Source organism: Arachis ipaensis, chromosome B08 (assembly GCF_000816755.2).
Source record: "Arachis ipaensis cultivar K30076 chromosome B08, Araip1.1, whole genome shotgun sequence".
In the NCBI taxonomy this organism is placed as follows: Eukaryota; Viridiplantae; Streptophyta; class Magnoliopsida; order Fabales; family Fabaceae; genus Arachis; species Arachis ipaensis.
The window spans coordinates 45,484,368-45,545,403 of record NC_029792.2 but is presented as its reverse complement, the minus strand read 5'-3'; the positions used below and the strand labels follow the sequence as shown (position 1 = coordinate 45,545,403).

Genomic DNA, 61,036 nt, shown 5'->3' with positions numbered 1-61,036 from the left:
ACTGATGATAGAGCATTTTAATGAACGGATTTTTGCTAGTAAAAAATTTCACAATAAATTCTCGTTGCTAGTATAGTTTCTAAACCAACAAAAAATCCTTTCATACAAAAATTAATTGTTTGTCACAAGTAACAAACACAAATAAAAATAATAACCGAAGTATTTAAACCTCGGGTCGTCTTTCAAGGAATTGCAGGGAGGTGTATCTATTATTGGTTATGGAAAAGTATCTTTTTGGATTTTTGAAAGGTTGAACAAGGAATTTAAATGACAAGAAAGTAAACTAATAGCTAAGAAAGTTCTTGGCAAGGTATGAGAATTAGAAGTCTATCCTAGCTATCCTTATCAATTGTGACATCAATTGTCCATTGCTCCTACTTAGTTAACCTCTAACTGTGAAGAAAAGTCAAGTGGATAAATCAATTTGATTCCTCAAGTCCTAGTCAACTCTTAAGGAAAGACTAGCTTTAGAGGGATCCAAATCAACTAGCAACTTTCAATTATCAATCAACAAAGGAGTTTGATAACTCAAGAGTCTCCAATTACTCAACCAAAGCCAAGAGGAGAGAAATCTACACTAAAATCCAATTAAGCATTTTATCAAATATTTGGGAGGCATAACATAAAAACATAGAAAACTAGCAAGGAATATTAAATCCAAACAACCAATTACAAACATCAATGACTAACAAAAAATAGAAGAAGCAATAAATATGAAATACCTCAAATTACATTAAATAGAAAATCAAATCTAACATGAGAATTCGTAAACTAAATTGGCAACATAAAGTAATCAACAAGGGAATTAAATAGACTAGAATGCTAAGACAAATAAAAGTAGAAGAGAAACTAATTAAATTAAGATAGAAATTTGAAATTAGGAAGAATTAAACCTAAGAACCCTAAAACCTACACTTGCAGAAAACTACATCTAAAACCTAACAAATGTGTAAAGTGAATGAATGAGAAGAGAATGAATGAATGATTGATTCCTCCACTCTACAGCCTCTAATCTTTATTTTTCGGGCTTGGAAATGAGCCAAAACAGCCCAGAAATCGCCCCCAGTAATTTCTGATACGTCCAGCACGTGGCTACGTGTACGCGTCGATGAACTTTGGCAAGGTCACATGTACACGTACTTCACGCGTGCGCGTCATCTAACTGCATGGAAACTATGGCAAATTGCATATCATTTTGAAGCCCCAGATGTTTGCTTTCCAACGCAACTAGAACCGCCTCATTTGGATCTCTGTAGCTCAAGTTATGATCGATTTAGTATGAAGAGGTCAGGCTTGACAGCTTAGCAATTCCTTCGATTTCTTGTATTCCTTCCACTTTTGCATGCTTCCTTTCCATCCTCTAAGCCATTCCTGTCCTATAAATCCTGAAATCACTTAACACACATATCAAGGCATCGAATGGTAATAAGAGAGGATTAAAATTAGTAATTTAAGGCCAAAGAAGTATGTTTTCAATCATAGCACATAATTAGGAAGGAAAATGTAAAACGTTGCAAATTATATGAATAAGTATGAGTTTAGTGGATAAAATCCACTCAATTAAGTACAAAATGTACCACGAAATAGTGGTGCATCAAATCTCCCCATACTTAAACATTAGCATGTCCTCATGCTAAGCTCAGGAGAAGCTACAAAGCAGTGAAGAGGAAATGGTGGAATTTATGAAATGCGACCTATCTATATAAATGCAACTACATGCAAAAATACTTCTACCTACTTGGTTAAAAGTAAACAAATTCTCCAAGACAAACATTACTTAGATTCCACTAATTCAAATCACACAATAAGAGACAAGTAAACTTGTAAGAAGATAGCTCATGAAAGCCGGGAACATAGAATCAAGTATTGAACCCTCACTGGAAGTGTATATACACTCTAATCGCTCAAGTGTCTAGGGTTAATCCACTCTACTCTTCTCTAGTCATGCTTTCTAAAATTTTGTTCTTCATCTAACCAATCAGCAAATATTTAGTGTACAAATGCAAACATCATGAGGGCTATTTAAGGTTGTAATGGGGCTAAGGTAAGGGTGAGGATACATGTATGGCTGACGTTAGGATTTTTGCAAGTAAAGAATGTCATAAAAACAGTCGCGTTGTAGATATAGTCTCTAAACCGACAGAAATCCCTTCGTGCAAACGTTTTGGTTGTCACAAGTAACAAATCCCTTTTAAAATTGATAACTGATTATTTAAACCTCGGGTCGTCTTCTCAAGGAATTGCAGGGAAGTATGTTCTTATTATTGGTTATGAAGATTGTAAATTGGGGGTTTTTGGAAGTAAGGTGGGAATATGTTATATGACAAGTAAAATAAAATAATAATAATAAAATCACTTGGCAAGGTATAAGAATTGGAATTTCTATCCTAGTTATCCTTATCAAGTGTGAAGAGAATTGGATTTTATTCCCACTTGGTCAGCCTTTATTAAACAAAGGAAGGTTAAGTGGACTGATTAGCTTGATTCTCAAGTCCTAGTCAACTCCTGTGGAGAGACTAGTGTTAGAACAATCCTAGCTAAAGCAAAATCTGCCAATTTCAATCACTTGCTGAGTTTGATAACTCAAGTACTACCAATCACTTGACCAAAGCCAAAAAGGAGAAAAATATCTAAATTAAATTAAAAGCATCAATATAAGCAAAGCAATCTTAAATCTGAAAATACCTCAAATAATATTAATTAAGAAAATCATAACATGAATGTAGCATAAGCCAAAATAGGCAACATAACTAATATAAGCATTAAAGTATCTGAACGTAAGAGATAAATATAAAGTAAAAGAACGTTGAACCTGGGATTGAGAGTCGCTACTAAAACTAAGAGAAATCCTAAATCCTAATCCTAAGAGAAAGGAGAGAACCTCTCTCTCTCTCTAAAAACTACATCTACTCCTAAAAATTGTGAATGTAAGAGCCTCTTTTGTGAATGGATGTAGTCCCTCACTTTATAGCCTCTAATATGTATTTTCTGGGCCGCAAACCGGGTCAGAAATAGTCTAGAATTCGCTGGTTTCGAATTTTGCCACGCTGGATTTCCGTCACTGCGACGCGGCCGCATGGATCACGTGGTCGCGTCACCTAGCGTCAGAGAAACTATAACATATTATATATCAAATTGAAGCCCCGGACGTTAGCTTTCCAACGCAACTGAAACCGCGTCATTTGGACCTCTATAGCTAAAGTTATAGCCGTTTGAGTGCGAAGAGGTCAGGCTGGACAGCTTAGCAATTTCTCTAACTTCTTGTATTCCATCCACTTTTGCATGCTCCCTTTTTATCCTCTGAGCCATTCCTGCCTTATAATATCTGAAAACACTTAACATACATATCAAGGTATCTAATGGTAATAAGAGAGGATTAATAATAAGCAAATATAAGATCAAAGAAGCATGTTTTCAATCAAAACACATAATTAGGAAGGAAATATAAAACCATGCAAATAGTATGAATAAGTGGGTAAAGAGTTAATAAAAAACCACTCAATTGAGTACAAGATAAACCATAAAATAGTGGTTTATCAACCTCCCCACACTTAAACACTAGCATGTCCTCATGCTAAGCTCAAGAGAAACTATAAAGATGAAGAGGAATGGTAGAATGTATGAAATGCAACCTATCTATATGAATGCAACTACATGCAAAATGTTTCTACCTAATTGGTTAAAAGTAAACAAATCTTTTAAGAACAAATACTAATTCAAATCATGAAAATGAAGTACAAATAGACTTGCAAGAAGAAAATAGCTTATGAAAGCAGGGAACAAGGATTTGAGCATCGAACCCTTACTAGTAGTGTATACACTCTAATCACTCAGGTGTTTAAGGTTCGATTCTCTCAATTCTTCTACTAACCTTGCTTTCTAAGGCTTGCTTTTCATCTAACAATCAACACAAATTTAATGCACAGATACACATATCAAGAGGTCTTTTAAGGGTTGTAATGGGGTTAAGGTCAAGGTAGGATTGTATTTGGCCAAGTGGACTAAAATTTGAATCCTTAATTAACTTAAACTTTTCCCACCTAACTTAAACAATCCATGTAATCATAATACAACATCTAACCATCCATTAACCATGTTTTTCACATATTCATGCATTATAATTTCAAGTACAACTCATATGCATTGCTTTCACCACTTACTTTGGGGCATTTTGTCCCCTTTTTGCTTAATTGCTTTTTTTTCTTTTCTTTTTCTCCTTTATTTTTTTTAATGCATATGATTAAAGTATTGAATGCATGAACATATTCTCAACATTTTTTTTTATTTTCAGAAAATTCTAACATACTCAATTCTCAAACCAAATGTTTCCAAACCCACTTTTCCCCACACTTAATTCATGAGCACTCTCACTAGTCTAAGCTAACCAAGGATTCAAATTAAGGACATTATTATTTTCCGCTTAGAGTTAATGATGTGCTAAAGTAAAGAACAAAGGGGTATAATAGGCTCAAATTGGTTTGCAAGGGATAATGAAGGGTTAAGGCCATATGGGTATGTAAACTCAGTGAAACAAAGGCCTCAATCATATAGGTGCATGCATACATCAAACCATGGAAATGTAGAATTAAGCAAGACAAAGATCACAATTTTAGAGAGAAAAAACACACATCAAAAATAAAATATTGGTTGAAAAATGCAACTAATTCAAATAGGCTCAAAATCTCACAGGTTTTGTGTGTTCGAGCTCTAAACCATGTTCCAGTATAATATTTCTTCAAACAAGTGTAACATTAAATTTTATTCAAATTAGTGAAATTTTCTAAAAGGTTTCTTGAAAAAAAAAATATTACTTTAACCAAGTGGTAAAATATGCAAAAATCAAACAAATATGCAATCAATCATGCAAATGTAACAATGAACAAACAAAGAAAATAAAACAATGGCGTTGAGAAGAAGGTAACTAACCCATGGAGATCGGTATCGACCTCCCCACACTTAAAGATTGCACCGTCCTCGGTGCATGCTAAGATGTGCAGGTGGACGGGTTGCTTCAACTGTTGCTTTTCTCTAAGGATTGTGCAGATGGACTTGTTTGTCTTCCCTTTTAAGCGTCTTCCGGTTCTCTTCCTGGTGGCCATCCTGAAAGAAAAAGGGAAGAAAGGTAACCCAATAATAGAGATAAGAAAATAAATGATGTTTGGGTTAATGCCAAATGATAAGGGTCTCAATTACATGGTAGCTACAACATGCAAGAGAGAAAACAATAGAAGCCATGGCATGCCAGTGATACAAAATTTGTAACATAGGGGAGGAGTGTGGGTAATGGAAGTATCAATACAAGCTCATGTCAATGCAAATGGAGTGCAAGTATCATAAAAGATTAGCATTGGCAGATAATTAATATCAGCCCACAGTGTAAAACAAGTTACCAAAATAAATTCAAAAAAAGATGCAACAGTTGAAAAAAAATTTTTTAACACCAATAGAAAAATAAAAAATTCAGAAAAGAAAATAAAAATATGCACAAATTTAAAATGCAATGAATAAAAATATGTAAATAAAATAAAATAGAATGGAGGTGAAAGAAAATAAGAAAGGAAGAAGAAAGAAATAAGAAAAGATAAGAAAAATAAGGATTAGAAAAGAAAAGATAAGAAAAATTGGCTGATCTGGATATTCTGTGCGCCGCTTGTGACGCGGACGCGTGAGTGACGCGGTCGCGCGGTGCGTGACAAGGTCAGATGACGCGAACGCATGGGTCATGCGATCGCGTGGCCTGTTTTGTGCGATTGGCGCGAGTGCAGCCTCGCGGTCGCGCAACTCTCTGTTTGAAACTCTTTTTGCCAAAAATCTGGGTGACGCGATCGCGTGGGGCATGCGATCGCGTGAATGGCCGTCTTTTAAAAAAAAACGACGCGGACGCATGGGGCACGCGTTCGCATCGTGAGGCTTAGGCTTCCAGCACGAGTCCAACCCAACTCTAGCTCAACTTTCGGCCGTGCACCCTTTGACGTCGAAATCCAGGTCACGCGACCGCGTGGGGCACGCGGTCGCGTGGGAGGCCATTATTCCCCTGCGACGCGGACGCGTCAGCGACGCGGTCGTGTGGGATGAATTGTGCCACTGGCACGCCTCCAGCCTCGCTCCAGCGTGACTCTCTGTTCGTTTTTATTTTCTCTTCTCTCCTTGCGACGCAGACGCGTCGCTGATGCGGTCGCGTCGCGTGGCACTTTTTTTTTTTGATAATCTGAAAAAAAATATGCAGAATGCAGTGTTAATATGAATGTGATGCAAAACTCCAGGTTCAATAAAATAAAATAAATCTCAAAAACAAACAAAACTAAATAAAATTAAAATTGCAAAATGAACGATCATACCATGGTGGGTTGTCTCCCACCTAGCACTTTTAGTTAAAGTCCTTAAGTTGGACATTTGATGAGCTTCCTGTTATGGTGGCTTATGCTTGAACTCATCCAGGAATCTTCACCAGTGTTTGTGATTCCAGTAACCTCTGGGGTCCCAAACTAGCCATGTAAAACCCTTGAGCAGATTCAAAAAGATTCTTAGGCTCCCGGGGTGTTGGATGTTAGAACAGATTCCAGGATCCCAAACCTTGCTTTTACACCCATTTTTGTCGGGATCTGTATTTTTCCAGCCGGGTAATAAGTAATTTGAATTCTCACTGCAGCTACCAAACAGCTTCCTAGACCCATTCAATTGAGCTCTACACCAACCTTTGCGTTTAAACTTAAAGCTTCCAACCATAATGAACCTTGCAGGACAATTCTTACCACTGGCCATCTTTCTCTTACTCTTAATGTCACAAAGAGCTCTAAGTTGACCATCCGTCTCCAGTAGCCCATATTCAAGTGGAATTAGAAAGCTAAGGGATATGAATTTTACCCACTTGAATGTTGTGAAGGATGATGGCAACTTAGGGGAGGCATTTTTAATGAAATTGCAAGCTCCACTCCCTTGTGCTCTTTTCTGATAATTACCACCTCTTTGCAAGCTTCTTCAATTTCAACCTCTTCCTCTTGGTAGCTTTCTTCCAATTCAATCTTCTCTTCATTGCTTTCCAAGGCATGGGAGGTTGTGCTTCTTCTTCTTGAATCTCCATCTCTTGAACAACCTCTTCCAAGTCTTTAACTGTGATATGCCTTGGAGGTTGTACACCCTCCTTAGCATCAATTTCAAACGTCTTGGAAGAGGGTTCTATGACTGGACTTTCCCATGGAGGTTCTGCATCTCCTAAGTCTTCAACCACTTCTTCTTCTTCTTGAACAATGACAGCTTGTTCTACTTGTTCTAGTACGAATTCATTCTCTGTCTTGTCCACTGGGGCCTCTAGTATCTCCTTCATGCTACGCCCTTCATGAAATTGTCCACATGGGGCTGTGGTTGACCCTTGTATATTTGAGCGTTTAGAAGCCCATTGAATTAATACTTGCTCCAGTTGTCGAATGGTTGTTTGAAATTTATTTACTGTTTCCGTTAGGCGAACCTCTGCTTCTCGGGTTGCTGGACTTGGACATGATACAAAGAAAAGTGGTGGTGATTGGGAGTAATTGGGTTGGAATTGGGGTGGTTCTATATATGGTTCATATGGCTCATAAGGTGGTTGGTATGGTGGTTGAGGATTGGGGTTATATGGAGGTGAATGGTGGTAGTTGGCTTGTGAGTGTGGTAGTTCAAAGTTATGTTGAGGAAAGGGTTCATAGGCATATGGTGGTGGTTGTTGATAGTCCATTGGAGGTGGAAACCTCGGGTCGTCTTCTCAAGGAATTGCAGGGAAGTATGTTCTTATTATTGGTTATGAAGATTGTAAATTGGGGGTTTTGGAAGTAAGGTGGGAATATGTTATATGACAAGTAAAATAAAATAATAATAATAAAATCTCTTGGCAAAGTATAAGAATTGGAATTCCTATCCTAGTTATCCTTATCAAGTGTGAAGAGAATTGGATTTTATTCCCACTTGGTCAGCCTTTATTAAACAAAAGAAGGTTAAGTGGACTGATTAGCTTGATTCTCAAGTCCTAGTCAACTCCTGTGGAGAGACTAGTGTTAGAGCAATCCTAGCTAAAGCAAAATCTGCCAATTTCAATCACTTGCTGAGTTTGATAACTCAAGTACTACCAATCACTTAACCAAAGCCAAAAAGGAGAAAAATATCTAAATTAAATTAAAAGCATCAATATAAGCAAAGCAATCTTAAATCTGAAAATACCTCAAATAATATTAATTAAGAAAATCATAACATGAATGTAGCATAAGCCAAAATAGGCAACATAACTAATATAAGCATTAAAGTATCTGAACGTAAGAGATAAATATAAAGTAAAAGAATGTTAAACCTGGGATTGAGAGTCACTCCTAAAACTAAGAGAAATCCTAAATCCTAATCCTAAGAGAGAGGAGAGAACCTCTCTCTCTAAAAACTACATCTACTCCTAAAAATTGTGAATGTGAGAGCCTCTTTTGTGAATAGATGTAGTCCCCCACTTTATAGCCTCTAATCTGTATTTTCTGGGCCGCAAACTGGGTCAGAAACAGTCCAGAATTCGCTGGTTTCGAATTTTGCCACGCTGGATTTCCGTCACTGCGACGCGGCCGCATAGATCACGCGGTTGCATCGCCTAGCATCAGAAAACTATAACATATTATATATCAAATCGAAGCCCCAGACGTTAGCTTTCCAACGCAACTGGAACTGCGTCATTTGGACCTCTGTAGCTAAAGTTATAGCCATTTGAGTGCGAAGAGGTCAGGCTGGACAGCTTAGCAATTTCTCTAACTTCTTGTATTCCTTCCACTTTTGCATGCTCCCTTTTTATCCTCTGAGCCATTCCTGCCTTATAATATCTGAAAACACTTAACATACATATCAAGGCATCTAATGATAATAAGAGAGGATTAATAATAAGCAAATATAAGATCAAAGAAGCATGTTTTCAATCAAAACACATAATTAGGAAGGAAATATAAAACCATGCAAATAGTATGAATAAGTGGGTAAAGAGTTAATAAAAAACCACTCAATTGAGTATAAGATAAACCATAAAATAGTGGTTTATCAATGGCCAAGTGAGTTATACTTTGAATCTTTGACTAACCTAAATTCTCACCTAACACATACACATACTCTATATAATTCTAAATTCATGCCTAGCTACCCAAAATCTCACTTTTGTATATTTCACATACTCATGCATCAATTTTTAATTCCATCACATGTGCATTGATCTTTTTATTGAACATAGCATTGGGGTGATTTTATCCCCTATTCATTTATTTCTTTTCTTTTCTCTTTTTTTTTTCTCTTTTTTAAATTTATCACAAATAAAAACATAATATATCATTGCATATGGTTTTTCTGATTACACATGGGTAGGCACCCAAATTTCTAATATTTGTCAGTAAAAACACAACACATTCTCATCAACCCAAGTTTCCATATTTCCCCACACTTAGTTGACACACACTCTCTATCTTAAGCTAACCAAAGATTCAAATGGCATAATTAATTATTTTTCTGCTTAAGGCTAGTGATGTGGTAAAATAAAGAACAAATAGGGGCTAAGAAGGCTCAAAGTGGCAAACAAAGGTAAATGGGATGGTAGGCTATTTGGGATAAGTGAGCTAATAACAATTGATGGCCTCAATCATATGTATGCATGCAAATACACTAGACAATGGACATATAGAATGGAACAAACTATAGATTGCAATCATAGAGAAGAAAACACACAAGAATAAAAAATCATGGTTAAATAATGTAACCATATAATTAAGCTCAAAATCTCACAGGTTGTGTGTTCTTAGCTATAAATCATGTTCCAAATTACAATCTTCAAACAAGTTTAACAAAAAAGTTTTAATTTAAATTTGTGAAATGCTATAAAAAAAAGGTCTTGAAAAGGAACTTATCACTCCAACCAAGTAGTGGTAGAAGAACATGCACAAAATCAAGCAATCATGCAATCGAACATGAAAATGTGACAACTAATTAACAAAGAGGATTAAACATTGGTGTTGAGAAGAAAATAACTAGCCCACGAAAGTCGGTATCGACCTCCCCACACTTAAAGATTGCACCGTCCTCGGTGCATGCTGAGATGTACAGGTGGACGGGTTGCTACAACTGATGCTTTTCTCTAAAGATTGGGCAGATGGACTTGTCTATCGCCCCATGTAAAAGTTTTCCGTTTCCCTTCTTGATGGCCATCCTGAAAGAAGAGAAAAGGGAAGAAGAGTAACCCAGAAACAAAGATAGAAAATAATTAAAATATGGTTGGGTTAATGCCAAATAATGAGGATTTCAAGTACATGGTAGTTACAACATGCAAGTGAGAAAACAGTAGAAGCAAATGGCATATCAATAGTGCAAAAATTGCAATAATGGGGAAGAGATAGTAGGTAATAAAAGACAATATAAATTTATGTCAATGCAAAAGGAATACAAGTATTATAAAAGATTAGCATTGACTTAAATAATATTACCGAATCAGAATAAAACAAGTTATGAAGCACTAGAGTAATGCAAGAAAAGATGCGACAGTTGAATAAGGACATTTAACACCAATAAAAAAATAATAGACTTAGAAAAGAAAATAAAAACATGAACAAAATTAAAATGCAAGGAAGAAAAGTATGCAAATGCAATAAGTAAAAAAAATTGAAAGAGAATATGGATGAGAATTTAAAGAAATGTAGATGAAGAAAGTAAGAAAGGATGAAGAAAGAAGGAGAAAGGATAGAAGAAAGGAGTAAGAAATGAAAAACAGGGCGCGACGCGCGCGTGCTTCACTCATGCTCGTGAAAACTGAAACGGCCATGCGACGTGCACGCGTACCCCACGCGTACGCGTGGGTTGCGCCAAAGTTAAGGCGACGCGTAAGCGTCTAGCACGCGTACGTGTGGGTGGTCTGAGAGCGAAAGGATGCGCACGCGTCAGGGACGCGTACGCGTGAGTAATTTTTTGTGCCTCTAGCACAGTGCCAGCCCCAGACTATCACAACTCTCTGTTCAGCACGCTATTTATGCCGATTGCCATATTCACGCGTGCGCGTGCGTGACGCGTACGCGTGGATTGCCAAGGTTGCAAGTGACGCGCAGGCGTGATGTACGTGTACGCGTGGGCTTGCTTGTGCGCAGAGCACGCTTCCTGCTCCACGCCCGCATAACTCTCTGTTCAAAGTTAATGTTTTTCGCATTCACATATGAAGCGTGCGCGTCCTAGACGCTTGCGCTTCGAATGCGTTTTCTCTATTTTTTTTTTGCAAAATAAAAGTAAATATGCAGAATCGGAAATTAAGACTGACAGAAATAAATTAAAACTAATAAAAAGGAGGATCATACCATGGTAGGTTGTCTCCCACCTAGCACTTTTAGTTATTATCCTTAAGTTGTATATTTAGTGAACTCCTTGTCATGGTGGCTTGTGCTTGAACTCATCTTGAAACTTCCACCAATGCTTGGACTTCCAATAAACTTCAACATCTCCAAATAACTTCGCCAAGCCTTGATGAAGTTCTCCACAAGCTTTGAGCTCCCAAAGTTGATCCTCTTGTATGCCCGGATCCCAAATATTATTTCTACACCCGTCTTTAAGTTGATCATCATGATTCCATCCGAGTGGTTTAGCCTTGAAATTCTCATTTAAGCACCCAAACATCCTGCTAGACCTAATCAATTGAGAAATATACCAACCCTTGCAATTAGGCCTTGAGCTTCCAACCGTAACGAACCTAGGATGCTATTGCCAACCGCTAACCATCTCCCTTTAACTCTTAAAACCGCAGATAGCTCTAAGTTGTCCATCCGTTTCAAGCAGACCATATTCAAGTGGGAAGGTACAGTTTAAGGATAAGAATTTTACCCATTTGAATGTTGTGTTGGATGGTAATGGCTTGGGGGGAGGTATCTCCAGTGGCAGCCTTGCCAATGTATACTTCACTCTCTTGGGCTTCTCTTTGATGATCTCCACCACTTGACAAGCTTCTGCAACATTAACTTATTCCTCTAGTTCAATGGGAGAGGGTTCAATTGTAGGTAAAAACTCATTAATTATTGAACCCATCTCATGATTAACCTCCTCAAAATCTTCAACCATGATATGCCTTGGAGGTTGTACACCCTCCTCAACATCAAATTCAAACGTCTTGGAAGGAGGCTCTATGACTTGAGTTTCCCATAGAGGTTTCGCATCTACTAAGTCCTCAACCACTTCCTCTTCTTCGATAATTTCGGTTTTCTCCACTTGCTCTAGTACAAAATCTAACTCCTCCTTGATAACTTCCACCTCTTGACAACTTTCTTCAATTCCCCCTGATTCTTCAACTACTTCTTCATCTTCAAGGGTCTCTCCTACCCCCACTTTTTGGGCCTCCTCTTGTTTCTCTTGAAGTATGTATGCATGAACCCGATCCATTACGTCCCTAAGACGATCCCTTCTCTCTTGTTCCATGTCAATAGCATAATTGGGATCATGTGGCTCTTAGATTGATAGATATGGGTGAAAAGTAAGTACACCAGAGTTTGAGGGCTGATTATTGGGGGTAAAGGATGGATCCATACGAAAGATAAGAGCTTGGAGAGTAGAAGTGAGATCGGTGAAAGTAGAGATGAGTGTGGTTTAAAGCTCCTGTTGCCCTTGACGAATAACACTAAGGGTGTGTGTGGTTGGAGGGAATACAAGTATATTCCCAGGAATTTTGAGATAGGAATATTTTATTCCCATGTTTGGTTCAAGATATAAAAAATTATTCCTGGGTATGTTTTATTCCTTGGAATTAAAATCCAACCCATTTCATTTCCATCTCCCCCCTGGTTATCTTTCATTCCAATGGGAATGGAATGTGTATAATAAAGTGAAAAGACCAAAATAACCCTTGTCAATTTCACTCCAACCCTTCTTTTCATATTTTTACTCCTCATTTGATCAGAAACCCAAACCCTAGCAGAGCCCCAATCCCATCGAAACTAAAACCTAGCCGAGCTTCTTCCCCAAATTCATGGAGGTTCCACCGGCGTCAGCACCGTCTCGCCGCCGATTTGAGTTTGCACGACCACCCCTCACCTTATTCTAGAAGGAAATTCACTTCAATCCTTCGTTTGCATTCGTGTTCCATCATCGCAGTTCACGTCGGTTCACCGCCACTGTATGCTTGCCGTCGTCGCTGCCGCGCCTTTAGTCGGATCCTCCGCGTCGCGTGCTCGCGTTTGGTCTCTCTCCTCTGTCACTCTCTTGCTTGGCGTCGAGTTCGCCGTCGACGAGGAAGCTTTGCCACCGTTTCTCCAGTGCTTCGCATACGGTTCTCTCTCTCCCTCTGTCTTTCTTTCACTTTCGATCTCTCTCTCTCTCTTGCCCTCTCTCACTTTCTTCTGTTGGTTGTAGGAGATACTAAATAAGAGCAAATTGTTTGCTATTGATACTGGAAACAGGGGCTACCCTCCGAATAAGGTATGTAAGTTGATGATTATGATGTTTTTGACACCAAATTTCTGATGATTTGATGATGACACTTATCTGAGGTAGTTAACATCGTTATTAAGTTTGCATAAGGTCACAAGTTGAAAAGTTGTTTTCCACAGTGAGTGCTTTTGATTTTGTGGTGTTTGAAATTTAAGGAGAGAAAATGAAGGTTAGATGGTGAATTGGTGATTGAGTTTTGGAGTACATAACCTAGTCATGTGTTTACTGTTTTTCATTGTTTTTCAAGAACTAAAATTGCTTGCAATTCTTTTACTCTGCCAGATATTTGCAATTATGTCACTGAAAGCTAAAAAAAGATAATTTTGTTTCATTACAATTTTGTTAGCTGAACTTGAATTTAATCAACTCAATTTAACTATTATGCTTTTGCATTCTTTTACTTGTGTTCTATTTAACTATGATGCTTTTGATTCTCTTTTGCTGATATCCTACAATCAAACTTCAAGCTGTTTTGGATTAGAATTGAAGTTCTCTAATTTGTATAAAGCATGTCTGCAGCATTCAATTTATTGGATATTACCTTTCATTAAAATTAAATGATGATATAGAATTTCACTTACAATGACAATGTATATTTCTTCTTCAAGTTGAGGGCTTATCAAGAGTATGCTGCGGAAAAATCCAGAGCTTAGGTAAGCGTATGTTTACTTGCTTGACTTCTTAACTGTTACTTTTCATCTTTTAAACTATGTATTAACTGGTGAAAAGTTGAAAATCAAAATCTACCCTTGCTATTTGAATTTGCTACTAGTTCATTGATAGGTTCAATTTATTTCCTCTCTTTTGCTGAACAGATCTGCTACATATACTATCATCTACTCTTAGACATCCAAACCTCATTGAGCACACTAGTGAGAAAGCCAAGGAAGCTAAAGATATACAAGTGAGAAACTAGTGGATTTGAATTTGTTAATGTTTCTTTCTTTGAATCTTACATAATATTTGTTATTTGTCCAAGTTGCAGCATAGCTAAAAGAAGAAATATAATTATCAGGTAGTAGTAAGTAGTAACTTTTGGTGAATAGAGAGTTTGCACTTACTAAGTTAGTGCTTTGTCTCATGTATCCTGTGTTTTTTATTTTAGTAAGCAGTAACTTTTGGTGAGAAAGAGGGTTGCAGATACTGTTTTAGACCTATTCCCATGTACCCAGTGCCTCTCTTCTTTTTACTAAGAAAACTCTAACCTAGTTTTACTAATCATATGTTTCCTGTGGGGTGTGACATATTCCAACATGAGTGTTGCCATTGCATTTTCCTCTTCATATTTGTACAATGTCCTTATTGCCAATCCCTTCATAACAATACTACTCAGTATCATATTGATCTTGTCTCTGTCTGAAAACAGATTAAGACCTTAATTTTGATTCACTGGAGCAGTCAGCATACAATCTTTTTTAATAATTAATATACCTTTTTTTCCTTTATATATATAAGATAGAGTTATGTTAACATCTATTGCACTACTATAAAAATACAATGATCCTACCTAATCAAAGTAGAATCATATAGCCTTTATCTGAATTATCAGCAAATCTTGTATCTATATACTTAGTCGGCAGCATTTTGTTGTCATGCTCTACTGAAAAATAAAATAAAAAAGGATGTAAATCTGGACCATTATATCCTATGATATGGTTTGAATGCATTTATCCATATCGTTGTGCCAAAAGTTAGCTAAGAATAATACAACGAACAATACAAGAAGCTTGAAGAACAGATTGTAAACCCAGTTATCTATAATGAATGCAGTTATAATCTCTCTGCTCTTTCTCTCAAGTCATTAGATGGAAAATTTTTTTTAAGGCCATAGAAAGTTAAGAACGGGTTCTCTTTTTTGTATCAATGTAATAAGTAAGATATTTATCTTTTTGTATTTTACTACAAGAGTTGCTGGTACTTCTTTATTACTCACTTAAATTGAGCATGGTTTTCTTATGTAGCTTGTGTGCACCATCCATTTGGACAAAATTAAACTTTGAAATAAAAAATATTTATATATATCATATTCTTATATTATATATATATATATATATATATATGCCTAACCTTGTCTTTTCTGGTTGTTTCCCACTGCATTGACATTGCTACCAGAAAGAAAAGAAAAGAAAAGTTATTTATATTCCTAAACTGGCCCTGCTTGATTTTTTTGCAGAATGGATCCCAAACAGAAGATGAAAGTTATTGCCTGTTTGATTTTATATTTCAAATTAATGAATGACCTTATAGTTAAGTTGTTGATGATTTGCTGTGTTTTGATTATATTGCAATTGAAAAGAAAAGAAAATAAAATGGAATGATAGTTATAGTAGGCAAGTAATAAGAGATGTTAGTGTTGATAGGATTATTTATTTTAGTGATCTAGCATGTATAGAAAACACAAGAATGAATAGATGTGCCTTTCATGCATTGTGTAACATGCTTAAAAGGGTTAGAAGGTTAGAACCAAGTAGGAATATGGGTGTGGAAGAAATGGTTGCCATGTTTTTACATATTATAGCACATGACGTCAAAATTAGAGTAATAAAGAGACAATTTGTGAGATCTGAAGAAACAATTAGTAGGCGGTTTAATGATGTATTGCTTGCTATTTTGAGATGTCATAATCTCTTACTGAAGAAACCTCAACCATTTGGCCAGGATAAAATAGATGAACGATGGAAATGGTTTAAGGTAATTTATTTTGCTAATGTTATTAAATCTCATATGGTTGGTGTTCTTTAGGATTGAGTTAATTGATCTTTGTTTTGGATTTTAGGATTGCCTAAGAGCCTTAGATGGTACTCATATCAAAGTCAATGTCCTTGAGGCTGATAAGCCTAGATATCGAAACAAAAAAGGTGACATAACAACCAATGTGCTTGGAGTGGTTGCTCCCGATATGCAATTTATCTACGTACTGGCGGGTTGGGAGGGTTCAGCTGCGAATTCTAGGGTATTGCGAGATGCACTATTTCGCAATGGGTTTAGTGTTCCCCAAGGTATTTTATTGAGACTTTAATATGTTATCAAAGTAACCATTTGAGCTTTCATTAGTTTTGTTCAATTGTGTATGTCACACTAGGTCATTATTACTTATGTGATGCTGGATACATGAACTGTGAAGGATTTTTGGCACCTTATAGAGGACAAAAGTATCATTTGAGTGAGTTTAATCCACATAATCAACCTAGTACAGCCCAAGAACTTTTTAATATGAAACACTCACAAGCTAGAAATGTCATTGAAAGGGCATTTGGAGTATTGAAAGCAAGATGGAGAATTTTAAGAGGAAGGTCATTTTATCCTATTAAAACTCAAGGAAGAATTATAACTGCATATTGCCTTTTGCATAATCACATTAGAAGAGTGATGGTTGTGGATCCTATTGATGAGATAGTAGATCAAAATATGCTTGGAGTAGATGGGGGGACGATCCACCATATTGAGACGAGCGATGCTTGGGGTAGATGAAGGGATCAACTTGCACAAGAAATGTGGAACCAAATAGAGGAGAAGACATCATATACGATAATTGTGTTCATTTTTCTATGTATAAGGTTGTCTATTATAACATTGATTTCATTTTATTGATGTGGTTGCGTTCTTGTACAAGAGTTGTAATTAAATATGAACCAAACAAAAACTAAAACATTCCTAGGCATATTATTAATATTCCATAGATTTTATTTTTACAAACCAAACATAGGAATACTATATACTTGGTAATATTATTCTAAGGAATCATATTCCTAGTAATGATATTCCTAGGCATAAAAATTAATCCTTGAACCACACACCCTAAAGGTATCATCTATGGGAGCTTGGGGTGGATAAGAGGGTTCATTTGTTGGGAGAAAAGGCTCATAATGGGAAGGTGGTTCTTCTTGGTAAGGATATGGAGATGGTGAATATTGAGGTAGTGGTTCTTGGGGGTAATTGTGTTGGAATTGGGGTGGGTCTATGTATGGTTTATATGATTCATATGGGGGTTGGTTAGGTGGATATGGACTGGGGTATGGAAGGGAATGGTGGAAAGGGGCTTGTGAGTATGATGGTTCAAAACTATGTTGAGGAGGGATTCATAGGCATATGTTGGGGCTTGTTGGTAACTACAAGGGGGTCCACCATATCCATTATCTTGGTATGCACCTTAGAATGGCTCTTGCTCATAGTAAGTTGGAGGAGGTTGTTGCCAAGAGGGTGGTTCAAATCCGTGTGGCTCCTCCTATCTCTGATTGTCCCAACCTTGATGCATGTTCTCATTATAGCTTCCATTCCCTACTACATAATTTGAACCAAACTCATAGCCAAAGGGGTGAGAATTCATAGTAGCAAGTAAAAACAAAAACTAATAAAAATTAATGAAAATAAACTCCTAAAACTAGAAACACTAACAAAGAAACGAAGAAGCAAAATTATTCATAATATTCACAATAACAAATAATAAGGCACACGTTTGCAATTTTCCCGGCAACGGCGCCATTTTGATGAACGGATTTTTGCTAGTAAAGAATTTCACAATAAATTCTCATTGCTAGTATAGTTTCTAAACCAACAAAGAATCCTTTCATACAAAAATTAATTGTTTGTCACAAGTAACAAACCCAAATAAAAATAATAACCGAAGTATTCAAACCTTGGGTTGTCTCTCAAGGAATTGCAAGGAGGTGTATCTATTATTGGTTATGGAAAAGTATCTTTTTGGATTTTTGAAAGGTTGAACAAGAAATTTAAATGACAAGAAAGTAAACTAATAGCTAAGAAAGCTCTTGGCAAGGTATGAGAATTAGAAGTCCTATCCTAGCTATCCTTATCAATTGTGACATCAATTGTCCATTGCTCCCACTTAGTTAACCTCTAACTATGAAGGAAAGTCAAGTGGATGAATCAATTTGATTCCTCAAGTCCTAATCAACTCCTAAGGAAAGACTAGCTTTAGAGGGATCCAAATCGACTAGCAACTTTCAATTATCAATCAACAAAGGAGTTTGATAACTCAAAAGTCTCCAATTACTCAACCAAAGCCAAGAGGAGAGAAATCTACACTAAAATCCAATTAAGCATTTTATCAAACATTTGGGAGGCATAACATAAAAACATAGAAAACTAGCAAGGAATATTAAATCCAAACAACCAAATGTAAACATTAATGACTAACAAATAATAGAAAAAGCAATAAATATGAAATACCTCAAATTGCATTAAATAGAAAATCAAATCTAACATGAGAATTCATAAACTAAATTGGCAACATAAAGTAATCAACAAGGGAATTAAATAGACTAGAATGCTAAAATAAATAAAAGTAGAAGAGAAACTAATTAAACTAAGATAGAAATCTGAAATTGGGAAGAATTAAACCTAAGAACCCTAAAACCTACACTTGCAAAAAACTACATCTAAAATCTAACTAATGTGTAAAGTGAATGAATGAGAAGAGAATGAATGATTGATTTTCCCACTTTACAGCCTCTAATCTGTATTTTTTGGGCTTGGAAATGGGCCAAAAACAACTCAGAAATCATCCCCAGCGATTTCTGATACGTCCAGCACGTGGCTCTGTCACGCGTACGCATCGATGAACTTTTGCAAGGTCACGTGTGTGCGTGCTTCACGTGTGCGTGTTGTCTAACTGCATGGCAACTATGGTAAATTGCATATCATTTTGAAGTCCCGGTTGTTAGCTTTCCAACGCAACTAGAACCGCCTCATTTGGATCTATGTAGCTCAAGTTATGATCGATTTAGTATGAAGAAGTCAGACTTGACAGCTTAGCAATCCTTCGATTTCTTGTATTCCTTCCACTTTTGCATGCTTCCTTTCCATCCTCTAAGTCATTCCTACCCTATAAACCCTGAAATCACTTAACACACATATCAAGGCATCGAATGGTAATAAGAGAGGATTAAAATTAGTAATTTAAGGCCAAAGAAGCATGTTTTCAATCATAGCACAGAATTAGGAAGGAAAATATAAAACATGCAAATTATATGAATAAGTGTGAGTTTAGTGGATAAAATCAACTCAATTAAGTACAAAATGTACCACAAAATAGTGGTGCATCACTGTCCAACACCAAACCTAGAGTTGGTGTCTGGGGGCTCTGTATAACTTTGCACTGAAAGAGAAGGTTGGAACACTAGGTGTTGCACAACTGTTTCTCTTTTGTCAAGGGGAGAGTTAGGGCTAGGGATCTTGAACAAGATGTAGTCCTCCCATAATTGTAGAATTAGCTCTCCCTTTGCCACATCAATGACGGCATTGGCAGTGGTTAGGAAGGGTCTTCCAAGGATGATGGATTCATCCTCTTCCTCTGCAGTATCCAGGATTATGAAATCAGCAGGGATTTAAAGGTCTTCAATCTTTACTAAGACATCCTCTACCAGTCCATAAGCCTTTTTCATGGACTTGTCTGCCATCTCTAGTGAGATTCTTACAGCTTGTACCTCAAAGATTCCCAAATTCTCCATTATGGAGAGTGGCATAATGTTTATGCGTGACCCTAGGTCACACAGAGCCTTATCAAAGGTAATGGTGCCTATGGTGGAGGGAATCAGGAAGCATCTGGGATCCGGTAGCTTCTGAGGTAGTTTCTGTTGAGCCAAGGCATTGAGGTCCTTGGTGAGCACTAGAGGTTCTTCCTTCAATGGCTTTGTGCCAAACAGATTGGCATTCAGCTTCATGAGGGCTTCTAGGTAACAAGCAACTTGCTCTTCCTTAGTTTCCTCTTCCTCATCAGAGGAGGAGTGATCCTCATATTCCATGATTTGCATCTAAATTGTTGAATTTAATTAAGAATTAATTATATTTTAGCCACTATAGATGCTATTTTGAGTTTTGTACAATACTATTTATTTTAGGTAGCATTTGGCGGAATTTGATGGAGTTTCTGCAGAGAAAGAGAAGAAGCCAAGGAGATGACCAGCGAATACCGACGCGGACGCATGGCTCACGCGACCGCGCGGAATGGAGGAAATCACAATGACGCGATCGCGTGCCTGACGCGATCGCGTGCCTGACGCGATCGCGTGGACTGGAATCTGCACAAATGACGCGAATGCGTGGACGACACGGACGCGTCACATGCGCCTCGTGCAGAAAATATAGAAAAATGCTGGGGGCGATTTCTGGGCCGTTTTGACCCAGTTCTTAGCCCAGAAATCACAGATTAGAAGCTGTAGAATGGACAAATAAAGTGGTCCCCACCCATCAGTTGAAGACTTGTTAATTAATTCGAATTTAAATTCAAATCTTAAATTAGGAAAAGATATTATTTTGAGTTTAATTTTAAATATTAGATTTTAAATTTATTAGGATTAGTTATAAAAAGGGATCTGATGCCATCAGATTGGAACTCGGTGCATTTTTACCTGAATCCTTATTTTCTCTTTTCCATGAGCAACTAAACCTCCACTGTTAAGGTTAGGAGCTCTGTCTATTGTATGGATTGATAATATTATTTTTCTATTTTAATTCATGTTTTGATTTATATTTCAATAATTGTTTTCGTTCCTTATTTTATGAATTTGGGTGGAACGGAAGTATGACCCATGTTCTATTTGAGTTCTTGTAAAACTTGGAAAAGCTCTTTACTTGAACAATAGCTTGAAAACATATTATCCTGAATTCCTAATTGTTTGTATTTAACGGGATACGTGACATATAATCCCTTTATCTTTGAATAATTAGGATTCTTGTGGCATATAAACTAGGATTCGATCATCACACTCTAATTGGAATTAATTGACCAAGGAATTGGCAGTTGATGAATTTTAGAGGAGACTAGGAAGGTCTAAGGAATTAGGGTCTAGTCATAAATAGTTTTCCATGAATTAAATCTTGCATAATTAAAACAGTTAATAAAAAAAAGTCAATCCAGAAAATAGATAACTCTGAAACCTTAACTGCTTTCTCCATATATTATTCCCAACTTAATTACTTGCCCTTCTTCAATATTTTTTATATTGTTTAATCTCTTTTATACTGCATCTCAACACCAATTTTTGTTTGTCTAACTAAGCCTATCAAACACTATTGTTGCTTAGTCCATCAATTCTCGTGAGATCGACCCTTACTTACGTAAAGTATTACTTGGTACGACCCGGTGCACTTGCCGGGCATTTTTATTTTATTATTTTACACAGGTTACCTCACAGGGACTTCTCTGCACTCTGACGTAGAGAGTCCCATTTTTTCTTATTTTCTGCTTGTGTATGCGCAGGAATAGAGACAAAGAACATCTCTTAGACTTTGATCCTGAACCTGAAAGAACTTTCAGGCGACGTTTACAACAAGCAAGATTTTGCAAGGCTACAGAATTCACTATGGCAAATAATAATGCTAATGCCAATGTGGTAAATCCGAATGGGGATGATCAGAAGAGAAGAGTGCTTGGCTCTTATTCTGCCCCTACTGCGGATCTTTATGGAAAAAGTATTGTGGTGTCTCCTATAACTGCAAACAACTTTGAGTTGAAGCCACAACTGGTCACCCTGGTGCAGCAAAACTGCCAGTATCATGGACTTCCTCATGAAGATCCAAATCAGTTCATATCTGATTTTTTGCAGATATGTGATACTGTGAAGACAAATGGAGTGAACCCAGAGGTGTACAAACTCATGCTTTTCCCATTTGCTCTGAGGGATAAAGCAAAGCTATGGCTAGATTCCCGACCGAAGGAGAGTCTGAATACGTGGCAAAAGGTTGTCACGGAGTTTCTCACTAAATTTTTCCCACCAAAGAAGCTGACTAAGCTGAGGTTGGAGGTTCAGACTTTCAAGCAAAAGGATGGTGAAACTCTTTATGAAGCATGGGAGAGATACAAGCTACTGACTAGGCAATGCCCTCCGGACATGTTCTCCAAATGGACCCAACTGGATATCTTTTATGAAGGCTTAGGAGAGATGTCAAAGATGAGCCTAGACACTTCTGCAGGTGGTTCATTGCACAAGAAGAAGACACCAGAGGAGACTATTGAGCTGATTGAATTGGTTGCAAGCAACCAATATTTATACACATCTAACAGGAATCCTGTGAACTCTGAGGCCGCTCAGAAGAGAGGCGTGTTGGAAGTAGAAGCTGTTAATGCTCTTCTTGCTCAGAACAAGCTTATGTCTCAGTAGATAAATCTACTTACTCAACAGATGGGTGGCATGCAAGTCTCAGCTATCAACACTCAAAATCCACCCCAAGATACCTCCTATGACATGACAGGTAACTTTATGCAAAATGATAATTATGATTATACTCAACCCTCTTCTGAACAGGTGAATTACATGGGGAGTGGTCCTAGAAATCCCAACAATGATCCATATTCTAAGACATACAATCAGGGATGGAGGAATCACCCAAATTTTGGGTGGAGAGATCAACCTCAGAAACCTCAGAACTTCAACAATAATTCTCATGGTGGTTTTCAACAGAACAACCATAATAACCGCCAATTTCAGTCTCAGCAACAACAACCACCTCAGCAGACAAATTCTAAATTCCAAGAAGATTTTAAATGGGAGATGATGATGAGTTTCATGCAAGAAACCAAAGCCTCTATTAGAAACTTGGAGATGCAAATGGGTCAAATGAGCAAGCAATTACCTGAAAGGTCTCAAAATACATTCCCTGGTGATACAGTGGTGAACCCAAGAGAAGATTGCAAGGCCATTCAATTGAGAAGTGGTAAGGTAGCTGGTTCTGAGACTAAGGTCAATTAAGATCTAGTTGAAAAGGAAGCTCCAGAGGAGAAGAAGGAAGAAGCAGAGCACGCCCCTCCTAAACGTGCAGACAACCCATTTCCTGACTCTCTTGACACTTATCCCACCTTACCAAAGTCCCCTAAATACAAGCCAAAAATGCCATATCCTCAGAGGCTTCAGAAGGCATCCAAAGAAAAGCAATTCTCTAAATTTTTAGATGTCTTCAAGAAGCTGCAGATCAACATCCCTTTTGCAGAGGCTCTGGAGCAAATGCCTCTCTATGCTAAATTTATGAAAGAGTTGTTGACACACAAGAGGAATTGGAAGGAGCAAGAAACTGTGGTGTTAACCAAGGAATGCAGTGCTATTATTCAACACACCCTTCCTGAGAAGATGCCAGACCCAGGAAGCTTTGTTATTCCTTGCACCATTGGAGAAGTCGGCATTCAGAGAGCTTTATGTGATCTTGGAGCTAGCATCAACCTCATGCCACTTTCAGTGATGAAAAAGCTTCAAATTGAGGAGGTAAAACCCACTCGTATTTCTCTTCAACTTGCTGATCTTTCTATCAAATTACCTATGGGTGTTGTTGAAGATTTACTTGTGAAAGTAGGACCATTTATCTTTCCTGTTGATTTTGTTATATTAGACATGGAAGAGGAGGTAAAACCATCTATTATACTTGGTAGACCCTTTTTAGCTACAGGTAGAGCTCTGATTGATGTGCAAAAGGGTGAATTAACCCTGAGGGTCAATGAAGAACAGGTGGTCCTAAATATTTTTGAAGCCCTCAAACACCCCAATGATTCTGAGGGGTGTATGAAAATAGATGTTATTGAACCACTTGTTCAAGAAGTACTGGAAACTGAGGTACTTGATGATGTTCTATATCCTATTTCTGAGTGTGAATTAGTTGAAGTTGATGATTCACCACCCCAAAAGGAGCTGATGAACACGCCAATTAAGGAGGAGGAAGCCCCCAAGCTTGAGCTTAAACCCTTACCCCCTTCTCTGAAATATGTGTTTTTGGGTGAAAATGATTCATATCCAGTGATTATTAGCTCTTCTCTGAAGCCTGAAGAAGAGGAGGCGCTTATTTCAGTGCTTAGAAGCCATAAAACAGCTCTTGGGTGGACCATTAGTGACTTAAAGGGGATTAGTCCAACCAGGTGTATGCACAAGATCCTTCTTGAAGATGATGCTAAACCAGTTGTGCAACCACAAAGGAGACTCAATCCAACTATGAAAAAGGTGGTCCAAAAAGAGGTAATGAAATTATGGGAAGCAGGTATTATTTACCCTATTTCTGACAGCCCTTAGGTAAGTCCTGTGCAGGTAGTTTTCTGGATATAATCAAATTGCAGTGGACCCTCAAGATCAAGAGAAGACAGCATTCACATGCCCCTTTGGAGTATTTGCTTACAGGAGAATGCCATTTGGTCTTTGCAATGCTCCAGCAACTTTTCAGAGGTGTATGGTTTCAATTTTTTCTGATATGGTTGAAAAGTTTATTGAGCTATTTATGGATGACTTTTCTATTTTTGGTAATTCTTTTGAATCCTACCTTAAACATTTATCTCTTGTCTTGAAACGGTGTCAAGAATCAAACCTTGTTTTAAATTGGGAAAAATGCCATTTTATGGTTACAGAAGGCATAGTTCTTGGACATCGAATTTCAAGTAAGGGAATTGAGGTTGACAAAGCAAAGGTGGAGGTAATTGAAAAATTACCACCACCAACTAATGTTAAGGCAATTAGGAGTTTCTTGGGTCATGCAGGATTTTATAGAAGATTTATAAAGGATTTTTCTAAAATTGCTAAACCATTGAGCAACCTGTTGGTTGTTGATGTTCCTTTTGTTTTTTATTCTGATTGTCTGCATGCTTTTGAAACTCTGAAGGCAAACCTTACCTCTGCTCCCATTATAGCTCCCCCTGACTGGGATTTACCATTTGAATTAATGTGTGATGCTAATGATTTTGCTATAGGAGCTATTTTAGGACAGAGGCATGGTAAGCTTGTACATGTCATTTATTATGCCAGTCGTGTGTTAAATGATGCTCAAAAGAATTACATAACTACAGAAAAGGAATTATCAAATTATAAGGCCATGAATTTTATCCCAAGAGAGTACAGTAGGCAACAAGTGAAGAAGCTATTGACTGATGCAAAGTACTATATTTGGGAGGAACCATACCTTTTTAAAAGGTGTTCGGATGGAATTATCCGGAGGTGTGTCCCAGATGAAGAAAAATAGCAGATTCTCTGGCACTGTCATGGTTCTGAGTATGGAGGCCACTTTGGTGGTGAGAGGACAGCTACAAAAGTCCTTCAGAGCGGGTTTTATTGGCCGACTCTCTTCAGGGACTCAAGAACTTTCGTAAAGCACTGTGGTAGATGTGAAAAAGCTGCAAATCTCCCTGCTAACCATGAAATGCCACAGCAGGGACTTCTTGAGGTTGAGTTGTTTGATGTGTGGGGTATTGATTTCATGGGACCTTTCCCACCCTCACATTCAAACAACTATATCCTAGTGGCAGTCGACTATGTGTCCAAATGGGTGGAAGCTGTGGCTTTGCCCACCAATGATGCCAAGGTGGTAATGAGCTTTCTTCAGAGGTATATCTTTAGCCGGTTTGGCATCCCAAGGACACTCATTAGTGATGGAGGAAGTCACTTCTGTAACTGACAGTTGGACTCTCTTCTGCATAGATATGGAGTCCGTCATAAGGTGACAACCCCCTATCACCCTCAGACAAGTGGACAGGTTGAAGTTTCCAACAGGGAGCTTAAGAGGATTCTGGAGAAGACCGTCAGTGTTTCAAGAAAGGACTGGTCTAGGAAGCTTGATGATGCTCTCTGGGCATACCGGACAGCATACAAGACTCCAATTGGCGTGTCCCCATATCAGTTGGTCTATGGCAAAGCCTGTCACTTGCCAGTGGAGCTGGAGCACAAGGCTTATTGGGCAATCAGGTACCTGAATCTTGATTCAGAAGCTACAGGAATTAAGCGGATGCTTCAGTTGAATGAGCTTGATGAATTCAGATATTCAGCCTATGAGAATACCAAGCTCTATAAGGAGAGAACCAAGCTACTGCATGATAAGAAGATTGCCATCAGAGTCTTTGAGCCAGGACAGAGAGTGCTTCTATATAATTCAAGGCTCAAATTCTTTCCCGGGAAGCTGAAATCCCGGTGGTCAGGACCATTTGTGGTTACCAGAGCTTCCCCATATGGTCATGTGGAAATCTAGGAAGAGAATTCTGACAGGAAATTTACAGTGAATGGCCAGAGGTTGAAGCACTATCTTGGAGGCGAGATTGATCGCCAGAGGTCCACTCATCTGCTGAATTAGCAGAACTGACCGTCAAGCTAGTGACGCTAAAGAAGCGCTTGTCGGGAGGCAACCCGATAATTTCGTATCCTTCGCCATTTTTCGTAGTAGTTTTTCTTAGTTATTTTGTTTTTATTGAGTTCTTACCAATTTTGGCAATTATATCAATTTGAACAGAGAGTTGTGCTGGCACGAGGCTGCACTCGCGCCAAAAGCACAAACTGGGTCACGCGACCGCGTGACCGACGCGATCGCGTCAATCCGTATAAGAGTAATGCGCGCGACCGTGTGCCCCACGCGACCGCGTCGCTTGCGCCGCCCAGTTTTCTTTCTCTCTCTCTCCCAATCCTACTTCTCTCTTATTCTCTTATCCTTTTATTTTTCTTTCATTTTAATATTTGTCTTTTCTATTTTCAGTTCTTCTTTGCTTGAGGACAGGCAAACCCTTAAGTTTGGTGTTGACGCTGCGCTTACAGGTTTTCTAGTACAAAAGGGAGGCGAATCATCTTCGTGAAGGAGCACAACCTAAAGAATAAAGCAACCGCTAGGATAATTAAGGTGGTTGAGTTCCTTTCATTTTTTATTCCTCCCCTCTTTTTCTATGTTATGTTCCGGTTTCCTGTTATTTTGCTTTGATTGTTGCATGATCCTTTATTAGTTAGAATCCTAGGACTAGTTTAGTTTTTCTATTGCTTTAATTCTGAAAAGATGTCTCATGTATTACTCACTGAGCTTAAATAAAAAAAAATTTATAAAAGTGATATATTGCATGAGAAAGTGGGTCTATATTGAATAATAGTCTTATTTACTTAAATATGGTGGTATTTTCTGTGATTTTGAACGCATGCTTGAACATTGCATAATTTTGATAGTGAAGCTTATGAATATTAAAATTGTTGGCTCTTGAAAGAATGATGAAAAAGAAAAATGTTATTGATAATATGAAAAATCATAAAATAGATTCTTGAAGCAAGAAAAAGCAGTGAAAACACAAGGCCTGCGGAAAAAAAAAGAAAAAAAAAACAAAACAAGAAAAAGAAAAAGCAAGCAGAAAAAGCCAATAACCCTTTAAACTAAAAGGAAGACATGGGCTTAATCGAACTCTCATTCTCATGCAAATTCACATCCTAAGCTTATATTAGTTTTGGTTGCTTGAGGACAAGCAACAGTTTAAGTTTGGTGTTGAATGTTATTAATAATATGAAAAATCATAAAATTGATTCTTGAAGCAAGAAAAAGCAGTGAAAACACAAGGCCTGCAAAAAAAAAAACAAGAAAAAGAAAAAGCAAGCAGAAAAAGCCAATAACCCTTTAAACTAAAAGGCAAAGGGTAAAAAGGATCCAAGACTTTGAGCATTAATGGATAGGAGGGCCCTAAGGAATAAAATCCTGGCCTAAGCGGCTAAATCAAGCTGTCCCTAACCATGTGCTTGTGGCGTGAATGTGTCAAGTGAAAAGCTTGAGACTGAACGGTTAAAGTCGTGATCCAAAGCAAAAAGAGTGTGCTTAAGAACTCTGGGCACCTCTAACTGGGGACTCTAGCAAAGCTGAGTCACAATCTGAAAAGGTTCACCCAGTTATGTGTCTGTGGCATTTATGTATCCGGTGGTAATACTGGAAAACAAAATACTTAGGGTCACATCCAAGACTCATAAAGTAGCTGTGTTCAAGAATCAACATACTGAACTAAGAGATTCAATAACACTATCTGAATTCTGAGTTCCTATGGATGCCAATCATTCTGAACTTCAAAGGATAAAGTGAGATGCCAAAACTGTTCAGGATTGTAGTTGTAAACCCCACTATAAGAGAAGACATGGGCTTAATCGAACTCTCATTCTCATGCAAATTCACATCCTAAGCTTATATTAGTTTTGGTTGCTTGAGGACAAGCAACAGTTTAAGTTTGGTGTTGTGATGCGTGAGCATCTTGTCTATCTTTTCCTAGTGAATTTGCATCTAAATTGTTGAATTTAATTAAGAATTAATTATATTTTAGCCACTATGGATGCTATTTTGAGTTTTCTACAATACTATTTATTTTAGGTAGCATTTGGCGGAATTTGATGGAGTTTCTGCAGAGAAAGAGAAGAAGCCAAGGAGATGACCAGCGAGTACCGACGCGGACGCATGGCTCACGTGACCGCGCGGAATGGAGGAAATCACAATGACGCGATCGCGTGCCTGACGCGATCGCGTGGACTGGAATCTGCACAAACGACGCGAACGCGTGGACAACGCGGACGCGTCACATGCGCCACGTGCAGAAAATATAGAAAACGCTGGGGGCGATTTCTGGGCCATTTTGACCCAGTTCTTAGCCCAGAAATCACAGATTAAAAGCTGCAGAATGGACAAATAAAGTGGTCTCCACCCATCAGTTGAAGACTTGTTAATTAATTTGAATTTAAATTCAAATCTTAAATTAGGAAAAGATATTATTTTGAGTTTAATTTTAAATATTAGATTTTAAATTTATTAGGATTAGTTATAAAAAGGGATCTGATGCCATCAGATTAGAACTCGGTACATTTTTACCTGAATCCTTATTTTCTCTTTTTCATGAGTAACTAAACCTCCACTGTTAAGGTTAGGAGCTCTGTCTATTGTATGGATTGATAATATTATTTTTCTATTTTAATTCATGTTTTGATTTATATTTCAATAATTGTTTTCGTTCCTTATTTTATGAATTTGGGTGGAACGGAAGTATGACCCATGTTCTATTTGAGTTCTTGTAAAACTTGGAAAAGCTCTTTACTTGAACAATAGCTTGCAAACATATTATCCTGAATTTCTAATTGTTTGTATTTAACGGGATACGTGACATATAATCCCTTTATCTTTGAATAATTAGGATTCTTGTGGCATATAACTAGGATTCGATCATCACCCTCTAATTGGAATTAATTGACCAAGGAATTGGCAGTTGATGAATTTTAGAGGAGACTAGGAAGGTCTAAGGAATTAGGGTCTAGTCATAAATAGTTTGCCATGAATTAAATCTTGCATAATTAAAACAGTTAATAAAAAAAAGTCAATCCAGAAAATAGATAACTCTGAAGCCTTAACTGCTTTCTCCATATATTATTCCCAACTTAATCACTTGCCCTTCTTCAATATTTTTTATATTGTTTAATCTCTTTTATACTGCATCTCAACAGCAATTTTTGTTTTTCTAACTAAGCCTATCAAACACTATTGTTGCTTAGTCCATCAATCCTTGTGGGATCAACCCTTACTTACGTAAGGTATTACTTGGTACGACCCGGTGCACTTGCCGGTTAGTAAGTGTGGTTGTAAAATACCGCATCAGGTGCCCTTGTGGGTGTCGAACGCCCATTAAAGGGTTCCTTACTGGCGTTCAACACCAAGAATGGCTCCTTGTTGGGCGTTGAATGCCCAGTAGGGAGTTCCTTAATGGCGTTCAATGCCAAATCATCTCCTTCAGATTCGGCCTCAATGTCTACTGTGATGGCCTTGTACTCTTCTCTTGGGTTCACTTCAGTGTTACTAGGAAGAGTGTTAACTCCAGATTTCCAATGGAGGACCTAGTTTTTGTTATGAAACTGTGAGTGGTCTTAGAAAGTTCAGAGACTATGCTTGCTAAGTCAGAAAGGGTCTGCTTAAAAGTCTCCATCTGTTGCTGAGAAGATGGGAATGGTGGTCTGTTGTTGAACCTATTCTAGGTTCTTCCACCTTGATTGTTGTTGAAGCCTTGCTGAGGCTTCTATTGATCCTTCCATGAGAGGTTAGGATGATTCCTCCATGAGCGGTTGTAGGTGTTTCCATAGGGTTCTCCCATGTACTTCACCTCTGCCATCATGGGTTGATCTGGATCATAGGCATCTCCATCATAGGAGGTGTCTTGAGTGCTGCTAGCTGCAGCTTGCACTCCAATCAAGTGCTGGGGATCATATTGACCTGCTGGGTCAAGATCCTGTTCTGAGCCAATATGACATTCGGAGTGTCAACTTCCAGGACTCCGTTCTTCTAAGTTACCCCATTGTTAACAGGGTTTCTCTCAGAAGTATACATGAATTGGTTGTTTGCAACTATTTCAATGAGTTCATGTGCCTCTTCAAGCGTTTTTTTTTTCCAGTGGAGTGATCCACCAGCGGAATGATCCAAGGACATCTTGAAAATCTCAAGTAGACCATCGTAGAAAATACCTAGGATAGACCATTCTGAGAGCATGTCAAGAGGACACCTCCTGATTAGTTGCTTGTATCTTTTCCAAGCTTTATAGAGGGATTCACCCTCTTTTTTACTGAAGGTTTGAACTTCAACCCTGAGCTTGCTCATCTTTTGAGGTGGAAAGAACTTGGCCAAGAAAGCATTGACCAACTTTTTCCAAGAGTCTAGGCTTTCCTTAGGTTGAGAATCCAACCATATCCTAGCTCTGTCTTTAACAGCAAAAAGGAAAAGCATAAGTCTGTAGACCTCATGATCATTTCTATTGGTCCTAACAGTGTCACAGATTTGCAAGAATTCAGATAAGAACTAATGTGAATCTTCCAATGGAAGTCCATGGAACTTGCAATTCTGTTGCATTAGAGAGACAGGCATAACCTCAAAGTTATTAGCTCTAATGGCAGGTATAGAGATACTTCTACCATAGAGGTCAGAAGTGGGGGCCATGTAGGACCCCAAAGTTCTTCTGAACTGTTCATTCCCATTTGGTTTCATGGTGAAGAAAGGTAGGAGAGATTGGATATTAAAAAGTAAAAAGAGAAACTAAAATTAAAATATTTTTGTTTTTATTTTATTTTATTTATTAATTAAATTAGAAAATAAAAACTACTTAATTAAAAAGATTTGAAAAATAAATGATGATTTTTGAAAAAGAAGAGAGAGAAATTAGTTAGGAAGTTTTGAAAAAGAAGAAAGAGAAAACAAGTAACTAATTAAGAAAGATTTGAAAGTAAGATAAGATTTAAAAAAGATTTGATTTTGAAATTTGATTTTGAAAAAATATGAGATAAAGATTTGAAAATAAGTTGAAAAAGATAAGATATGATGAAGATTTGAAAAAGATTTGGAAAGATAAGATTTGAAATTTGATTTTTGAAAAAGATTTACTTTTGAAATTTGAAATTTGAAATTTAAAATTTTAAATTTTGAAATTGAGTTTTAAAATTTGAATTTGAAATAAGATAAGATAAGATTTTTTTTGAAATTTAAAGAAAGATAAAAAAGATAAGATAAAGATTTGAAAAGATAAGATTTGAAATTTGAAAATTGAAACTAAGATAAGATAAGATAGCAATTTGAAATTCATATTTGAAATTTTTGTTGAAATTTTCGAAAAAAATTTTGAAATAAAGATAAAAAAGATATTTTTTATTTTTTGAATTAATGAAGAATGAGAAAAACAACCAAAAGACACCAAACTTAAAAAATTTTTAGATCTAAAACACTAAGTTTTCGAAAATTCAAAAAGAAAAACATCAAAAGACACCAAACATAAAAATTTTAAGATCAAAACAAGAAAAGAAACAAGAACAACTTGAATACCAAGAAAGAACACAAAGAACAAATTCGAAAATTTGAAGAAAATAAAGAACACACAAAGGACACTAAACTTAAGAATTGACACTAGACTCAAACAAAAGACACTATTTTTGAAAAATTTTTTGAAAAGAAAGCAAGAAAGTTCGAAACTTGAACAAGAACAAGAACAAAGATTCAAACAAAAAGATAAAGATAAAAAAGAAAAGCAAAGATTTTTGAATATTTTTTTATTTTTTTGAAAAAGAAAATAAAAGACTCAAACAAAATAGTAAAAAGTACCTAATCTAAGTAACAAGATAATCCGGTAGTTTGTCAAATCCGAACAATCCCCGGCAACGGCGCCAAAAACCTGGTGCACGAAACTGGCTTCGCATAATTTGTACAGATAGACTGGCAAGTATACCGGGTCATCCAAGTAATACCTCAGGTGAGTGAGGGTCGATCCCATAGAGATTGTTGGTTTGAGCAAGCAGTGGACACCTTGTAGATCTTAATTAGGCGGATAGAAAATTATAAGTTATCACGGAAAAATCATAAAACAAATTATATAAATAAAAGTTTACTAATAAGACGAGAATTCAATGGTGATAGAATGGTTGAGGCTTCGGAGATGCTTTAACTTTCCGGATTAACTTTTCTTACTGTCTTCTTCAATAACCTTCTGATTCCTTCAATGGTAGTCGTAAGTGATTAACTCATGTCCTCTCATCAAGTTAACCTCCTCTACTGTAGCAATCCACCACATTGAGATGACTCATGTCCTATCATCAAGCCACCTCTAGGTTTCTCACTATAGCAGAAGATGAAGCTCTAAGCAATCCACTCCCCTTCACGATCCTACTCAAGGTGCCACAGACAAGGCAGATCTTCTAGATCAGAAAGTGCTGCTTTTCTGACTCTAGCCTTAACACCACAGAGACTTCACGCACCCATAGTCAACGGGATTATATGTCACATATCCAAAGTTGCTCAGTTGCTCTATTGGAATCCGCAATGCAATCTCTAGCTTTGGTTCAACTCTATCTGGGTTAGGAATCGCACAGAAACCATGTAGAACAAGGGTGATTGTCACGGGTCACCCTCAATTCATAAGATGAAGAACGAGGTTGCATAAGAGAACAAAATCAGACATATTGAATGAAAACAGTAATATTATTGATCCATAAAATTCAGCAGAGCTTCTAACCTTAACCTTAGGAGGTTAGTGACTCATACTGTACAGAAAATAATAATAAAAGGTTCGAATGAGCAAAGATCAAAAGGTTTAAAAGTCCTTAACAATGGTGATCTTTGTTATATTTATACTAGTCTAGTAACTAAGGATTACAGAAAATAAGATAAACTAGTCTTGCAGTGAGAAAATCCACTCCGGGAGCCCACTTGGTGAGTGTTTGGACTGAGATTGAGTGTCTCCCATGAGCTAGTACTCCTTAGGGGCATTGAACGCCACCTCTGGGCTCCCTTTTGGGCGTTTCAATGCCAGCTACTCCCCTTTGGGTGTTGAACGCTAGAGATGGGGCCGGAGGCTGGCGTTGAACACCAGTTTTGGGCCTTCATTTCCGAAGTAAAGTATAGGCTATTATATATTTCTGGAAAGCCCTGGATGTTAAATTTCCAAATCAATTCAAAGCGCACAATTTGGACTTCTGTAGCTCTAGAAAAATACTTTCGAGTGCATGGAGGTCAGATCCTGACAGTATCTGCAGTTTTTTCTCTGTTTCTGAATCAGACTTTTGCTCAAACTCCTCAATTTCAGCCAGAAAATACCTGAAATCACCATAAAATACACAAACTTAGAGTAAAATCCAAAAATGTGAATTTTGCACTAAAACCTATGGAAACATAATAAAACTTAAACAAAACATACTAAAAACTAGATGAAAATGATGCCAAAAAGCGTATAAAATATTCGCTCATCAAACGAGAATGCATAAGAGAATAGAATCTAACATATTCAAATAGAAACAATAATATTATTAATCCATGAGAATCAGCAGAGCTCTTAACCATAACTTAGGAGGTTTAGTAGCTCAAAGCTTACAAAAAGTAATAGTAAAACGTGCAAAGGGGCAAAGATCCCTAACAGTGGTGATCTTTGTTCTATATATAATAACCTAATAACTAAGAAGTACAAAAGTATGATAGACTATACTAAAGGTGTGAAAGTCCACTCTTAGGCCCACTTTGGTTGAGTATTTGGGCTGAGCTTGGCGTCCAACTTGAGGGATGGGCATTGAACGCCCATTAGGGGGTTGATCCACACTGCCTTATGCCTCTTCGGGGGTGTTCAATGCCCCAAAGGGGGTGTTTAGGCGTTAAACGCTGGCTTGAGTTCCTTTGGGGCATTGAACGCCAAAAAGGGGGTAGTTCTTGGGCGTTCAATGCCCAATATGGGCAGGCTCCTTCGAAAAAAAGTATAAACCATTATATATTGTTAGAAAGCGCTAGAAGTTAGCTTTCCAACACCATTAAGAGTGCGTCATTTGGACCGCTGTAGCTCCAGAAAATCTCTTTTGAGTGTATGGAGGTCAGAATTTGACAGCATCTAGCTACACTTTCCTTGCCTCTGAATCGGACTTTGCCAAAACTGCTCAATTTCATCCAGAAATTATCTGAAATCATCAGAAAATACAACAACTCAAAGTAGAATCCAAAAATATGAATTTCGCACTAAAACCTATGAAAATGTAATGAAACTTAAATAAAACATAACTAAAACAATATGAAAATGATGCCAAAAAGCGTATAAAATATCCGCTCATCAGTATGTCAGAAGAATAACCATTGTTCTATTTGAATTCTTGTTAAATCTTGGAAAAGTAATTTACTTAAACAACAGTTTGATAACAATTCCTCCTAAACACTATTTACTTCGATTTAACAGGATACGTGACATATATTCCTCTTATATTCGGGTAATTAGAGTTTTTGTGGCTAATAAACTAGAACTGGACTTTAACCTCTAATTGAAACTAAGTGACCAAGGAATTGGCGGTTAACTAGGTTAAAGGAGACTAAATTACTAAGGAATTAGGTTTAGTCAATTACAATTTGCCATGGATTGAATCTTACATGATTAAAGTAGTTGGTAAGAAATAGAAATCCGAAAAATAAACAACTCTGATACCTTAACTATTTTCTCATATATTCTTCATACCAATTTCAATGTTTGCCTTCAATTTCCTGAATTTACTATTTAATGCAATGTACAACCCTCAAAACACCATTTTTTGATTGTCTGACTAAGTGAATCATTCAACTATTGTTGTTTGGTCCATCAATTCTCGTGGGATCGACCCTCACTCACCTGAGGTATTACTTGGTACCACTCATTGCACTTGCCGGTTCAGTTGTGGACATTCAAATTCCGCACCACTTTCCTGTGGTAGAGATCCCTTTAATATTTTTTTCTTTTATTAATTCTTTTACTTTCTTGTTTGGATTATAACTATCCTTATATGAAAATACAAGGATAGTTCAGTGGCAGAGATTCGTTAGATGCTTTTAGTCTTTGCTCTCTGTTCTCCTATGACAGAGATCCCTTTAGCTAGTACATTCTTTTTTTTTTTATTCTTTTTTTTTTTACTTTCAATATTTCAAATTATTTTCACTCTTTTCTCTCATCTTTTCCTAAATGTCTTATGAAATGAGAATCATAAGGTTCTTAACTTAACCTTGTCTTTCTAAAACTTTTAGGAATTATGATTATTTTACCTCTCTTTCTATAATATAATACCTTTAATAAAATGAATATACCCTGAAACTTTTATTTTTTACTCAAAATATCCCTAAAAACTTATATAATTACTATTTTTAACCCCGATCTTTTATCAAACTACATTTTCATATTAAAAAATAATATTTGTGTTGGTGACAAACACTCTTTTCAAAACCAAAATTTTCTCTTGTGATCTTTCAAAATATATACTTGATTTTAAGTCTATTTTCAAGCTTTTCGATTACCGATTTTTCACAACTTTTAATTTAATCTTTCAACCATCAAATCTCATCAATCTTCTCAATATTAACAACATCCCTCAAATCAGGCCACAACAGATTGGTTTTGGCAGCCCATCAAAACCAAAACATAAACCATTAAATCAACAATATTTCATCAAATTCAAATGCAAAATTATTCAATTTCAAGTCACAAACATCCAATCAACAATCACACATCAAGAACACATTTAATTATTACAAAATTACAGAATCCTACCTTTGTATGACAGCTACCAAAATGAAACACCAAGGAAGCTTTCTGAAAGAGAAATCAAAGAAAACATCAAATTAATCGGCTACTTCACCTTCGAGTCTCCCACTTAGCCGAACCATGCATAAAAGATCAGCAACGCCACCATTGATTTCTCCCCAACAAAAGTGACGTCAACGTGAAAGGGAAGAAGAGAAGAACACTTTAATTGGATTAAATTTTTTATTGGAGTTACGAGTCTCAAAAATTCAAAGCTTGAAGATCATGACTTTCATGGTTTTTCACTCTCAGTCCTCTCTCTTTCTTTGTTTTTTCTTTGGCGGTGAAAACAAAGAAAATGGGATGATGATTAATGATTATGATGATGAGGTGTCTTAAGAGGGGGTTAGGTGTCACTCATATAAGCTACTAAGTCAACGATTCAAGTTATTAACATCTTAAACAGATAACTATGAAAATTGGATATATTAAAACATAAGTAATAATATATATAGGGATGAATATATATGAGTTACTAATATAAATTACATTAGTATCATAGTGATTATAAGAATAGAAGATATATGATGAAATATTAGCAAAGCTAAGTTCACCAAAAAATACTAATATTTAGTGATACTGACAGATTTTGAACTCGATAATAATATTACTAAACAAAATTAAATTGAACTATTTATTTAAAAATTATTTTATTAGATATAATCAAATTGATTTTATAATTATTGAAGTTTAAATTGACTAGAATTATTATATATAATTTTGTTAAATGTGATATTTTGTACAATTGAAACTAAAATTTCAGTAATTTATGAATGACGAAAATTAGATAATTTAAACTAAGTGATTAATATTTTGCTAAAAATCATATTTTAAATTGTTAATTATGGCTAATTTATGACTTATTCTATCGGAGTTTTTATTTTTAGTAGTCCATTTAAAATACTTATAACTTGAACTGGCCGACTCAATAGTCCTAATACATGACACAGACCCCCTTTTGATATGTAATCCTCATTTAGCACCATTAATCATCATTCTCTCATCCATGACCAAACTTTTTTGGAACAAAAGAGAGATCTTGAGTGGGAGAAGAATGAAACCATGGTACCGTTGAACTTCCAAGTAAAGGTTTCGGTTTTTGAGAAGAAGTTATGTCACCAACACTAATTTTATTTTGAGGATGAAAATATATTTTTATAAAAGATCAGAATTAAAAATAGTAATTAAACAAGTTTTAAAGGTATTTTGAGTATTTAGTAAAAGTACAAGGGTAAAATTAATATTTCATGAAAATACAAGGATACTTTTGGAAATCATAAATTATATCAGGTTATTTTAGTAATTTATGGAAGTGTTGGGATAAACGTAAAAATATTTAAAAAGCTTGAGATTTAAAACGCAATTTTCTAAAAATTAAGAATAAAGCCCTACAAATTAGTTTTTGTTATCAAAATAAAAATATTAATATTAATACTCTTGTATTATTATTGTATTCATACTAATTTAATATTATTCTTTTTTAGAGAAAGGCAAGAGAAGAATGTGAAAATAATTTGAGATATTGAAAGTAAGAAAGTAAAAGAATGAAGAAAAGAATGTATTAATTAAAGGGATCTTTGCCACAGGAGAACAGAGAGCAAAGACTAAAAGAATCTAACGAATCTCTGCCACAGGAGAGCAAAACACAGAAAAAAATATATTAATTAAAGGGATATCTGTCACAGGAGAGCAGATCTCTGCCACAGAAGAGCAAAGGACAAAAGATAAAAAGACTTTAAAAGACTGTCTACCACATGAGAGCAGATGCAGCTTTGTTTGGGCTTTAGTGCGAAACGTAATGTGGGGACTCCTGTAGGTTACATTGCTTTTCCAAACATACATGAGTACCTCGAGTGCTACTTTTGTGATTCAAAATTCACTTATAAAGGTTTATGACAGGAATACATGAGCACTAAAAGGGCTGTGCTTGTAAGACAAGGATTTCTTACAAAGGTTATGTGTAACATCCCAAGTTTTTTGATAATTAAATTTATTATATTTGTTGAGAATTTTATTTTAAGAAAATTATTTTACTGAAGGTAATTAAATAAAGCTTTATGATACTTTGAATTTAAAAATAATTAGGAGTTATATGTAATTTTTATAATAAATAGAGTTTAAATTGATTAAAATTTAAATTATGGTTTATTTTATTAGTTTGAGCTCCTAGAGATTAATTTATTAGGAATGATTAAATGAATTTTTATAAATACTTAAAGTTTAAGTAATTTATTATAATTAGATATTTTGTAAATTGAAATTAAAGTTTCGGTGATAGAAAAATAATAAAAAATAATATCATTTAATTTGAATAATTAGTATTGAATTTAAACTATATTTTATAAAAATGTGACTAATATGTTTATTTTATATTTTAAATTAGAAATAATTAATTGAACTTAGCAATATGTTGATAAACAATATTCTTAAATATTTTTAATAGAGTACATTCGATTTTAAAATTATTCTACCCTTCAATTTTATCAAAATATCTATTCATATCTATCCATATTCCTTTATAAAATCTCTAATTTCTAACCTTAATTCCCAAAATTAAATCAGAAACCTACTTCCCAAATTGAAAACCCTAACCCTAATTTTTCCCTTTCCCCAAAGAGACTGAAACATGCAGCTTTCACCCCCTTTCTCCATCACCTACTCAACGCACAACACACCCACACCAGCCACAAAGAGGAAGAGAGGGAGTTGCGCCACATCGCCGTCCAGTCGCTGTCCGACTCGCCATCACTGGTGTCTCACTACCGTCGCTGTGGAGACCGAACACCGTTGAGCTTCCTACCGCCGCCTTGGAGTCCGCTATCAGATCCGAGTCGAAGAAAGAGGGAGGAGTGGAGTCAACATCGCGCAGAGATGGACTCGTAGCTATTGTCGCGTGCCGTCATATGCCATCGTTGCTGTCCGAGCCGTCGCCATTGCCGTGGGTGAAGTTCGCCACTAGCGCCAGTTGAGGCCGCTGCTGTGGAACAGAGATGAGAGAGAGATCAAAACGGGCTTTGAAGAAGAGTATTGCGCGAGAATGGAGAAGGAGAGTCATTGCGGGCTGGCCGTCGGGGGAGCCACTGCTGTGAGCTCGCGTCGTGTGCACCGTCATACCCTGGTCATGTCACTGTTGCCGTCATGGCCTGGCGCTGTCAAGAGAAGCCACCACCGTCACTTGGGAAGAACCCGAAGAGTGAGAGGAAGCCCGCAGAGAGAACGCGATAGCCAGAGAGGAAAATAGCGTTGCTGCCATCGCCGCTGTCACCCTGGTTGTCGCCGTCGCTGTCACGTGATGGAGGAAGAAGTTGTTGTGCCACCATCCAAGTTTGCTGCTGCAATTGCCTGTACTACTGCTGCCGCTTCTTCGTTTTGTTATTACTTTCTAATTGTTGTAACGCATTCTTGCTCTTGTTTCAATTCAAGTTAGCCTTGAATTTCCAGAATTGTTACTTTTATCCGATATGAATTCAAGTTAGCTCTGTTTGGAGATTGCTGCTACCACTGGAATCACGAACCGGAAAGGAGAGGTGGCCGTTTTCCCCTGTCGCTATCACGAAAATAGGTGCTGGAAAAAGAAGGGGATCGTCGCATTTAAATTCGATGGGTTCGACATTGAGGTAGGGGATTTATTTTTAAAGTTAGACGTTTTTAATTTAGAATGCCTATAAATTTAATTGGATAATTGCGAATAGTTAATAATGATTAAGAATTGATTAATTGATGTGACCAGTTGTAAAATTAAATTGCAACTGGTTGAATTAAGGCTGTGACTGATGTTGGTTTTCTAATTTTGATGAAATTGTTTAAAATTCTAATTTATGTGATTATGCTGAATTAGTTGGTTGTGGTTGTATTTTGATTATTGAGAATAAGTGTTTGCTGTTGATTTTAGTTATTTGATGTATTGGAGTGTCCGTGGAACTAACTAACTTGCGACTGGTTGGATTTAGTTTTGATGGTTGTTATTGTTAATTCATGAATAATTAGAATTAAGTATAAGAACTGTTAAAAGATTGAAGTTTAATTATTAAATTGTTTCTTGAAATCTGACTTTTAAAACAAAATAGTAACTTTGCTAAAGAGTAAATGACTTTAAAATAACTAGAACTATGGAAGATTGATTTCTGGGATTACTAGTTGATTGAGTCAAATTTTGGAAAGGATTCTATGATATGCGGAAAGTAATTATGAATTGATGAGATTGGAGTTGGATTAATGGATTACATGGGAATTGTGGAGTATGATTGATTTGTTAATTATTATGAATTGTGAATGTCTGATTGATTGAGAAACGTCTGTTTGATAATTGTTAGAAAAGGGCTGGTGAATTATTGAAATAGAGGAAACCCGTAAGGGTGGTTAAGTTTGAATTTTAGGGGAGGTGCTGCCAAAATTTTATAAAATCTTAAGGCTTTGTTGAAATGTTATTTAAAAAGATTTGAATTTGGAAAATTATATTATTTGAGTTTTACTTAGTTAAGAAAAGAATTATTCTATTTTAAATTCGATTTACCAAGGAAATGTTTATGTTTCCAAATTGAATTATTTAAGAAAGAAATTATGTTTTGAGATTGATTTAATATGAAAAGAATTATGTTTTGGGCTTGAAAATAAAGGATTACTTTTTTAAAAGTTTGATGAATTTATAATATTTGAATTTGAATGGTAAAGAGAGATGATTTTTAAGTTTTTGGGAAGTTAGTAAACTTGGAAAAGAGTTTTATTCGATTAATTTTAATGAGAGGATTATATTTTGAAAAATATTTGGTGAATTTAGAATATATGATTTTCTTAAGTCTTTTGAAGAGAATTAAATTGAAAAATAGTTTTAAATTTAGTTTGAGTTAAAATTGCTAAAGTATAGATTATGAAATGATTTGTTGGTTAAGATTTTTATGAACAAATGCCTGAGAAAATTAAGATAAGGTTTAAGGAAAAATGTTAAGAATTCAAAGAGAAAAGAGTAATCAGAGAAGAGTAAAGAGACAAAGAAAAAAGAGTAATATAATAAAGAGATTAGAAAATAAGCAGAGGGCCTGTTGAAAGGTCATTTGTTGCATTAAAGCAACTCCAGAGATATTTGTGTGTTCATCTGCTGCGTTGAGGCAGTCAGATAGATGGTGGTGCGACCACTAAGAGCGCTTTCCTCTAACCTTCATCAACCGCCAATTCCTTGGTCACTTGATTCCAATTAGAGGGTTAAGTTCAATTCCAGTTTATATGCCACAGAAACCCTAATTACCCAAATATAAGAGGATTATATGTCACGTATCTCGTTAAGTCCAAATAGTTAGAAATTTAGGAGAAATTATTTTCAAGCTGTTGTTCAAGTAAATAGCTTTTCCAAGTTTCACAAGAACTCAATTAGAATAAGAGTCATACTTTCGTTCCACCCATATTCATAAGATGAAGAACGAAAATAATTCTTGAATTTAAAATTAATACATGAATTAAAATAGAAAAGTAATAGTATTAATCCATAGAATAAACAGAGCTCCTAACATTAACAGTGGAGGTTTAGTTGCTCATGGTTCAGAGAGAAAACAAGGATTCTGAAAAACTTTCAACTGCGGAATGAGGTGAAAGAGAGGAAAAGAGCCCGAAGGGCAAAATCTTTTCCCTTTTATGTCTAATCCTAATTAATATAAAATATATTTTCTTAAACTAAATAATATGTTTTCCTATTTTAAAATAAAATAAAGTTTAATAAAAAATTAATAAAATCTTCATGCTGGCTCCTTGGACGGATGGGGACCACCAAATTCACTAAGGGTGGCGCTAAACTTGGGCTGAGCCAAGTTTGGCGCAATCATACCCGTATAAAATCTAGCAATTACGGCGATCATGAATTCAAACTTGGAAAATTCCAAGTTTGACTTTACTTCAATGCACACACTCTTCTTGATTATTCAGCACTGGCGCCAAACTCCAAACTTCTCAAGTTTGGCTTCAATTCCACGCCATACATTCCTGGAGGTAGGTGAGTGTGGCGCCAAACTTGGAGAATCCCAAGTTTGGCGCCATTGAGGCCGAACGAATTTAAGTCGTAAAATAGAGGTGGTGTGGTATTTTTTACTCTAATATATATATATATATATATATCTAGAAAGCTCTGGAAGTTAGCTTTCCAATGTCGCTGAAATCACATCAATTGGACCTTTGTAGCTCAAGTTATGTCCGTTAGAGTGCAAGGAGGTCAGGATTGATAGCATCATTCACTTTCTTCCTCTTCTTCTATAAAACTCCTTCAAATCGATCTGAATACTACCTGAAATAAACAGAATTGCACACAACTCAAAGTAGCATTCATAGTGGCTAAAAAGTATTTAAATCTTGATTAAATTTAACAATTCAAATGCAAATTTACCAGGAAAAGATAGGAAAGATGCTCACGCATCATCAATCTCGAACAATCCCCGGCAATGGCTGCCAAAAACTTGGTGCGCGAAATTGTAACTCGCACAACTAAATCGGCAAGTACACCGGGTTGTCCAAGTAATACCTCAGGTGAGTGAGGGTCGATCCTACGAGGATTGTTGGATTGAGCAACTTGTGGTTATCTTGCAGATCTTAGTCAGGCGAATAGAAAGATAATTATTGTTGGTGTAGGTGCATAAACAAAACAATAAAGAAGCAATACCGAACTGGTGTATAAACAATAATGAGAAATCAGTTAAGGCCTTGGAGATGCTTGTTCTTCCGGATTAATACTTCTTACTGACTACTTTAACAATGAGTGATTCATTCAATGGCAAGGTTGTATGTGATTAAAGCCGGGGCTAGTGGTCATTAATCTCTTCTGATCCAGATTATACGTCGGTGCTAATGGTCATCCAATCTGAACGAAGGTAAAGCTCACGCAATTCAATCTCTGGTGATTCTACTCAAAATGCCACAGACAAGGTCAGATCTTTCGAATCAGAGAATGATGCTCTATATTCTAGCCTTAATGCCACAGAGACCTCAATTACCCATGGCTAACGAAATTTCATCTCACATATCCCAATTAGCCCATATACTCTATTGGAACCTGTGATGTATTCTCAAGTTGTAGCTCAATATTATCCGGCTAAGGCTTAGCAAGAGCTCATGTAGAATAAGGGGTCAAACTCTCATAACACCCCATATTCATAAAGATGAAGAATGACAATACATCATAGAATGGAATCAAATATGTATTAATGTAGAAAAATAATGATATTAATCCATAGGAATAAGCATAGCTCCTATCCTTAACTCAGGAGGTTTAGATGCTCATAATTTACAGAAAAATAGAGAAAAATGTATGATAGGTTCGAAGATCCTTAACAAGGGTGATCTTCCTTCTATTTATACTAATAATTAAACCTAAAAAGATATTAATAATAATTAAAAATTACAAAAATGAGATAGACTAAGCTAAAGGTGCGAAAATCCACTTCTAGGCCCACTTTGGTTGAGTGTTTGGGTTGAGCTTGGTGTTCAACTTGGATGAGTGGGCATTGTGTCCACGCTGCCTTGTGCTCCCTTGGCAGTGTTGAATGCAAGTTTTGGGCGTTCAACGCTAGCCTTGGTCCTTCTTGGGCGTTGAACGCCATTTTGGTCAGTCATTTCAAAAGAAAAGTATAGACTATTATATATTGTTGGAAAGCCTGGAAATTATATTTCCAACACCATTGAGAGCGCATAAATTGGACCACTGTAACTCATGATATGCTCGTTGGAATGCACAAAGGTCAAAATTTGACAACATCTGCTATCCTTTCTTTGCCTCTGAATCAGACTTTGCCAAAACTTGCCAATTTCACCCAAAAATCACCTGAAATCATAAGAAAAATACAAAACTCAAAGTAGCATTCAAAATGTGAATTTTGCATTAAAACATACTAAAACTTAATAAAACTTAATAAAATATAACTGAAAACACATTAAAAATGCAATGAAAAAGGGTATAAGATGATCCGTCATCAGCCCACTACGTGGCCCTCATATGGGTTGCCTCCAAATTACTCTCCACTATTGGAGAATCCCAACATGGGACATATAAGAGGTACAACTACGACAAGAAACAACCCCTGTATATTCCTATACCTCCTATAAGATATCCTCCAATGGGTATGCCAACCAGTACTTGATGAATAATCCCCATATTTAGGATCGGTGTCCATGTCCTTGCAACCTAATGTAGTGATACCAAATGTCAATCTAACACAAGGCATAGGGACAACCCCAGTAAAGTTGGCAGAGGACGTGCCTCTATATTTCCAGAGATGTCAAGACAAGTTCTTGTAGGAACAACATCTCCTAACACGATTGAATCTCTTACTGGGTTTATACAATAAATTGAGGATAGCCATCATAATTTAGTCAATATGCTTACATAGCAGATGGCTACAGTTTTAAATCCTATAATGGCAAATATTAATGCAAGGATAGAGCAAATGGCTCGACATGTCGATGATTTTGTAAGAGCAGTCAATCGACTGTTCGTACCACCAATAGGTGGAATATAGGGTAATAATCCTCCCCTAATGTTAAATAGAGGAAATGATCCAAATAATGCTGCTCAAACTTATGGTCAGAATATTACCCAAGCTGTCAAACTGATTTTGAATCGAGTAGGGTTAAATATTGGGGTAATAAATCAACCCTATTTTATTTCTCCCTTTTAGATTATGTCTTGCAAGCCGAACTTTCTAGGGGAGTCAAAACTCCCAAATCCCTCACTATGTTTGCAGGTGAGAGTGAAGAATCGACGGTCGAGCATATAGCTCACTATATAGTCGAAATTGGTGAGTTGCTGGTAATGAATATTTAAAAATGAGATATTTTTTCTCTTCTTTTACAAAGAATGCATTCACATGATTTTGAAATTTCCAATCTAACTCAATCCAAAGCTGGGTTCAGTTAGAAAAAAGTTTTCATGATCAATTCTTTAAAGGTGAAATGAAAGTAACTTTATCTGATTTATTCACAGTCAGATGGGAAAAATCTTATCCGATCGACGACTATTTGATTCGATTAAAAAATATGAGAAACAAATATTTTACTCCTACTCCTAAATCTCCAATCAATATTGGACATCAATGACTCAAAGTCACCTAAGTTCTCAATTCCAAGTCAAGAATGTAAAATTCTACTCTAAAACTAAGAAAAATATTTTAACAAACACTTGAAAGGCATAAAATGAAAACATCATAAATTGTAAGAACTAATAAAAACTATAGCTACCAAATTCAAAAAAGGCAATAAAAACAATTAAAAGAAGCAACAATAAATATGAAAATATGAAATTGTATTAAAGAAAAATTAGAATTCAAACAAGTGTTCATAAACTAAAATTGACAAAAATTGAGAAGCTAACAAGTAAAACTAAGGGAATTAAGATACTAGAACAAGAAAATGCAAAGAAAACTAAACTAGAACAAGAAAATGCAAAAAAAAAACTAAACTAGAACAAGATTAAAACCTAAAGATAAGGAGAATTTAACCTAAAAAACTCTAAATTTCTAGCTTATCTCTCTAGAATTTTTACCTAAAACATCATTTTACAGTACTCCTACACTCTTTTCTACACTACCTGGTTGATCCCCTTCGCATTCTTGCCTCGAATGCTTCAGAAATGAGTTGGATTGGTCCAAAATTTGGCTTGAAATCGTGATCCACATGTTCACTTAAGTAAATCACGTGCTGCTACTCATGCTACGCATCTGTCATGCATATGCACAACTAGGCAAATTTTCAAAACTCCATTTCTTCATGATTTTTCACTTTTGCATGCTTTTTTCTCCATTTTTTCAAGTCATATTTGCCTTCTAAACCTTAAATCATTTAAACAATCATATCAAGACATTGAATGAGATAAAAGTAAATTAAATTTAAAAATTTTAAAGCATAAAAAGCATTTTTTCACAATTAAGTACAATTGGAAAAAATTCACAAAAACATGCACTTTCAATGAATAAATGCAAGATAAGTTGATAAATTCTACTCTTTTCAACCCAAAATTCATCATAAAATAGGGGTTTATCACTGGGCCGATCCCATTCTTTTTCAGAAGAGTCTTATCTGCTCCTTGAACTAAGATTATGATACAAACATGATTCGACACCCTATCGAGGTTACCAAAAATCAAGTGAAACAAATTACCACCCAGTGGGACACTAGGTTAAGTAATGTGTCAAATCTTGCATGCAAATACACAGTGGCAAGTTAATAATGACTGATAGTGCCTCTACTTCGATTGATGTATCGAATAATGACACTAATAAAAATACAAGAGGCCCAGAGGCAGAGACTGACCCAGAGGAAATTCTATCCACTATGCCCACTACGTGGCCTTCATATGGGTTGCCTCCAAATTACTCTCCAGCATTGGAAAATCCCAACATGGGATATATAAAAGGTATAACTACGACAAGAAATAACCCCTGTATAATCATACACCTTCTATAAGACATCTTCCAATGGGTATGCCAGCCAATATTTGATGAATAATCCCCATATTTAGGGTCGGTGTCCATGTCCATGCAACCTAATGTAGTGATGCCAAATGTCAATCTGACACAAGGCATAGGGGCAACCCCAGTAAAGTTGGCAGAGGACGTGCTTCTATATTTCCAGAGATGTCGAGACAAGTTCTTATGGGAACAACGTCTCCTAACATGATCAAATCTCTAGCTGTGTTTATACAACAGATTTAGTCAACATGCTTACATAGCAGATGGCTACAGTTTTAAATCCTATAATGGGAAATAATAATACAAGGATAGAGCAAATAGCTCAGCTTGTCAATGATTTTGCAGGAGTAGTCAATTGACCGTTCGTACCACCAATAGGTGGAATATAGGGTAATAATCCTCTCCTGATGTTAAATAGAGAAAATGATCCAAATAATACTGTTCAAGTTTATGGTCAGAATATAACCCAAGCTGTCAAACAGATTTTGAATCGAGTAGGGTTAAATATTGAAGTAACAAATCAACCCTATTTCAATTCTCCCTTTTCAGATTATGTCTTGCAAGCTAAAATTCTTAAGAGAGTCAAAACTCCCAAATCCCTCACTATGTTTGCAGGTGAGAGTGGAGAATTGACGGTCGAGCATATAGCTCACTATATAGTCAAAATTGGTGAGTTAGCTGGTAAAGAATATTTGAAAATGAGATATTTTTCCTCTTCTTTGACAAAGAATGCATTCCCATGATTTTCAAATTTTCAACCTAACTCAATCTAGATCTGGATTCATTTAGAAAGAAATTTTCATGATCAATTATTTATAGGTGAAATGAAAGTAACTCTATCTGATTTATTCACAGTCAGAAGGGAAAATTTTGAGCCAATCGACGACTATTTGATTCGATTCAAAAATATGAGAAACATATATTTTACTCCTTCTCTAGAATCTGAAGTAGTCAAAATGGTCACCAATGGTCTCGACTTCAATATTCAAAAGAAATTAGTGAACCAGCAATTCCTTGACTTGGCTCAGGTAGTTGACAAAGTTCAACAAATTGAAAAGTTAAATAAAGAAAGAATAACTTGAGTCGAGCAACAGAAAACCTTTCTTTAATAAAATAGTAAATTATGTTGGCTGTATTCGTGAAGAAGAGTCGAACAATGAGTCTACCTTTGCTGCAGAATTAAAGATGGACCCCATATGTGTGTCGATCTCTTAATCTAGCAAAAGACAAAACTCTTTTGATAGGAAGATGAAGTTATTGTTTTGCTTGAAAAAAAGCAGAACAAAGTTTTGACATGTTATTAAAAGATAAAGAACTTGTACTCCTGAAGAGAAAAGAATGGCATCTATTTCTGAAATTAGAAATAAATTTTTTTGTAAATTTCATCAATCCTCTAGTCATTTTACTAATAATTGTGTTTGTTTTAGGGACCTGATACCGATGGCTATTGAAGCTGATTGACTAAAGTTCGCAGCGAAACCAGAGATGAAAGTGGATTTTGATCCTTTGCAGGTCACATCAAAGTTTGCAAAAACAAAGAATTTGACTTTTTCGATTAATGATACCTGTCGAGCCTGTAGGAAAAAATAATCAGGTCAAACTTGACATGTTTAAATAAAAAAGGCCCATCTATCCAAAGGTAGGAGAGGACCTATTGGATGTTTTGCTAAGGCAAAGAGAAGAGGAAGGAAATGTTGCTATTTGTCCATGATGTAGTGCTTTGTTTGACACCTCAGTTGCTTTGACTTTCGACTCCTACAAAAAGAGTAGATAGCAGATTTACCAATAAGAGTTGAGGCAAGCCCAACTAAAATAGCGAGGTAAAAGTCGAGATTTCTCAAGTGCTCCTATCAAACAACAGATGCGCACTATCGTCACAGTCGATCAGAAACCCCATGGGGTGTCAAATCAGACTAGAGTTCCTCCCTCTAATGTGTCGAAGGGTACAGAACAATGCTCCAAACTACTCAAGGAATTATAATTTTAACGTTCCTAGAGGAGGTTTTGGAAATTAGACTAGAAACAAAAAAAGAGGTGCTTCTCGATGAGGGAAAAGCAGAAGAGGAGGCGGTCAAGCTAGACCTCGATGCAACTTTTAAGACAGAGCTCCCTTCATTCCACGAGTTGTGACTCAGGCACAAAGGGCATATGTCAACACAGAAGGTCCATATCTTGAATTGGGTAAAGACACTGAGTCACCGAATAAGGAAGAATATAAGGAAGATAAAACATCCTCTACCCAAATCCAAGAACCAAAGAGTGTGTCGAAAGAAACATCCATGACCAAGCTAATGTCCAAGTCAAAAGAAGATGAAGAAGCATTAACAGGAATGTTCGACTCTGGATTTGAAGATGACTTGGATGTCATGTATGGTGAGACTGGTTTTGGTTATGTAGCCACAATATTGGTACTCCCTATCGACTTTCAGGGTGACTATGAAAGACCTTGGGGTTTTCTCGAAGGACATTGAGATGATATCATCCTAGGGGATGAGTGCAGGTTTGTCAAAAAAGGGTTGATCAAAGAGGGGTTATTTGAAAAGCCTGATGAGATAACCAAGGGTCACCTTCGACCTTGACATATTAAAGCCAAGGTGGAAGGAATGGTAATCAATCGCATCTTGGTCGATGGTAGAGTAGTACTTAACTTGCTGCTTGAGAGCATCCTCCCACTATTCCAAAAAATAGTTGAAGCTTTGATTAAGACAAATTTGGCTGTTATTGAATTCAATGGCAAGTCGACAACTGCCCTGAGAATGATCCCACTCAGAGTTAAAGTAAGAAGTGTGATGATGAGGATTTGAGTCGGTTCGGAATTCACAAATTAAATTCCGTTGCAAGTATAGTCCAAACCAGTAATGGACCCTCTCAATCAAAGTTTAGAATAAAGATGTCACAATCCAAAACAAATATAAACCGGGAGTTTGAATTCCCGGGTCGTCTTCCCTAGGAGTTGCAATGAGGTGCTCAATTATTGGCTATGAGGGAATGGGGGTTGATGGCAAGGGACAAGAAATGTAAATGATAAGAAATTAAATAAACATGCAATAACTAAATATCAAAGCAATTAAATTCAAGGCAAGTAATCAAAGAAAAGGGAAATTCAAGTGCTAAGAAACCTCTTGGAAAGGATTGAGAGTCAAGGTTACCTATTCTAGCCATTGACCACAAACATATGATTATTATGAAGAGTTAATCTTACTTAGTCAACCCTAACATCGAGGATAAGTCAAATAGGCATAATTGATTTCAATTCTCAACTCTATTAATGGAAGGCTTAGAGTTAGTGAAAATCAAATCAACTAATTACTCTAATATATGAATCAAGAATGGACATCAATGACTCAAGGTCACCAAAGTCCACAAGTCCAAGCCAAGAGTGAAGAAAAACTATGTAAGAACTAAGTCAAGCATTTTTATCAAATACTTGGTGTGTATGAAAATAAAAGCATATTAAATTGCAATCAAAATAAAATCGATAGCTACCAAGTGCAAGAAAATAATAATAACAACATCAATTAAATAACAATAAGTATAGAAATATTAAATTGCATTAATAGAAATTAAGATTTACAATAGTGTTCATAAAATAAAAATTTACAAGAGTGTTCATACAATTGTGTGGAATAATGAAGCTCAGGGTTAAGGATGTTACCCACTTAAATGAAGGAAGAGATAGTGACTTAGGAGGAGGGATTTCAAATAGCTTTGGTAATGTGGGTTCCAATGCCTTTTTTCTCTTCGTGTATGATCTCCACCTCTTCAAATTCTTCAACCACTTCTTCTAGTTCCTTGATCTCAACCTCCTCCTCTTGCAACTCATGATTTAATTCCTCTTCTTTTCCTTGTAATTTCCAAGCTCTCTTTCACTCCACAAGCTTCAATTGAATTTGATTCTTTACTTTCATCCATGGAAGTGTTTGAATTGTTTGAAGAGTGTAGTAAGGCTAAGTAGGATAGGGCTCCGGCTAAGGTAGCCATGATGTTGTCTTGCCTCTTTTGGTACTCTTCTTGTTCTTAAAGGAAGAATTGGAATGCTTCCTCCATTGAAGGTTGTGGGGAAAGAAGAGGTTCTTCATTTGGGAAAAAGTCCTCATATGTTGAAGGTGGTTGATATTGATGAGAGTATTGAAGTGGTGTGGGGTATTGGTGTTAGAATTGTCACTACAAGATATTTATTTATTTGTGACAGCTTTTTTTTTTTATTTGTGGAGGTTTATAATCTCCACCAAATGGTTTGTGGAGGTTTCCAAAACCCCCAAAATTTGAGGTTCCACAAGGTCTTTTGTGCAGGTTTTTAAAAACCTCCACAATCTATTCAGTGGGGTTTTGTGTGTGTTTAGTGGGGGGTTTTATATTGGACTTTCGTGGCGATTTTAAATTACTTTTGTGGCAGTTTAAAATCCCACAAATTAATTTTTCAATTTAGCAAGAATTAACTATTTTGTGAGATTTTCAAATCCCCACAAATCCTATAATTAATTATTTATTTTTAATTTCAAATCATTCATTAATCTCATCTCATTTATATACTCTCAAATTAGAAATTTATTTTTTAATATCAAAATTTAAAAATTAAATTTTTTATAACACAATTCTCAATATAAAGATATAACTCTATATATAAAAAAAATTCTCAAAATCAATAGTTCCAAACATAATTGCATATGGTATTGTTTTACATAACTATTACTGTTTTTTTTAAAAGTAAAAATATTCAATATTTTAATATCATCTAATTACATAAAAATCTTAAATATTTGTCCTTGAATGTCTGTTGCTATCACCAATTAATCTCCTAGCATCAAAGGGGATAGTAGGCTCGTTTTCAACATCATTGGTCTATATATAAACATAAGATGTTATTAGTAATTTCAGTAAAAATATATATTTTATTTATTTAATAAAAAATTGATTCTCCTTTTCTTTGTTTGACAGTAAGACTATGCAAGAAGCTTTCACTAAAGGTAACATTTTATTAAAGAAAGGATCCATATACTTGATTAGTAAATACTAAATAGTAATTAGTAAATAGTAAATAACTAACATTTCATTAAAGAAAGGAGCCAAAAAACAATAAAAGTGACGGTGACATGCATCCAGCTAAATGGAAAGTGCTATCATTATTATTATATTATTATTATTACTATTATTATTATTATTAAATGGAAAGTGCTATCACTCTCTAATCTCTAATTGCACGTTGCCATTCTATATGTGATGGTGTGGTCTTAAACCAAAATTTGGACAATTTCAGGGGTCAGCAATCCAGCATTATGAGCTGTAGTAATGGACAAATAAATAAAACAATTTAATATTTTTAGTAATCAATTTTTTTTTAAACTTTGGGAGATTTGTTTCTCACTGAAAAATGCAGTATCTTATCAAGCCATGAAAATTGTGGTTGCTAAAGATTTGTTTAACTCACTAAAAAATGTAGTATTATGGACGGTGCAAGTATCACTTATTAGAAAATTGAATCCAAGTATGAGTATGAGTACTGCTTTTGGATGTTGGGCTCTCCCCTCCTGATACACAATACATTCCCTGTGATTATTTAGGAAATATAATGAATTCGGAAGGTGCAACACTATAAATCAGTTTGAGCTAATAATGACAAGAGGTGGTACAGAAGCAATAAGCAGCCTGAACTCTGAAGAATAGTGAACTATAACCCAAGAATAAAAAACGCTTAATTAAAGCAGAAAATAAGATGATACACAAAAAAAAGGGTAAACTGCAGCAACATTGGAATCTGGGGTTGGTAATAACAACTAACAACTGCAAGTTAGCTTAAAGGGGCTGCCCAATTGATAAGGTCTAGAAATGCTTAAGGCATCTTAATATATAATAATACTATGTGTATAGGCCTTGCTTGATCTCAAAGTAATTATGATATATTAGTGAACTGAAAGATACTCTACAAATTTGGAAATTAATTAAAATAACTAAATGTAGTAATAAGTATTTCAAACAAAAAATGCTATATATGAGACAAGGGGAAGGAATTAACATGGAGATAATGGTTTTCAGTGTGATTTAACTATTTTTTCCTTTGATAATATATCTTTTTTAGTACTATAAAAAATATGTTCATGGACTTGAAAAAACAAATTCCATACGACAAGTAGAGATCAAAAGATAGTTATATAATTAGATAGAGATATCTATATAGATTAAAGGTGACAAGTAAATATGTTAAAAACTTTAAAGTTTTGAACTTAATATGTTAAACAATTCATTTTATTGCATTAATTGACAAGCAATTAATAAGATAGTAACTTACATAAAGTCTATGATCCTGTTCTTGAGGTTGAGAAGAATTCTGCGAATAACAGAGTAGTCTTTTCAGTTTTAAGGCAGATAGAACAAGTGACAGAATCCAATTAAAGTAGATGATATGAAAATATAATTTTTTAAAAACTTAATTAAGAATTTCTATGCTATTCAGCATCAATCAAATGATGATGTCCATATTGAGTGGAAAACATAATCCAGTTGGGACATGACATATAAACCAAAAATAAAAAACAAAAGAGCTTGAAATAAAAAGCTGTTTTTGTTGAAGTAATTTTCAACTTTAACTCAATTGAAATGAAGCATAATAAATCAGTATCATTGAACTCTTTAGCAAAACTAATTACTACAAGACATGAAAGCAAAAAACACATCAAAAGGCAGCTTCAAACCTTATAAAGGAAAATATATGAATAATGGAAACTGAAAAGCAACTAATCATTTAGCTCTTGCACTTTAATTGGTATTTGCAAGTTCTTACAGAAAAAAAATCATTACTATTTGGTAAAATATATTTAGGGAATTTCTCTTATATCTCTGTTTTGTATAAATTAAAACAGATTCAGTTTAATTTTTTACCCTTTCAAGATTATATATGTTAATATATATTTGAAGCTAAGTGATTTATTGAATATTCTGTTAGGTTGCAATGGCTTCTCCAAACATTAACAACAATAATGTTTTAGAAGGAGAAACAAAACCTAAGATTTAGGAAATATTAATTAACATTCCAGAACATTTTGAACTATTGGTGTTTGATGAATGTTGCATTTACAAGGTTCCTTCTCATCTATTCAAGTTGAATGAGGAAGCTTACACACTAAAGTTCATCTCAATAGGCCCTATTCACAGCAAAGATTCAAAACTGAGACAAGAGAATCAGAAACAAAGGTACTTCCATGCTTTCTATAAGCGACTAAATAACTCACAGGCTTTAGCTTTGAAGAGATATAGAACAATCTATCTTGAACAAGAAAAGAAAACTATAAGAGACTCTTATTTAGAGCTTGTTAATAGAGAAGAGATATCAATAAATTAATAGCGAAGAAGAAGTACTTGCGGCAGCTCGAAGGAGAAATATGGAGGGAGAGAAGGTTGTGTCGAAGAAGAAGCTTGGACCGAACAGATCTGAAAATGCGTTGACAGAGGAGGTGACTCGATCCAGAAGCGTTCTACCACGGCAATGACGACAGCAACAACAATGGCAGCAGTGACAGAAATGGCGGCAGCAACAACGGCGGTGGAAACTCCACTGTGGCAGCAACAACCGTATAGAAGAACGGATCTGAAAACGCGTTGATAGAAGAGGTGGCTCAATCGAGAAGCTCTCTACTGCAACGGACACGGCAGTCGTGACGGTGCCGCCGGCGGAAATGGCAGCAGAATTGATGGAGAAAATGGCGGTAGAAGGGTTTTCTCTCACTTAACTCAATCTCAGCTAAGTAGCTAACTCAGTCCCATTTTGAAAAATTGGGAAAATTAGGTTTTGTTTCAAAACTTAATTTTAATTAATTATTAGTGGAAATTTTTTAAATTATCATAAATAAAATGTATTGTGGAGGTTTTTAAAAACCTTTACCAAAATACTTCCTCAAATAAATATTAATCTTGTAGTGTGTGGTGGCTCTAAGTGTGGTTCATAAGGTTGTTCATGAGGCACATAAGGTTGATGGTATGATGGGTAAAGGTTAGGTTCATGCAGAGGTGTTTGGTAATAGTGTGATGTGGCTTGTGAGTAAAGTTGATCATAGTGTTGAGGGTTTGATTGGTATTGGTATGCATCAAGTGGTGGATAGCAGCTATAAGAATATGGAGGAGGTTCTTGCCAAGAGGGTTGCTGATAAACCCCAATTTTGTGATTTATATTGTGTAGAATTTGGGGGGTTTTGTCAATATTTCTCACACTTATTCACTAGAATTGCATAGTTTTGTGTTCTCTTCCTAATTTTGCTTCATGATGAAAAACATGCTTATTTTGCCTTAGAATTGCTATATTTTGATCCTCTTTTATTGCCATTCGATGCCGTGATATATTTGTTGAGTGATTTCAGGATTTATAGGACAAGAATGGCCTAGAAGAGAGAAACAAAGCATGCACAAGAGGAAGGAACATGAAGATTTGGATTTTGGGAACTTCAGCATGGGCGCGCACGCGCACGCGTGGATGAAGACAGCTGGAAGCGGCGCGCAAGGATGGACGCATCTGCGCAGATCAGAGAAATTCCACCGACGCGCACGCGCACATGGCGCACACGCCTGGATCACAAAAGCAATCGGCGCGCACGCACGCATGGCGCGCACGCGCGGCAAGCTGCACGTGACCTCATTAAAGAAAATCGTGCCTGGCGATTTTTGAGGCTCATCAGGCTCAAATTCAAGCTGGTTTTGCATGGAAAAGACCCAAGGATGCTAGGCGGAAAGGGGGAGATCAATCATTTTACACTTAGACACAATTTTTAGCTAGTTTTTGGTTCTTGTTCTTCTAGAGAGAAAAACCCTTGTTCCTCTCTAGATCTAGCTTTAATTTGATATTTTCTTGTTAAATTCTGAATTAGATTTTGTTAATTACTAGTTTTAATTATTTAATTTCAATTCTCTAGTATAATTTTGTTTGGATCTTGTGTTAGTTTTATGGTTCCTTGTTGTTTATCATTTTATACCCATTTCATGAATCTTGTGGATCTTGATTTGTTATTGTTGTATTAATGATTTCCATGATTAATTGTGTTGTTTGAGTGATTATATGTTGATAATTGTTAGAGGGTACTTGTTAGTTCCAATTTAATTGCAATTTGAATAGGTCTTTCATTAATGCTTACCATGTGTTTGATGAAATGTTTCCTTTGATTATGGAGTAGTTCTCTTTACTCTTGGCCTAGGCTAAGGAAATTGGGTAAACTTGAGTCATTGGGTTTAATGGATTTAATAATTTGGGAACCCTTAGTGGTCAATTTGATAGCCATTGACACTAGCCTATTACTAAGTTAATTAGTAGTTAGGTTGGACCTTATGGGTTGATGTTGACCAAACCATTTAACATACTTCAAGTATAGAAGTAGACTTAATGAGTTTGGTTCCTCATAATTGTCAAGATATGGTTATTAGACAAGGATAGTGACCCCAATTCCCATGTCTAGCCAAGAGTTGCTTTTATCATTCTTATTTGAAAACCCAAAAATCTTGATTGCTTTGTCTTAGTTGTAGTTACTTGTTTAGTTTAGAATAGAATTACATTGGATGTTATTTTATTAGTTTGGAATTAATTACATCTTGCTTTAGTCAATTGAATTAGTTTCTTGCATCTCAAGATTACTTGCTTGTTAGGATTCCTAGTTTAATTTCTTGCTCATGACTTGCAACCTCGGATTTCTAACCAATGTTGAAGCACATGTTTGCCCATTCCTTGTGAGACGACCCGATGTTTGAATACTTCGGTTACTTTTATTGGGGTTGAACTTGTGACAACCAATTCCTTCTAAATTTGATTCGCGGACTATTTGTCGATTGAGGACTATACTTGCAACGCGAAAAATCTTGTGAAATTCCTTATCGACGGTATCCGTGGCATTATCAAATTTTTGGCGCCGTTGCTAGGGAATGGTTGCAACATATGCTTTGATATTGGTTATGTGAATATGTGAATATTGCAGATAGTTTACTTTCTTTTAATACTTAGCTATAGTTTAGATTTCTTTGTATGTGTGCTATGACTCCCAAGTTTGATGACTCGGTCTGAACCGAATTCTAGCTTAGCCGAGTTTGACCCTGAGATTGAAAGAACTTTGTTACACACTCGGCAAGCTAGACGGCGCTTGGATTATACGGCTAGTACTTCAGCCTCTCTTGAGGAACATACCGAATCACTTGACGGTATCGAGAGTGACTTGGAGTCCGCTACTTCCTATTCTTCTATTGGCACTACTAATACATCTTTGCATCCTACAGGTGAGCCATACATGGCGGAGCCACGACAGATCACTTTGCATGAGCAAGGAGCTCCGGATATCATACTTCAACCTTTACAAGCAAGGTATCCCAACCTTGATCCAAACTTTGAGTTGAAGAGTAGCTTGATAAATCTACTTCCTAAGTATCATGGGTTACCGGGTCAAGACCCCATCCGACATCTAAGAGATTTTCAAGTTGCTTGTTCTACGGCTCGAAGGCATCGAGCCGATGAGTTGGCTATTATGGTTTTTGCCTTCCCTTTCTCTCTTGAAGGGCAAGCAAAAATGTGGTTTTATTCACAACCGGATGAGATTGTGAGTAATTGGAATTTCTTGAGAAGAGAGTTTCTAGATAAATTCTTCCCACCGGAGAAGATCGACTACATCCGGAAGGAGATTTCGGGTATAATATAAAAGGACCAAGAGAGTTTGTATGAGTATTGGACTCGGTTCAAGAGGCTATTGGAATCTTGTCCACACCATGGATTGAACACTCACTTGCTCATTAGTTACTTCACCGGAGGTCTTTGTGCGGAAGATAGAAGATTGCTCACTGCTTCTAGTGGCAGTTCCCTTTCAAAGAACAAAACGGAAGGAGAAGCTTGGAAATTGATAAATGACCACCATCCTCACGTAAATACAAAAAGATCAAAAGGAATACTACTCCATCCAAGCCATCCAAGCCCCACCTCAAGTTGCTCAACTTGAAGGTCCTCCTAGAATTTGTGGTTTGTGCTCTAGCACCACACATTACACCGATCAATGCCATCAAATTCAAGAGGAGCATGCCCTTGTCGTGGCCAATGTGAATTATAACAACCATCCGCCCTATCCTTCTCAAGGCCAAAACAACTACTCTCATGGTAGTAATCAAAATCAAGGGTGGAAGGATAATGCACAAGGGAGCAATCAAAACCAAAGATGGAACAATTCTTCTTCTCATTACAACAACAACCAATCTTCATCTCAATACCACCACAACAACAACAACCACCAAGCCAACCAAAATCACCACAACCAAAACCAAAATAACTACACCAAATACCAAGCACTACACCATAGACAATAATTCAACCAATCCTCTTCATCTTCCACCAATCAATTTGATGAGCTTAGAGCCGCTATGGAGAAACGAAACGAGAGCTACAAGGCTCAATTCGATACCATGGGCACTCAATTGGCCAATCTTACCGACATGATTTCGAAGATGTCCATGTCCTCCTCCAACAACACCAACCAACCCTCAAGCTCTTCTAGCTTTCCTTCCCAACCCCAACCAAACCCCAAGGGCGGTCTCAATGCCATCACTCTACGGTCGGGGACTACATTGGAGAAGATACCTCCTAGGGTCATGAAAGATATTCATAAAGAAGAGGTGGTCGTTGAAGCTCCACATGAAGAGGAGGAGGTAGACAAAAAGCATGATGAAGAAGGATTAAGCCTTAAGGAACCCAAGAGGAAAGCTATAGTGGATGAGTCCATTCCAATCCCATTCCCTTCCTTGGTGAAGAAAGCAAAGAAGACCCCGGAATTTGATTTGAACATGCTTCAAGTGTTCAAGAAATTTGAGGTAACCATACCACTTCTTGATGCTATCCAACAAATTTCGAAGTATGCAAAATTTCTGAAAGACTTGTGTACATACAAGGATAGGATAGGAGAGTTGGAGACATTATCCTTGGGTAGTTCAATTTCTTCCTTGATGGAACCTATTCCAAAGAAATATGGTGACCCGGGACCTTGTTTGGTGTCTTGTTGTATTGGTGGGAACACTTTTCATGACTGTATGTGTGATCTAGGAGCTTGCGTAAGCATCATGCCACTCTCTATCTTTGTGCGATTGAATTTAGCTCCATTAAAAAGTCGGCGGCGAAGTTTGCCTTAGTCAATAAGAGTGTGATCACTGTGATGGGAATAGCAGAAGATGTACTTGTGGCAATCAAGGACTTGGTCTTTCCGGTTGACTTTTACATCCTTGAAATACCTCCAACAGAAAATAGAAGCTCATCCTCCGTTCTACTTGGTAGACCCTTCCTTAAGACCTCTAAATTCAAGTTAGATGCCTTTACCGACACATATTCCTTTGAGGTTGGAGACAAGACTATCAAGTTCAACTTGGAAGAAGCCATGAAGCATCCTCCCAAAGAAAATTCCGTTCTCCGATGTGATGTAATTGATGAAGGGGTAGCGAAAGTGCGAGAAGAAGACCATAACAAGTTGTGCTACCATGTTGTTGAAGAGAAGGATGACCAAGAAGGTGAACATGAGAAAGTTGTTGAGAATGAACTCCGTGAGCTTGATGAAAAGGAACCTCAGCTTGAGGCAAATAGTGAACTGAAGCCTCTTCCATCTCATTTGAAGTATGCTTTCTTAGAGGACAACCAAAAGTTTTCGGTCATTATTGCTAGTGAGCTTTCTAGTGAAGAAGAAGAAAAGCTCCTAGATGTTCTAAGAAGGTACAAGAAGGCAATTGGTTGGAGCCTAGCCGATATTGTGGGGATTGACCCTCACAAGTGCATGCATCGTATATTTCTCCAAGAGGGAGCTAGGCCGGTTAGGCAACTGCAAAGGAGGCTCAACCCGACCATCCTTGATATGGTAAAGAAGGAGGTCACTAGGCTACTTGATGCGGGTATCATATACCCAATTTCTAATAGTGAGTGGGTGAGCCCGGTCCAAGTTGTTCCCAAGAAATCGGGCATCACTGCGGTTAAAAAGGATGATGGTGAAGTGGTCACCAAGAGAGTACAAAATGCATGGCGAGTGTGCATCGATTATAGAAGATTGAATGCCGCTACAAAAAAGGACCACTACCATTTGCCCTTTATCGATCAGATGTTGGACCGTTTGGCGGGTAAATTCCATTATTGCTTTCTTGATGGATTCACCGGTTACTTCCAGATTCACATTGCTCCTGAAGATCAGGAAAAGACCACATTCACTTGCCCTTTTGGCACCTTTGCCTACAAAAGGATGCCATTTGGACTATGTAATGCACTTGCTACTTTTCAGTGGTGTATAACCAGTGTCTTTTCCGATCTAATGGAGAATTGTCTGGAAGTCTTTATGGATAACTTCAGTATTTATGGAACTTCATTTGATTGTTGCTTAGAGAACTTGGCCAAGGTCCTAGCTAGATGTGTTGACACTAACCTTGCCTTAAACTTTGAAAAATGTCACTTTATGGTAAAGCAAGGTATAGTGTTAGGGCATGTAGTATCTCATGAAGGGATTTCTGTAGACCCGGCCAATGTCGATGTTATCACCACTTTACCTCACCCTTCATCCGTGAGGGAGATCCGCTCGTTTTTAGGACATGCAGGATTTTACAGGCGCTTTATCAAAGATTTCAGCAAAATTGCTTTGCCATTGTCGCGCCTACTCCAAAAGGATGTGGACTTTGAGTTTGACAGTGCATGTGTGAGTGCATTTGAAGAGTTAAGGAGAGTTCTCACCACAGCACTGATTGTGCAAGGCCCCAACTAGACGTTGCCATTCGAGATAATGTGCGATACGTCAAACCATGCTGTAGGTGCCACGCTTGCACAGCGCGATGGTAAACTCCCTTATGTCATTGCTTACTTTTTTAAAACATTGGATGCAGCACAATCCAACTATACCACTACAGAAAAGGAACTCCTAGCTATTGTTCATGCTTTAGATAAATTCAGATCTTATTTGCTAAGGTCCAAGATAGTGGTATACACGGATCATGCAGCTTTAAAGTACTTATTGACAAAGAATGAGACAAAACCTAGACTCATACGTTGGATCTTGCTTTTGCAAGAATTTGACATTGAGATTAGAGACCGGAATGGGTCTCAAAACTTGGTTGTGGATCATTTAAGCCGCCTTGAGAATTTAAAATTTGACCCATTTCTGATCAATGACTCATTCCCATTGGATAGTTTGCATGCTGTGTCGGATAGCTTTCCTTGGTTTTCCCCAATGGTGAACTACTTGGTTGCGACAATCTTCCCTCCCAACTTTTCTAAAAACCAAAGGGACAAATTGAGGAGTGACTCCAAATACTACATTTGGGATGACCCTCACTTGTGGAAGAGGAGCGTGGACCAAGTAATTCGAAGATATGTCCCAGAATCTGAAATTCAACCCATTCTTGA

General features: G+C 36.4%; 1 protein-coding gene and 1 long non-coding RNA gene across 5 annotated transcripts; both read left to right on the top strand.

Moving 5' to 3' along the window:
• On the top strand, positions 12,865-14,349 carry LOC107614470. Of its 3 annotated transcripts, none has more exons than XR_001614459.2 (4): positions 12,865-13,276; positions 13,360-13,425; positions 14,046-14,096; positions 14,253-14,349. It is a non-coding gene; the product is annotated as an uncharacterized LOC107614470 (long non-coding RNA). The 3 variants fall into 3 exon arrangements; XR_001614457.2 differs by having other exon boundaries at positions 14,007-14,096; XR_001614458.2 differs by having other exon boundaries at positions 13,360-13,429.
• Positions 15,732-16,822, top strand: LOC110265497 (protein ALP1-like). 2 transcript variants are annotated; one of them, XM_021108411.1, is made up of 3 exons: positions 15,732-16,128; positions 16,214-16,436; positions 16,800-16,822. In XM_021108411.1, the coding sequence occupies exons 1-3, from the start codon at positions 15,841-15,843 to the stop codon at positions 16,805-16,807; spliced, it is 519 nt and encodes a 172-aa protein (XP_020964070.1). In that variant the 5' UTR covers positions 15,732-15,840; the 3' UTR covers positions 16,808-16,822. The 2 variants fall into 2 exon arrangements, with proteins under 2 accessions (XP_020964070.1, XP_020964069.1); XM_021108410.1 differs by lacking the exon at positions 16,800-16,822 and having other exon boundaries at positions 16,214-16,474.

Bases quoted from the DNA above. Each gene is read 5' to 3' on its own strand.
- LOC110265497 (XM_021108410.1), top strand. From the start codon at position 15,841: ATGAATAGATGTGCCTTTCATGCATTGTGTAACATGCTTAAAAGGGTT. The intron at 16,129-16,213 runs GTAATTTATTTT...TTTGGATTTTAG, and splicing joins AACGATGGAAATGGTTTAAG to GATTGCCTAAGAGCCTTAGA.